This window comes from Habropoda laboriosa, unplaced genomic scaffold (assembly GCF_001263275.1).
Source record: "Habropoda laboriosa isolate 0110345459 unplaced genomic scaffold, ASM126327v1 scaffold65, whole genome shotgun sequence".
NCBI lineage: Eukaryota > Metazoa > Arthropoda > Insecta > Hymenoptera > Apidae > Habropoda > Habropoda laboriosa.
Window position 1 is genome coordinate 2,797,305 of NW_017100254.1, and position 72,089 is coordinate 2,869,393.

At 38.3% G+C, this 72,089-nt stretch overlaps 4 protein-coding genes across 5 annotated transcripts in view; all 4 read left to right on the forward strand.

Annotated features, from left to right (window-relative positions):
* LOC108572376 (innexin inx1) overlaps window positions 1-2,919 on the forward strand; it is a 3,645-nt gene extending 726 nt beyond the window's left edge. The window contains exons 2-4 of the mRNA XM_017934609.1: window positions 887-994; window positions 1,497-1,652; window positions 1,946-2,919. Of these exons, the coding sequence (XP_017790098.1) occupies window positions 887-994; window positions 1,497-1,652; window positions 1,946-2,518 (837 nt within the window). The 3' untranslated portion in view covers window positions 2,519-2,919. The remainder of the gene's footprint in view (window positions 1-886; window positions 995-1,496; window positions 1,653-1,945) is intronic.
* A 10,833-nt stretch (window positions 2,920-13,752) lies between these two features.
* On the forward strand, window positions 13,753-25,997 carry LOC108572500 (innexin shaking-B). Its single transcript, XM_017934753.1, has 5 exons — window positions 13,753-14,115; window positions 22,505-22,724; window positions 24,450-24,739; window positions 24,944-25,197; window positions 25,940-25,997. The coding sequence occupies exons 1-4, from the start codon at window positions 13,753-13,755 to the stop codon at window positions 25,190-25,192; spliced, it is 1,122 nt and encodes a 373-aa protein (XP_017790242.1). The 3' UTR covers window positions 25,193-25,197; window positions 25,940-25,997.
* Window positions 25,998-33,949: 7,952 nt separating this feature from the next.
* On the forward strand, window positions 33,950-41,252 carry LOC108572499. Of its 2 annotated transcripts, XM_017934750.1 has the most exons (5): window positions 33,950-33,963; window positions 36,148-36,484; window positions 37,213-37,369; window positions 37,537-37,894; window positions 38,069-41,252. In XM_017934750.1, the coding sequence occupies exons 2-5, from the start codon at window positions 36,148-36,150 to the stop codon at window positions 40,208-40,210; spliced, it is 2,994 nt and encodes a 997-aa protein (XP_017790239.1). In that variant the 5' UTR covers window positions 33,950-33,963; the 3' UTR covers window positions 40,211-41,252. The 2 variants fall into 2 exon arrangements, with proteins under 2 accessions (XP_017790239.1, XP_017790241.1); XM_017934752.1 differs by lacking the exons at window positions 33,950-33,963; window positions 36,148-36,484 and adding an exon at window positions 36,807-36,939.
* A 12,086-nt stretch (window positions 41,253-53,338) lies between these two features.
* Window positions 53,339-60,316, forward strand: LOC108572343 (GTPase-activating Rap/Ran-GAP domain-like protein 3). The gene is given in 18 exon segments (XM_017934564.1): window positions 53,339-53,411; window positions 53,413-53,584; window positions 54,121-54,187; window positions 54,852-54,935; window positions 55,303-55,384; window positions 55,667-55,785; window positions 56,023-56,087; window positions 56,174-56,240; window positions 56,413-56,515; window positions 56,702-56,800; window positions 56,912-57,124; window positions 57,198-57,469; window positions 57,906-58,191; window positions 58,303-58,742; window positions 58,874-59,210; window positions 59,276-59,362; window positions 59,452-59,724; window positions 59,871-60,316. Coding segments are annotated over 18 exon segments (3,096 nt in total). The 3' UTR covers window positions 60,128-60,316.
* The last annotated feature ends 11,773 nt before the right edge of the window (window positions 60,317-72,089 follow it).

The following is a 72,089-nucleotide window of genomic DNA, read 5'->3' on the forward strand; positions in this document are numbered from 1 at the left end:
GCTGTAAAACCTTTGAAATTGACAGTTTGATTATAAGCATTTTTTAATAATTATTGGAAACTTCAAAGAATTTTTAACGTAGATTGTCAATTGCGCAGTGTTGACTTTTTTAATGGGAATATTTGTACTCTTGAAAGCTTTTAAGTTAATTATCGCAATTCAACACTTCCTTTACTGTAGATACAGATATACATTATCTTTTAATTACTACATTCGTGATATTAATTAAAATGTTTATACAGTTATTGTCGTTAAATGTTTAGATTTTATTATCCCGCATTTAAACATGGTAATAGAATATAATTACAGCACCTGTAGCGTGCGCGGTCACGAACAATAACCTATAGAGATACGATTTGCTCTTTGAAAGATTTCTTACGTACACTTTACATAATAAATATTTTCGACAACATTTTCTCAATAAATTTATCAATAGAAACGGTGACCAATACCAACCTGAATCACAGAGTCGTTAGAAAAATCACGAAGTAAATCTCGTTTACGTTTCTTTATAAATTCAAGGCGCATGCGCGGGAAGTAAATAATATATGCGTAATAATGCGTTAATATACAAAACGTGTGAAACAGGTTGACTAGAAGATTAAATAAAAAGAAAAATTTATACTGTCAAGTTACTAGACATTTTTTTTTCACTTTAAAATCTAGAAATAGCTTAATGTTTGCCATGTATTACTAACGAACTACTTAAAGGTCGTTGTCTTTTTTTCATCTTTCATACATATAGTTTTAATTACACTTCCTGATACAGCCTGTACAGAAAATTTAGTGCATCATACAGTCAAGAAAAAGATATAAATTTAATCAACTGCACCTGTGATATTTCGTTATTATATTATTGTTGTCAGAGCGTTCGTTTCGTTGGCAGGTTGGTCTAGAAGTGGCGCATCCAGGAGTAGCGAACGACTTCGGCGACGTGGACGCGAGGAAATACTACACTTACTACCAGTGGGTGTGCTTCGTGTTGTTCTTCCAGGTAAAGGCTCGTTTATCAGTAATCTTGTACGCGCGACAGATAAAGTCCAGCGAACAGCTGCGCGCCTTCTCGGTTTAGGTTTTTCTTTACCTCCGCTAGTGTTCTCACATTTCCCGTATTGGATATCCGAAACTGGTTCGCGAGAGCGAATGCACGAGCGCTAAAGATTGACCGGTTAGAACTTCACCATTGCTCTACCGATAATATGTCTTTTGCAACGTTATCAGTTTTTGTTATTCTTAACCGCGAAACCGCTTCGATAATTCGTTGTAGCCTATTTCATATTTCTTGTTTTAAAAAGGAATAAAGTGTTGTTAGATGAATTTGTAAATGTGGTAAATTAATTCTTTACCGAATATTTATGGTATTCCGATTTTTGGAAAAAATAATAAGTAAATGTGGGCTGTTGGCTAAATAAATAATTCTACAATTGTATGTAGCTAGTATAGACAAAATTTCAACATAATATATTAATCAATCTATTATTCGTGGTTTTTCACAGGCAGTACTATGCTATATACCACAATGGCTGTGGAATATGTGGGAGGGCGGTTTGATCGGCTCGCTGGTTATGGGTATGAATCACTGTCTCGAATGCAAGGATAGCATTGAAGCGAAAACAAACATGTTGATGGATTATTTAATACTATACAAAAAGGTAAGCTTTAAATTTTAATTGAATCAAAAGTTACAATGTTCAGTAATGATATTTTTTTTTACAAATATAAGTACGTTATCTGCAAAGTTTATTAATTTATTTCTTACTATCTATAAGCTTTTGATTAAATTCTTTCTTCAGTTATTTAAAACGATACTTTTCTCCGCACAACTAAAAATCTTAACTCCGGAGAAAGAGCGGAAGGGGGATGAAGGCTGAGACGGTTCGGTTAGATTCAATTTGCCTTCATTGAGTCCAATTTATGCCAATTCACCGATTGCTTGTTCTTTCAGACTCACAGCACGTACGTGTACCGATACTTCGCCTGCGAGGTCCTCTGTCTAGTTAACATCTTCGCTCAACTGTACCTGATGAATCGGTTCTTCGATGGCGAATTCCTCAGCTACGGTCTACGGGTGCTGCAATTCTCCGATATTCCTCAGGAGGAACGCATCGATCCTATGGTCTATGTGTTTCCACGGGTCACTAAGTGTATCTTTCACAAATATGGTGCATCAGGAACCATACAGAGGCACGATTCCCTTTGCATACTCCCATTAAACATCGTCAACGAGAAGACGTACATTTTCATCTGGTTCTGGTTCACGATCCTGTCGATTTTATTGCTGGGTCTAGTAGTATACCGAGCTGCCATCATTTTTGCACCAGTAGTGAGACCAAGACTGCTTCATCTTTCATCAAGATTCGTCAACAAAGACACTTGCAATAGTATCTGCAAGAAGGTTGAACTCGGCGATTGGTGGATCCTTTACGTTCTGTCCACCAACATGGATGCGAAGATCTACTGCAGCTTCCTAGAGGAATTCACAAAGAGAATGAGCGATACGTTAACGATCTCTGCTTAAAACACATTTCGCTATTTTATAAATAAGGTTTAAAAAAGACACCGATTAAAAGACCGCGGATATATGGACTGATTCGTTGATTGAAGCTCGTTTACTTCCCGGATTCTCTCTTTCGTAAGTTCAAGAAACTAGAGAGCTAAAGGAGAAATGATTAAACGTTACAAGAATTCGTAGAGGTATTTTCCTAGCTAGCGCCCAGAGGGAACAATTGCTATATATGACTGACGTAGTAGACACACGATGACACTCTGATACCGCGTTAAAGTGACCAATTTAGGATCTCTGTGTGCGTGCGCAAATGGATGTTGGGTGCGATAGCTGCGTATGTGTACGCGCGCGTGAATCATTACAATGGTTATGTCCCGAGAGAGAATTGTTCTGTATCTCTTCATTTAGTGTTCGTTCTCCAAAGCAACAAAGCCATTTTATTTCTCGTGAGGTATTGCTCAAGGGAAATCGTTTCTGTAGCGTTAAAGAAATTGTTGATCGCGAGGATTCATCTTTTACCGTGCAACGTTTTTCTACTATGAGATCATCCTAGATTTTTTATGCATCGATCGCGATCGTAACAACATACATTGTGTTGTAAGAGATGCTATTACTATACATTCCTGTATAATGTATTCAAATCAGCTCGTTTAATTTTTTCCTCCCTTTCATGTCGATAAAGAAGTTTTGTTTTGTTTTAAGATGATACTATATTAAATTTTTTGAACATATATTTCAGGATAAAATATGTTGAGAATAAGTTTCCAATATAACAAAGCAATTATTTTGCTGGGAAAAACGGTAACAACCTTAGCCAATTTAAGTAACATTTTATTGGATAAAGTGGGTATTATGTAATTTTTTAATAGCTCTTAAAGAAAATGCAATATTTGTTTGGCCTCTAAGAAATTGTTGCTCTGAAGTTTGTTATAATTTTGTCCAGCATTGTAAATGATACGTGTTTTATAAGCATTATGTATTGTATGTTGAGCATCTACCTACTTGTGTTCCATCGACAATTAAACATTGTCGAAGAAGACTTGTATTACGTATTGCGAACCTTTTAGTAGCGTATTATACTTTCTACTATAATCAATTTCTGGTGTACGTATCAATATATGAGAATGTGCATACATTAAACAAATTGTATCATATATTATACGTATTTCCTATTGGAAAATAAGAACTGAGAAACAAACAAAGCAGACGCATTTTAATAGTTTAATATGTGATCAATGAGAGAATTAAAGATTGACAAAGATGGAAAGCGTTTTATACACTTGCACAATTTATGTTTAAATGCTGCAGCGATATTATATCTAATGAAATATTCTTATAATTGATGCACCTATTGTTGTTCATTATTTTCAATGTGTATCATCATGTTTTAAAGGAGTAAGTTTCAGTTTATTACTCTTTGTGATAAATTTATGGAACCTTTAGTTATACTCCTGTCTCAATTTTGACCTTGTATTTAGAATTTATTTATTAAGGAAAGCTGAGGCATAAACTTTTTTTTCTCAAAGTTTCAAGGATACCTTCTCATCATTAGGAAATAGCATTTCGATAGAGGAATAACATTGAGCATACCTTAATCTGTTGATATTATGCTTTTCCTTTAGTATTATAATAATATTTAAAAGAATAAAAGTTTCCTACTATTTAAAAATAAACCAACATTCTTGATTTAAATACTATGGATCAAAGGCGACTGTAATAAAACAAATATATTTCGCCGACATTTCGTGATTAAGGGAGGTTTTATGCATATCGTAAACATAAGGGTGGATCAAGTTTTGGGATTATTTTTCCTTTATTCCGTTGACTTTTACTTGTACATACATTGAAATAATCTTAATGTAAAATTAATAAAGCTTCAGAAAGATAGGGATAATATGAATGTTATAATTAGATATACTTTTGTAGTAATATTTAGCCATTAACAATGTGATGCAAAAGAGATTTAAATAAAAAACATCTAAACTCGGAGATTTTTAATCGAAATAAAATCATGGTTTTAAAATCGTACCAAGTTACCTTGTTTTTTCAAATTTTCTTGTCGATATTCTAATGAAAAAAGGGGGCAAATTGTAATTACATATTAAATAAATGTTCTTTTATAAGTCAACTTATACTTTAGTCCAATCGACAAGCAACATTTTCTTTAAAGAGAATAATAATTCATTGTTTACGTAAATACTGCAAAATTTGTGTTCATAGCATTGTCTTTCGTGTATTTTTACGTAACACTGCAAAAGGAAAAAACAGTAGTTTTGATCATAACAATAAACAAGTTAAAAACGCGGTGAATTAATACTTTTGTCCAGCGGTGTAGTTTCTTATTTCGATTCGACTTGTACAAGAGCTTGAAGTAGTCTCTTGATGCATGTGTTCCGAACGGATAAAATTAGATTAAATTGTCTACGATGGAGGTAGATTTGATTAATAACAAGACTTCACGCTAGAACCAGACGCGCTTAGTTTTCGAATAAGACTTGGTATTTCCAAATCGACTATGTTCGATAGTGCTAGAACCAAATCGATCTTTGGTTTCAAACATTTGTCTTATACATAGTCTCTATTTATAAAACCTTTCAAACAGTTTTACTTTTTGAAAATTTCAAACAAAACTTATTATAAACAATACCGAGTTATTGAGTTATTTTATTATGCAATAAAATAACTTAATTCACCCTAGCCAAAAAGTGACAATGTTCATTAGGTCGCGGGTAGAAATAACGTAATCGCGAAATAATGTAAGTGAGGAGAATTACTGCACTTTAAATTTTCGCGGGTGACGTTTGACATTAATGTAGTGCGCATCATACTGCGCATAATAGGGTGTCGTTGCACCTTAGTAACGCAATAATATGGGAGAAAGAGCCTAAGCTTCACCGTTTATTTTCGACATGCTTATCCAAAAACAGAAGTAAATATAAAAAGAATCGATTGTTTTTAAAGTTCTACATGTAATAACTTCCTTGAACGTTAATTATTCAGTCTGTTACATTACTTCGTGAAATTATGAATTGAAGGGTTTGGAAGATGAAGGTGTTACGTAACATTTTTGTGAATATTAAGTTATTATGATAATTGAAAGTGGTATGAGGTGTTTTTTCATAAAACACTTCATTTCACTTTGTCCTATCGCAGAATAAGGAATACAGAGGAATAAAGGACGTCTATTACATAAGCAAGTGATTTGTTTAGTGACGAGGGTATTACGTCGTACAAAACATATGTATGTTTTTGGCGGGATTTAAGATTAAGGAAGAATAAAGCGCAAGAATAGTTATGATATATTAAGGAATACTGAAAATAGTAATAGTAATCACTATGCAATCACTATTCAATAAAAACTGTAGGCAGAATAACTTTAAACTCACTTTACTCGAAATTGCGTATTTGTTACGTAACATCTTCGTCCCATGAACCCTTCAATACTTTCTCTGTTTTTATGTTATTTATCACCGTAACCTTTGTGTACTCCCCCGTTCTATTCGTGCAGAGAAATATTTGTGGAAGCTTTCAACGCGTATTGTTGGATACACAATACTTATTTCGTGACCAGTGCAGCTATGCTTGGTAGCAGAGGTGTTGACATTGCGGCGTCTGGGTTCGTGTCATCCGACGGAAATCGGTCTCGTCGGCAAGGAAACGATCTATCTTTCGGGAAGAAGTCAACAAAAAACGTGAAATATTATCAGTGGGTCCGTGTTCGTTTTGATATTGCAAGTGAGTGTATATATTTTACTACTTATATTTAGATCACGTGTTTAATATAAGTCTAAATGATCCATCTTTGTGGATCGTGTTGCTGGATTAGTGTAGATACACGGATCAACACGTTTTCCTAATGAAACACGTGTTCCCAGTGAAAGTACACAAATAGAACTCGCCAGTGCGGATATGATTGATTTGTATTTAAGGAGTCGGAAAACGGGAAGTGAGCTGATTGACGTGTATGTGTTTCCGACCGTTTTACCCGAGCATAACATCAAATTGATTATTTTGTTTTTCACGATACCCACTGTCTTTGCATGCCATTTTCTACGTTCGATTGGCGATAAGAGTTGGAAAATTTCGAAGTTGTTCGAACTTTTCGCAATGTATCTCGGAAATAAAGCAATTCTACCGAAACATTTATTAACCTATAATTTTATGATATTCTTTCATTACTACGATGAAAGAACTACACTCGCAATAATGTTTGCTCCCTTATTTTTAGAACATCTTGTATATGCAATATGAGTGTTGGTTTTCAGTTGGATTAGAAGGATGTGCCACCATGGAGTCATGTTTACACCGTTTCAACATCTATCGCTAAGCTTTCATTACTTTTTTTTTCGAATTCCAGACTGTTCTCGATCTTCGTTACGCTAATGAATACAATCAATGCAAAATTTTATCTTTAATGAAGAAAGCTTTATCGCGTGTTTAGTACCGTTCACAGGAAGTCATTTATTCTGCATTTAGAAAACAAAGTAAGACCGTAACTACCGTAGTTTACAGTGGAAAACTAGGTAGAGTACGTACATATTCGATACACGAACAACGGAATTTAGTAAAACGTGAAGTGATACATTTTCATCGCGAAAATGTTTGAAAACAATATTACAATAAAGATAAAAAAGTTAATAGAACGAATAGACTATATCATTGGCAACTTTTTATTCCTGTGAATCTTAACGAATCTTCATTTTTCTTACGAAACCATACAATCCTTCTATCTTTTATCTTTATAATTAAAACGAATTTAACTTTCGAAAATGGCGGATATATATTTTTATCCAGTAGAGTATGCAATTAACGTTACATCGTGTACCGTTCGATTGAAAATGTTACAAAGGAGTTTTCAACCGGTAATATTACATTGAAAATGTTTCGAGATATTTTAAGATATTTTGTCAGTGTACATATGTATACGCGTTGTATCCATCCATAAGATATCAGGCTGCAAGTGTTCCCTTCGTGGCCGAAATGTAAGCAGTTAGCACGTGGACCTCTGCTGCCACTAGAAATTTTCTCGTAGATCATTTGGCCACGTGGTATCTGTCTAAATTAACCTTAAGAACGTTCCAACGTCAAATTATCCAGCATCGAAGTCTCTCCTCGAATTTTTCGTCCCTTGCGCTCCTCTTGAGCGAACCCATCAGACCGTAACGATATTACAGCGACATGAAACACTATTTAGAGAAGCGTAACGATTGTTTTCTTTGAAAATACTAGGAAAGCTGTGAAAAATATTAAAATATCCCTGCACGAACGACAATTACACTTTGGACGTTACGAGACACTCTCTAACTTTTTAGTTCTTTAATATTTCCTCGTAATTCTCCTTTCTTTGAACTAACATATTCATTACGATGATGTTATAATACTTTAGTTAATGTTGATTTACTTAATTTAGTTACATTTTTCTCTTTTTTTTTTCAGCCATTTCTGTGTTAAACTTCCACGAATACTTAAGGAAGCACTCTGCATGTTCAAAATCCTCGGTTGTAAGAGAACGAAAAAGAAATCGAACCTCCTAGACTGGCACATCAATACCTGAAGAATCGATCTGCTGAAATGATTCTCCGGAGAAATCTGTCGAAAATAATGTCGATCAGCGTGAACGGACGCGATAGATACAGTAGGTTATAGAGATGCGAAAGGCAAATCGCGGCCACTCGAGTTTTCGCGGGTTCGTTCGAGGCCTCGCGCGACGCAGAGCGGCGCGGCGCGCCGCGGCTCCACGCTCGAACATTTCGGGTTTGGTGTTTCTATTCCTGGAGCGGGTTGACTCCTCGCTCGGCTCCTTAGGGAGGTGCTATGCCCTGGCTAGCAAACACGAGCAGTCGATCGGAGTCGTGTCGTGTCTAGCGTGCTTTTGCGTGGCGTGTGAAAGCTGTGCGCGTGTTTTACCCGACAGAAAACTCCATCCGCTCCTCAAACACTATTTTCTCCACCTTTTTTTTTTTTGTAAAATATCGTCAAATATCGCATCGTTATTGGTGCGTGTTTTTGCTTCTTTTTTTGTCAAATCGTGCCAAGTGTTTCTCAAAACAATTTCTTTTCTCTCCCTCTCGTACTTTCTTTTATTCAAAGCGAAGCGAATCTCAGTAAGTTTCGTCGAAGAAGATCGATTAAGTTTCCTCTCTTCGCGAGTGAATTTATTCGCATAGTTCTACGGAATATTTTTCAATTACCCCGACTATTTTCGGGCTTGAGCTCAGTACGATTTATTTATTAGCGTCGTGACACAGCACGCGCGCGAGCCGATCGCGCTTTGACGTTCGTTTATCGGGAGCGATGCCTCGGCTCTCTAGCATGCCAGGGGCTTAATGGTGGTTCGGAGCTCCAGATGGTGCACATGTATCGCGCTGCTCCACGGGAATAACGCGATCTCTTCCTGGTGATTTTCAGAAGAAGAAACTTCACATGTTCTCTTGATGCATGAGGGAAAAATTGAAAGAAAAGAAAGTATTAATAAAGTGAATCTCCTTCGGAGGTTCCTGTAGCTACGCGAGGAAGATCGAGGGAAGACAAAGGAGAGAGAAGATAAAATATAAACGCGTTTGAAGGTTTCTCTCCGAAGTGAGAGAAAAGTTTCAAGTCTGTTTCGCTACAGATGTAGAATAAAAATAATTACGCGGTAAAGAAAGTTTTTATGTTTCGCTCCAAAGTGAGAAAATTTGTAAAAAAGAAATTGGAGAGTGCTGTTTATAGGTTGTTATAGATAGTTGTATGAAAATTGAAGAAGGAGGATCGATAGGATCGTACGTTTGTTTTAATAAGAATTCATTTAGAATATTTCAAGTAGTGGTGATCAGTGTTAATTTCACGTTGTGCTCGTTAATTCAACGAGTTTTCAGTGTGTTCATTTTACATCTCGATCAGCTATCACTTGTTACATTCATCGATTTTCTGCAATGAGAGAAATCATGTGTTTTTTGTTTGGCGTGTGCTGAGTTCGGTCTTCAACGCGTGTTCTTGCATTCATTCTTTCAACGTTTTATGTGCTTTGTCGGCTGTTCTCCATTGCTTTCGGATCTTCGAAGGAATTTAAAACGAATTCTTCAAAGGACGATACATATTTGTTTTTTCTGTGATGCTTTAAGATTGTAAAATTTCATCGCGCGAAAAACTATTCCGCCCTAAGGTTGTTTGGAAATTCGGATTCTCGACAATTCTCACATTATCAAAGGAAAGTTGGCTAAGAAAACCACGATTGCCCAATTCAGATTTGTATCGTCCATGAGAAATTTCATTTTACAAAAGATCAACTAAATTTCCAAGATGAATACAAATTCTGTGCTCTGTTGGGTAAATTTTTAATCGAATAATTACCAAACCTTTTTTCGTACTCACCGTTTTCTAACGTTTTTGTAATAAAAAAGGCGATATTTTTCAAGTTGCGACAAATTCCACGTCGAGGTTAAGCACCCATTTCGTTCTCAGCTGATAACATTACGAATTTTTCACTCAATAAACGGAGCGTTTGAAATTGATCGTAAAATAACAGGTGCATACGTGTTCGGTTATAAAAATTTACGTTGAAATTGGAACGGTGATTCGTACACGGCGTTAAAGTTAGAAATAATTTGTTACATTGCAGTCAGGTTCTCGCGCGTCCACCGACCAGATAAATTTATTATCGCGCACCGCAAAATGGGTTCGTTGAACGATACAAGAAACACTTGGATCGTTGATCTTTCGAATTCTGTTTCAACCTGAGAAACGTTCCAATTTTCCTAACACGAATCAATTCAACAACTTCCGCCTAATTCTTCGAATCGAAATCAATTCTTATAATTACAGGTACATCTTATAAGCGTTTTTTTTCTTTTTTTCGTGGAAAACAAAAGTGTTTTCACGTCTTCCTTAATAAATTAATCGTTAGATCTATTATAATATCGTTTATGGTTATTACGTGGAGAATTTGTTACATTAGCGCGTTAGCCACGTGAATTTTTTACCGCGTGATTATTTGTATTCTAAATTTGTAGCGAAATATTTATCAAAAGCTGTTTTGCCTTCCTCAAATGGCTCCCGGAATAGCTCTCTCTTGGTTTTCTTAATGAATGAGTGCTCTATGCCTCCCGTCCTTTATTTTTTTCTTTTTTCGTCCGGTGAAAGTTCGAGGAAAGGGAAAATGTTATTTTCCGATCTGAAAACAATAAGTTTATTGATAAATATACGTCTGTATTTAAAACAAATCAGATGCATCGCTATTTTATCTTTCATATTTAACTGTGAGATGAGAACGCTGTGTTCCAGTATTGTTTTATAATGCTCAATAACTACGTTAGTTTCGTTTACAAAGTAAATGTAATCTTGAAGAGAATTTTCTCTTCTGTCTGAAAAATCCAATCACTTTTTCAATCTACAGCAAAACTTTCATTCGCAGATCTATTAAATATATATCTTCTGAAGTGCAACATTCTCTAAAAATGGTAGTGAAAGAGATTGAATATTTTTCAAACTAACAACACAAATTTTCCTAACTTTTCGTCATTTTTCGATATATCTTTGAAATCCACAAGATTTTCGTCTTGTTCCACATTAAAATTCCATTTATCCTCCCTACGTAATCTTCGATCGTAAATAAAATATTAAAATAAACTTTTCATCGTCTTCTCAGTCACACGGAAAGTCTCAATTAATATGTCACCGGGGAGAAAATTCAACAACAGATCGGAATATCACGGTTGGATCTTAAAGAATTAAACGCCTATTCGTACCTTTATTTTTAGATAATCGCGCTTTGTGTTCTAAATAGTATCGACCGCGTTATTATCGTCCGGCGTATGACAAGTGACTGCACTCGCTAAAGCGAGTCCTCTGGGTCGCGCGCGTCCGCCATTGTTTTGTCTTCGGGCGAAAAAGAACGGCGGGTATGCTCGCCTCTTTTTATGTGACAGCCTTAAAAAACGCCTTTTCACACCGGTGACAAATCTTACGGACCGCTCCTCACTGACACATTTATCCTTTTATCTTACACGCTTGCCACATACCGAGTCTCTTCTTTGAGAATAGTTTTTATGCAAAGGGATTTATCGACTCCGACGATCACACTTTTATCGCTTGTCCCTCGGAAGAAAGTGATACGAGTGTGAAATTGAAGGAACACGTTGGTATTGGTGCGATTCTTTTTTTCTTCTTCTCGTTCAATCGAAGAAGAACTGAATGAACCGAAAAATAATCAATTTTATGTCAAACTTTCACCGACAATCGTGAAGAAACGACGATTCGTAAAGAGAAGTCTTATTTTTCCACGTGAACGGAAGTAACGTTGCAATTAGTTAGCAAGAAATTACGAGGAACAATGTTTTTTTGTATATTTTCGTTGATCACGAAATTGAAGAAGTTCAGAAATGGCGACCAACCCTCCGAGGAAGCTCGCCTATATCTGAGCAATTAGTGTCAGTATGTTTCAGACTAAAGCTCTAAACTGAAGGCAAATATTTATCCGTGAATTGGTCAGTGGACAAATTGAGATTGAACATGTTTTCACAAGCATTTTTTATTGCATCTAATTCTAAGCTCACTAGAGCGAACCGTCTCTTTGTTTCATCTTTCATCGTGCCTTAATTCAGAGACGAAGCGTTCCTTCCATTACGTCTTTTCGGACTCTATCTTTCCTTTCATTCTTCAAATTTACGTGAGAAAATATACATTCGACGAAGAGAAGAAAGCGATTTTCTGTCTTCAAATACGATATAAAAACGTTTAAACGTTTCTAATAAATTATCAGACATTCAATCCGTTTGATAAGATACTCGATCACTTTTTCACACGATTATTATTATCTCCTATCATTTTTTCATTTTCACGTATTTCGACTTGGTACTTCAAGAATCACACTAATTCCATAATATCCTTTCACTCGAGTCTGGCTATTTTACTGTTTATCCGAAATTTTCAATGAAAATTTATGTAACCGTTCAATTTCGTAGTAGATCCGTGTGATTAGTTGCACGAGTTTGAAGAAGACAGGTTGAAAGCGTCAAGAATAAAGATGTGGTAAGCAGGAAAATGTATTTCTGCGTGTTGTCATCGTGTGCATTTCCGAGCGGGCATCAGTTCTTCGCCTGGTCCCGTTCGTAACAAATCGCGTTCTCGTACGCGTAAACGCTAAAATAGAATGGCAGGCATATTAAACAAAGCCACCGTGATACCGTGAATACGGCTCCCCTTGCCTAGTTCCTTCGTGTTTCGTATGATTTCCCTTAACACTATACATAAAATATGATTTAACGCTTCCGTTGTTAAATAGAAAACAAATATCGTAAAGATCGTTAAACCGAAAATATCATTCAGTCGTGAGCCTAGCTTTTTCACTATCCTACTAGAAATCAGACACGTAATTAGAGCGTCCGTTTAAACAAACCAGGAAACTTACGAGCTTTCTTCTTCTCTACACGATCGAGAGGGAACAGAATTTTAGGTTGAAAGGAGTTCAGCAATTTCGAGGATCTCTTCTTTTCTCTCCTAAACATTGATATTCTCTGTTAGAATTGCGGATTGATAAGAATTTATCAGCCTGTCGTGACTTACCAGTGTCGACGATGCCTGTAAAGAAATATTTAGGAATGGTTGAAAATTTGAAATCTCGAATTCGGTGATCGAGTTTTCATGGACATGGTTCGTTGAAGAGACTTAATGGTGAATGACAAGCCTATTCTGATGGTGATCGCGGAAGCTTGGAGTAGTACAACGCGAATCGGCGTTAAAAAGTGGATATTTCTGTGTGTCGGGATCTAGTGTATCGTCGTGACCACCGTTTCGTCCAACGAAGAAGAAAAAGCCCGATAGAAGTTTCTTAGAAAGATCATTTTAAGGATCTTCCACGAGGAAGAACCGTTCGAAGCTTCTCAGAAACATGAGTGTGATCTATACGTATGCGAATATCTCGAGAAAATTACTCGCTCGGACGTGCAGCACTTCGAACACCTAAACTAAGAAGAAAAATAACTCGTCGAATGAGAAAATATCGCGTGGAAATGATATGAGCTTAAGAAGAATGCGCGAGAGAAGACTGGTGACGGCAGAGGATCCGACCAACGGGTTCAAAGGATCCCGCGTCGTCGCGATTATCAAGGGACTTCCCCTGACCGAAGAAAGGAACGAGTGTTGGCCAAAAAGAAGAAATCGTTCAACTTAGATCTTAGACCAGAGGTGATCCGTTGAATCTGTTAGAAAGACAGATAAAAAAGTGGACGAAAGATGTGAAGAGGATTTATCGTTAATCGCTGTCCAAGATGTTGGACATATTTCGGGGCCTGAAGAGCCTGATCAAGATCTCTCACGTGCACATCGACACCGCTGTCTTCAGATTGCACTACAGCCTAACTGTGATCCTGTTGATCGCGTTTTCATTGATCGTCACTACCAGACAATACGTCGGAAATCCCATCGATTGTATTCACAGCAAAGATCTACCTGAAGATGTGTTGAACACTTACTGTTGGATCCACAGTACGTATACGATCACCGCTGCTTACAGGAAACGGGAAGGTTTCGAGGTACCATTCCCAGGTGTCGATAACTCCAAGTCTCATCCTGAAACCGAGAGGAAGGAGTACAGGTACTATCAGTGGGTTTGCTTCATGCTGTTCCTCCAGGTAATCGACCAGTCGGTATTTATTATTTCACTGTTTGTTTTAACGTTGTCCGCTCTCTCTTGTGTTTGCTTGTTTGGATGCTGGCTGGTTTGTGTGTTTTTAAGGCAACTGTTGAGTAGAAAATTCATAAACCGTTCGTTTCGATACCGTGCTTTGATACTCGTGTCAAGGCAACGAATTATCTTAAGTCTACGATACAGTGGGCACATCTGCTATTTTTCGGGGATACGAGTATTTCAGTTTCTCAGCATGTTTGTTAATTTTACGATTGATTACAACTTTCGAACCTTTTCACACAACGATTCGAATGTATTTTTATTTACGAAAAATACGATCTCCTGCACGTTTTTGAATTAAACCATACAACAGATTTGACAAATAATTCATTTTCTTTTTCGAAACAGATTCTCCTCGATTCATCCGTGTTTCTTTAACTGGCGAACTATTCAAACGAAGCTTGAGATTCGAACTGTTTATCGCAGGGAGAGAGAGAGAGAGAGAGAGGGTACTTGCAGAGATGGTTTAACACGTTCACCCGTTAAAGAGACGAGAGAGGGTAGGCGCGAATCTGTGGCGAGAGATTCGGCAACGAGCAAAGCCGGATAACGAGCGAACTGGTTGCGGCTATGCTCGAGGAATTTACCCGCTGCTTACAGAAGCTTATATCTAGTTCATTGCCAAGAAGGAAACCCTAAGCATATTAACTCGTTAAACCTGTAGTCGTTACTTCGTCGTCGAGGGTCGCTGTCGTGCTCGTTGCCTTGACGCTTGGTCAAAGACGCTCCTCCACCCTCACCTTTACTGATCTCTTCAACTAGAACATGTTGTTAAACGGAATTAGATAACTTTTTCATTGACTTCGTATCGATCGTCACATGGTAGACGGTTGTGCACGTCGATTTCCTCAGGAGACACCATTTTATCACATTTTCTACTAGTTGCGTAGCGTTTATTTGTTTCTTTTATGTATCAACGGTGTGCAAAAGTTTTCATTTGTTTTTCTCGGGGTTCTGGTGTAATTATTTTAAATTCGAATATTTTCCCGCCTTTTTTGTATTTCTAAGGTAACAAATAATTGCGCACCCTTGATACATTCGTGTACTTAGATTTATGTGGAATTTACCTGATTCTTATAGAGAACCTCCCCTAAAGTGATCGCTTTAGATTTTTCTGTTCTTAGTGGAACGATCGAAATTTTTTTACGTTGCATCGTATAGTTCCAAGTTTTTATCAGTTCGTTCTTTTTTTTAAGTTTTCGAGGTTTTTTCGTGGCATTGTTAATCGACTAATTTTGGGGAAATGAAACGTTCGATTAACTTGTTTTCGGAAACATTTAATAAAGAATGAAATGTGAGGAAGTTCGAGATGAAGTGATTAAATTAGCAACACTCTTGAAACTAAACTTTCCTAATTTCGACAGCTGACTTAATTTCAAAAATATTCATCGAAGATTCTCAAAATCGTCGTTCCAAGTTGAATTACCTTTCGTAAAGATCTTAAATATCATTCGATATTCGTTATCAATTTACCTCCATTTATTTTTCCAAATTTTCCACAAATTCTATTCAAATTCACAAAATTCGCGCAGTATAACTATACAAACGCAAAGAAATTCGATGTAACACCTTTACAAATTTTTCCAATTTGACAAATAATTCTTCAGTTACGAAAATACTGAAATTTTTCGAAAACAACTTTACAATTTCAATTAACGACAGATTTTCAATAAATTTCCGGTAAAATTCTGCCCTATTTTCTCGCCCATTTCACATTTACAATTACTTATTTCGAATAGAAATTGGAATGCAATCAGTGCACGTCTTTCACAGTAGAAAAGTCAATTACTGGGTAGACAAATTCAGCGAACGGGTCGTCTAATATCCCGTCTTCGTTGATTAACGCAGCTTTTGATGGGAACAGAGTTCCATAATTAGCTGAACATGGAACGAATCCAAACTTTCTGCCGGATAATTAAAATTATCTCCATTAATACACGAATATGATCCAACGCGAGTAATGCAGAGACCCTTGGCTCTAACTATAGAGCGACAATGACCTGAATGTTCCACATTCTTTTTACTCCCTTGCTTTCGAGTACCCGTTTTTCTTTTTACGACATGTAATACTGGCCTGAAGCCAATTCTTAATAATCGTGATATATTATTAAACGAGATATCATAACGCGTGCATCTTTCTCATTTCTTCAACCGCTACGTAGTCGAGGGAAATTATTAATACTCCTTCTTTCGAGCACCTCCGTTAGAAATCGGAACTTATTACTTCCCTTGAATCTCTGTTCTGTCCAATAATTTCGTACATTTTACACGTGGTTATTGAAGACTTTTTTTCAACGTGTCACCAAGCCAAGTTGCAGATCTTCTCTTCTGTAAATTTATAATTCGTTCAAAATTTTAATTGCAACGCTGCAGCTTTAGTAGTTTGAAAAAAGGAATCTTCCAGTGATCAACTTATCCGTGATTTTGGAAACTTGAAAGAGACACTAATGTCTGTAATGTTCAATATCAATTTTAATTTGATTTTAACAGCTGATATTAACGATAAGTTGAGTGAAAGATCGGTCGAATAAAATTTCACCGAAACAAACAGTTGGATTTATGGATTAACAACGAATAACGATACTTTCTCGAATTATTCTCAGCTCGTCGATATTGCAATCGGTACAGTTCTTCTTATGAGGAGTATTTCGAAGAATGATGAAAGGCATACTTTGAATTTTATAGTTTCCTCGTGACTGAAAAGTGAGGGGACTTTGAAACGAAGCTTCTAAATTTAGATATTTACAACGTTTACTTCTCTTTACGAAATTACTCTTCCGTCAAAATGTCGTTCCTCTAGGAGACATTTATATTGTAGAAGAGTACCGCAGAAAAATTGGAAATCTCCAGTAGCAAATATTTATTTCCATTCGAAGCAGTTGAAATTTGAAGAATTCTAAAATATTTCAATTTGTTTCTCCTAAAAAGAAGGCTTCGTGTGAGTAAATTTCATTCGTTCGTTTCAGTTCACTTTCTCACGTAGAATCGCTACTTTCTACAACTATCAGGTCATCCCGTAAGTTCGTGCGGAAAGCAAAAAATATTCGAATGCAAATCGAAGAAAATACCACAACGACGATACAACGATCTAACCAAGAAAAAATTTGCGAAATGTACTTACGTTTTTTTTTTTTTTTAATGAAATTTAAAGGTTCGTGAAAAAATTCGACACGAACTTACGGGCTGACCTAATGTACACTCGCAAGACACCCCGCGTAAGGTGAAAATGTGGAAAGTAAGAGTGATAAGTGAATTTCAAGACAAGAGAAAGATAGTTAGAAGATCATATAAGTTATGTGTTTAGCATCGAGGCCAAGGGATGCCTCTCAAGTTCGGCCAGTCTTTTAACGGCTTGCTTCCGTGCTCCACGTGTGTCTGTCACCGTGTCCGAATACTCTGTCCGTCCTCTCGTCGCTCTTTCACCTAATTTATATCCCGTTTTCGTTTCAAAATTTCTCCGGTAGCACCCAGGCGCGTGTGAATTTCGCGTCCGATTGTGTTTCGAATCGCGCCGATCGAAGACGTAGAAAATTTCGAAGAAGATATACTTTCCCTAACTTTCATAAGGCGGGGGAAAAATGAAGGAGAACGACGAAAACGGGAAGAACGAAAGAAACAAACGCGCGTGTTTTAGTTTGTTTAATTTAGTGTTGGAAAGGTAAGAAGAAATAGTAAGCAAGATGTTCTCCGTTCGAGCGCAGAAATTTCGTCACGTGGAGTCTTCTGAGGATAATCACGAGGAACGCGATGAAGAAAACGATACGGGCCCACAGTGACGAATATTCTTCCTTCTCTTCTTCGTTATCCTTCAAGATACGCGTATTAAATATTCTTTGTGTTGATTTAAAGAAAAAAGTGCTATACGGTGATTTGGTGAGGAGATAAAATTTATGCAATTTTTGAAGAAAGTACATGAAAAAGCGAATAGAAGTCTTCGCAGAGAGTTTAACAAAATTGTCTAAAATTGTATACACCCGAGATCTTCGTACTCGAAACTTCGAAAACTGGTTACCTTTCTTCAACCGAATACCCCAGATACAATATTTCTCCGAATAAATGTACAGAACGATTTTCACGTGGACTGAAAGTTTGAAAACCGAACACTCTAAACAGTTACCCAGATCGATTTAACAAAAACCCTGACTACGGCAGGAGATTTTCAAAGGAGAACGACATTCTCGATACGAAAAGTAAAACAGTCGAAAGAACGAACCGTTTCGATGAAACCCAAATATTCGAAATCGACTCGAGAAGAAGATTTGCGTCTCTTCCATCTTAAAATACCGAAGTTCCCGAAACTGGCTAACTTGCATCGACAAAACGTCGACTGAAGCTCGAACGAATCTTCAGAAGAAGAAGAAAAAAGTCGAAATACAGTTCCGTGTTGAAATCGACAACGTTCTTGTCCTCCACGCAGAAACGAATCTGGCTAACGAGGAAGAAAACGACTGTCTTCTCGTCGAAGAGGATTCCGCGTGCTCGAAGAAGATCCGTCGGCCACGGCAACGATTGAAAATGCCTTTGATGGTGAAGATGATCGACGTATTCGGCTCTCTGAGATCCTTGTTCAAGATTCAACGGATCTCCGAGGATACGTTGATTTTTCGTCTTCATTATCGCGCGACAGTGGCCCTCCTGCTCGGCGGATGCGTCACGTTGGCCTGCAAGAGCATTTCCGGCTCGCCAATTCACTGCGAGGCCTCCGGTTCCGTGGACAAAATAGTCCTGGAGACGTTCTGCTGGCTTCACACTACCTACAGCATGGTACACGCTTTCAATATGAGCTTGGGACAAGCAATCCCTTATCCAGGTGTCTCGAATAGCAAAGGAGTTGGAATACACGGGCACACGTCTCATCCGTTGGTCAAACAGCACAAGTACTATCAGTGGGTCATCTTCTTCCTGCTGCTGCAAGTACGAGACTAATTGTGGAACTGTTAAGGTGTAGAAAAATCAAAGAATTTAGTAAACATTTATCGCAGGCAGGATGGAACAATTTTTAAGATTGCTACGAACCTTGAGAATTTTTTGAGAAAGTTTTCATTCGTTCATTAGCACGGTTTGCTACCCTCTTCAAATTTTCTGCCCTTAAGCTGCATTTACACCGTATAACGTAATATTTTGTGTAGCAAAATTATGAAATTATGAAATTTATTTTTCATAGGAAGTTATATGTTGTATAAAGATGAAACAAAGTTACAAAACATTTGCCATCTACGAGATGAGAAATGTTAGGCGAACTTGTTACAAGTCAATTGTCATAATCTTGTAACAAGTGATAAAGTCTCATTGCCTCGTATAAATTTACTTCAACGGTGCTAGAAGATTTTTATAAAAATTTCACCGAAACTAATAGTGTTATTAAACAGTTTTCTCTGAAAATATTTGCTACACTAACAAAGACTGGTTTTTATTAATATTTTATTTAAAAAACATTTCGACACTAAAAGTTTGTTACGCTAATAGGAGCTGATTTTTATTAATATTTCATTTAAGAAATATTTAACTTTTAAAACGATCCAATATTAATTGAAAATTAATTATCCAAAAACATCAACTGTAAGTTTCAACGTTGTACAATTTCTCGTAAAAATAGCAGATGCCTGATCTGGATGAAAAAAAAAAAAGAGAGAAGGCGTTTCCTGGTTTTCTGTCGATCAATTGTGACCGGATTATAATCATACTCATAAGTCAAGGTTAGGTTGCAGACCTTCAACTGGCTTTGCTCAAGTAGTATAATGCGAGAATCGCGCTCGATGTGATCCTCGTTAATGTAGAACATGGGAAAATCTGTTTGTCCAAAGGTTAGGTTATTCGTAATTGAAACTAGAAGTTCATGGAAACAGATCTTATTAATTAACAATTATACACAGCACACTTTTCTTTAATTACATAAATATTCATTGCTGAATTTCCACCAGATCGAGATGTTATTAAACCTAACCTTACAATTTTCTCTCGCGATTTCCACAAGTTTCGATTTTTCCAAAATTTCTTCAACACAATCCTTCTAATTTCCCCGAAAAGCTCAAATCGTTTGGTCGAATTTGAAAAAAGTTGTTCTTTTTTCAAGATTGCACGATCAATTCTCTTCGACTCGCCGTGTATATAAAATTCGCGTTAATTTTTCACACGTTAGAGGTAATGTTGGATTATTTATTTGTTCGTCTGATAAAACATCTATACAGTTGTTAACCGACGAGTGGATGTTATGAGTCATTAAGTATGGTGGGTTTCCACTTGCGTTGCTCGTCCTAGCGACGTTCTCTTCATTTTGGAAGAGGAGATACACGCGTAACGAGGGAAGACAAGAGGTGACTGTCACGTGTCCAAAGACGTTCCACTGGGTTTTCCGCTTGTTTGGCCAATTTTATCCATTTGCCGGCTGCTGCCTCCACATGGCCAATGGCGTTCTTCTTTTTCTCTGGAAGTACGAGGAACACTGCATGCACCCAACTGGCACGTGAGCACCAGCGAAGTATAGTTAGCTTCGGTCTATTTTCATCCACGGATTTTCCCTTTTTGTGGCGGATTCGCATGGACGTAGAACGCGAAAACAGGCCGACCCTTTTTCTCTCTCTCCCCTTTTTTCTCTTTCTTCGTTGCAATTTAAAGCTCCGTTGATCTATGGCTTTTGCTCCCGAAAACTATTCTCGCATCTCTACAGCTGTACTTTTCAGCTGCTTTGTCGGAAAGTAACGTGTTTCCTTTGACAAAAAACGACAATGGAATTTTCAATAAACGAAACATTTATATCCTGAGAAATTTTCAGCGACGAATAATGAAATGTGATGAAATTTTATCGGTTCGTTTGCAGAATTGTTTCTTTCGAATTTTTGATCAGAGAAATCGTACTTTTGGATTTGTTTTTTAAACACCTTCTGCGATTATTGTCGGAGAAGCTTTAGTAGAGGTTTCGATGGGAACTGATACGAATTAAGAGAAAAGATGGCAGAGAAGTGATCAGAAATTTGTTTATGTGTTTATGCAGAAAGATAATAGAAGAAGAAGAAAAGTTCGTGGTATAAAGGAATAGTGTTTATGATATCGTATTATAGTTACGCCAAAAGTGTGTTTTAAGAATATACTGTACAGTGTTACACGAGAGTTCTAGATGAATCATGTTACTTTTTCGTTCTTCAGCGGCCTGAAAATTACTTTAGATAGCGAAAGTATTTCTTTGTTCGAAAATTAACAAAAATCCTTAATCTCGAAAATTCGATATTTATCTTCTTATACTTAAAAACCTACAATCATCTTTCCTCTGATTCTTTAAACTGACGTATTCCAATAATGGAAAAATAATTTCGCATTTCTCTGTATTTTGAAAACAGAACTGTAACCAACTTATTTCCATTTTCACTGAACATTCAAGTTTGTCCATTACGACCGGGACACCCTGTATATGCAGACGCGTGAATCCTACTTTAATCGCAACACTCGAAACATTTAATGACTCTCGTAACGAAATTTCGCGGCTCAGGCCTTTCCACAATGTAAACTTGTTAGCCAAATGAGCCGACCTTAAGATGAACAACAATTAATCAATCCGCTGGATGAAAACAATGCTGCCGTTTATTGCGATTTTATCGTTTTCGACGAAATGCACAGCTAATTCGATATCTTTAGGCGCGTGCCAAGATTCGAAGAACGACGCTCGATGGTTGATTGCCTATAGTCGATCGAGAACTCTAATTTCACTTCGTTGCCAATCGGCGAACGAGTTAACGTGTGGCCGTGGTACCAGATTCGTCCATGCTTTTGGCATAACTGGCGCGTTTACTGCGGAAATTTTGCCAAGTAAGATGAAACAACGCTGAAATAGTTAACATGTATTAGATGTATCGAATAAAGAGTATCGCTATTTTGTGTCCAATTTATTTCTCAATGATGATTTATCAAAGCAACTACCACCATTTTTCAAGCTTAAAACGATACTTTCTATTTCCTAAAACAGCATTTTAAAGATTTGCACAAAGGGAATGAAAATTATAGAAAAAAATGTGAAATTCCCAGAAAAGAGGTGAATTTAAATTGAAAATTATAGCCCCAGAGTTTCCATCTTTAAATATACACAATTTCTAAGTTATAAAAAAAAAAACTGCACAAAGGGAATTTACATTTTTCACATTTCCCTGCAAAAGAATGTTAATCCTCGAGGACTGAATTTAAATGAAAAATTGTACAGGAGAATTTTCTTGTTTAAAAATTTAACTACTGTAACGATGTAAAAAAGAAAAAACATTGCACAAAGAGAATGTTTCACTTCTGTTTGTACAAGTGAAACGTTGAAAAATCATTCGTTTAATTTGTTTCGTCGTTTCTTTTTCCAGGCGATCCTCTTCTACACGCCTCGATGGCTGTGGAAAGGCTGGGAAGGTGGCAAGATTCACGCGTTGATGATGGACCTCGACATCGGCCTCTGTTCCGAGGTCGAGAAGAAACAGAAGAAGAAGATGTTGCTCGACTATCTGTGGGAGAATCTTCGCTATCACAATTGGTGGGCTTACAGGTACTACCTCTGCGAAGTTCTCGCCCTGGTGAATGTGGTCGGTGAGTGGTTATTTCTTCTCGACGATCCTCGTACCCGTCCCGTATCTTTACCTCGATTTTCTTATCATTTTCACAGTGAGCCTGGAAAGAAAAAAAGAACGAACTTTAAGAAGTGGAGGCAACGTTTCTTTAATCCGTTTTCTTCTTAAAGCCTTCCAAGAATACGACACTAAGCTCTCTCTCTCTCTCTTTGATCTTCAGCATCTCAAGCGTTTCTTTGACGAACGAATAAACCCTGGTCTTTTGCCTTGTTTAGCTATTTTTAAGCCATTTTACGTCGTCTTCACGTCGAAGTTAAGAAACTCGACGAAGGTTTTTTGGGAAATTTTCGACAAATTTATTATATTTTTTAAGTTATCTGGTTTGAATTACTGTTTCGAAGAGATAACGATATTAACGGAGCTATTTTTGCATTCTGCGATGAATATGAATAAGAATACGAGTAAGAATAATTTATTAGTTGAAATATTAGATTTGCTTTGTAAATCGACGTTTGTTAAATTACAAACGTACGAAAATTTGAAAATTTCGCGTTTTACGGTTTATTAGAATTTTCTTGCGTTTAATCGTTTTCTCGAGTATATCTTTTAACGTGTAAAAAGGTTTCTAAAATTGAAGGCGCGTCGACGGGAAAAATCGCGGAGAATCGCCTTTTTTTTTAAATACTCCGGAACTAGAAAGCTTGGTTCCCTTGGGAAAGCAGGATCGTTACAATGAAGTCTCGTCTCCGCGCGATGCTATTTCGAAATTTCAAACAGTCGCCTCTGTTTCCCGCGAAACGCGGACGCGATGCGATATTCTGTATGTTTCTCTTTGGCTGTCAAATTTTCCCATTCCCTTTCCTTTACCATTTCCCCAAGCCTAACGGCCGCCGCGTTGATATGTTTATCTTCTTTCTGTTATTTATTTTGTTACTTTTAACGGTTCTATATTTCATCGTCGCCAGACGAAACCTTAAGACCAACACGTTTGCTTTCGTTGTTTCATATTTTTTCCACGAATTAGCCTGCGCACAATCTTCACACGATTTCCTCCAAACGAACGGGGAACATTTTTCCTGAAACTAATTACATTCGGTAACGAATAACGTCGTTTTCCAACAATGGGGAATGTTGTAACAGGTTGTTGAAATGAATGAACGATTCACAATAAAATTTGGCAACGATACAGCTGGCCAGCAGTTCAGCAATTTATACAACTATGTATTTGTCACTTTTCTTGAATGGTTACCTTGCTACTGTCATAGTTCTGTCAACAATCTTTACTTGTATCCACTTTGTTATCTCCTGTAAATTTCAGCACGTTAATTTAAAGCTGCTTATTCATTGCATGACAATAATTCAAATATAATGTACTAAATACATTTGAAACAACATGAGGTAATTGGTTACAATTTTTACTCATTTTTAAACTAGGGAGAGATTCAAGCTCTGTTTGAAATTGGTACACTGGTGTCCTTATATTTTAGAACATCCTGGATATCAGGAATGTTGTTTGTTTCACAGTAAATTTTCATAGATCTATAACTTATTTTCATCAGAATTGCTTCTTTATGAAATTCCAAAGGTCTCTGAAAACTATGTTCATAAGTCTACAATGTATCTATGAAATTTCGAAATTAATACTCTTACATGTTTAGGGGAAATTTGTATCAGAATTTCTGGTACACCTTGTTTAAATGACAAACATGGACAATAGATATGATAAGGACTTGAATTTGCGCAGGTCAGATGTTTCTGATGAACCGGTTCTTCGACGGTGCGTTTCTGACGTTTGGTATCGACGTGCTCAGGTTCCTCGAGTCGGATCAGGAGGACCGGGTCGATCCGATGATTTACGTGTTCCCACGGATGACCAAGTGCACCTTCTACAAGTACGGTGTGAGCGGTGAGGTTGAGAGGCACGACGCCGTTTGCATACTGCCCCTGAACGTCGTCAACGAGAAGATATACGTTTTTCTCTGGTTCTGGTTCCTTTTTCTCGGCGTGCTCAGCTTCATCACGGTTTTATACAGGGTAAGAGTTAACTATCTTCTCGGTTAGATCTTTCAAAAAATATTAAATCGTCTGGAAAATACTTGTTACCGCTTTTCTGGAAATTGGAAAATTTCATTTTGTCAAAATCTTTTTTTTTTTAAGTTTCGTTCAGATCTCTTGTTTATTAATTTATTTCACCTTTGTTTTAGTAAAAATTTATTCAATTTGTTGGACTTTTCACAGATCGTAATTATATTTTCGCCGCGAACGAGGGTGTACCTTCTGCGACTGCGGTTTCGTTTAGTTAGAAGAGAAGCCGTGGAGACGATAGTTCGGAGGAGTAAAGTAGGCGATTGGTTTCTCCTCTATATGCTCGGCGAGAATTTGGACACGGTGATATACAGGGATGTGATGCACGAGCTTGCGAACAAACTCGCCTCGAGACACCATCACAGCGTGCCCGGGATCAAGGGAGAACTCCAGGAAGCCTGATCGAAGTGAGTATCCTTTTCAAAAAATTCCTATCCCTGTATTATACGTTAAAAATTCGAATTTTAGAATTCCTTCGAAGAATCTCGAATCTCTCCTTTAATTTCTTTCAGTGAATTCTACCAACCTGCCGAGTTTCTGCTAATAGTCCAAAAACAGTCTGTATTTTAGAGTGAACATCGGAAAAGTATTCTTGCGTGTGTTACTGTAACCGCGAAATGCTGTTATCAATTTTATCCGAACTACTGCTAGACTGTTTTGCATAAAAAAAATTTTACGTTGTACAGCCACTTGTGGCTAATACCCTCGATACGGAGCTTGTGCTGGGATAAACGCGGACCTAGTGAGCATAAATTTGCCGACAACAAGCTTTGGACATTAACACGTCCTCCTATTTTCGGCCGTTTAACAGCCACAAGCACTAGAGAGGGCTGCGTTCTGTTGAGTTTCAGTTTGAAATAACAGCATCGTCTTAAAAGCGACGCGTGCGAAACATCAGTTGTAAAAGGAAAGAATGAGGATGGTATATTTGTCGATTGACGCAACAGGCAAATCGATGTTGCACGCGATATCACCGAAACTGTATTACCAGTCTTTCGCGATTTTCGTCGTTTCTGAATTTTCTCGTGTGAATCTAATCGAATGATATCTCTCGAACGAGCATGTAGCGAAACAGGGGTTCCATAGTCTATCGTTAATGAAAATCCGATAATTGATCGACTAATTTTGTTCAATTGACCACTTTTACAGATTGCCTCGGAGAGCCACGGAAACGAGCATGATTCTCGAGGCGACGAGGATACTTTTTAAGAAGAAATGGGAGTGCAAAGGATGCCAAAGACGGAGATCCAAAGACGAGCGACGAAACAGAACGAATCACTTACCATTTACCACTCGAATCGTGTGCTTCCCCTTTCTGTATCTGCGCCACGATTCGAGAATTATACCCGCGAAGGGATGTTCGTGAGAAACGAATTCGTGTAAATCGTGTTCGCGTAAAAGACAAATTGCCAGCGTGCCTTGCGACGACTTAATCGATTTTCGAAGCATTTGCCGTGTACGTCACACTCGAATTTTTTAGGTAAAACAATTGTTAAAGAGACGAAAAACGAATTCGAGGTCACGTTTTGTTATGTATAATTGAAATTTTTCACGACCATTCGAGGGTCGAAAGAGACGGACCACTTTTTTCTAATTGACAAATCATCCGAAAAATCGATTAATTAGCTTCTTGAAAGAAGGCGAGAGAATGGTTTCTTTTCTATCTGCGAAATTTCCAAGTATCCTAGATGAAAAATTGGAAATATAAAATACTTCTGTATTCCTTTGTTCACCTAAAGTGTTCTACATCGTACAGTTTCGTTGAGAGCGGAAGGAGAGGTCGAAGCTCCGCCATTTTCTCATAGAACCCGTGTTATACACATTGGTAGGGATGCACGTTTTACAGCGAGAAGCATTACAACGTATTATTGTATTTTTTCTTTCACAAAGACTGTGCTAACGAACACGAGCCGGCGGATGTAACTTTTACCGAGACGACTCTTGAAATAAATGTATTTTTATTTAAAAGGTAATTTAATAAATATAGTTTATCGTATTGAGAACAGGGAAATGATGTATGCCAAGTCCTGTTAGACCAACTACCGATTAAAAAGTTTTATAAAAAACCTGTAAACTAGTTATTTTTATTGGTTCGATAATATTTTCCGGTTGAATTCGGAATTTTAATTTCATTTTAAGACATTTCTCGGCACACCCTGTATATCAACGACTGCAACTTATCACTTCCAAAGTCAAATCATCTCGAGTTAAGAAGCTTCGAAGAAATTCTACTCTTCATGTACGATACGTATATATATATATTTTTTTTACGAAGAATCAAACCGGAATTTCTGAGGAAAAAGGACATTTCTCAGGACACCCTGTATACCGATAGCCAGATTATCATCGGAAGCTTGCGATTTTGGCTGAGTTCCGTGTATACAGATTCGAGAGAAGAGGATCGTGGCCATATTCGGAAGCACGAGCAACCGGTCCATCGGTGCCAACAGTGCTGGCCACACTCGCGAAACACCAGCGGCTCTGAAAAAGGAGGCGGAGGTGAAGGCGCGTTCCTTCTGCGTAATCTGATCGAGAGCACTGGCATTTAAAGGATCCTTTATATCCTTTCACTGTCCACGCCGTTTGTCCAGGCAGTTCTTCGTGTCAATTACGTTCTAGTATCATTCTTCCCCCTCCTTAGGATCCTGTTATGGTAATTGCTCACCGATCGATCTTTCTGTTTTTCTTTTCTTTTTCCCTTTTTTTCGAACTTTCTCTACGCGCCCCTTCCCCAGCGTGGAAGGTTAAACGTGTTGAGTAACTCGTTACGTTTCGAGTTCCATTGTTCATACATGCGAGTACTTCGAGCTAACAAGGGAGCTGCGGTAACTCGAAAATTCCGATCTCTTTTTGGAAACTTTGCAAGTAGTTTATTGGGAGCCTCGATAGAAGTTTTTACAATTTCTATTGCACAGTTGTATAGAGCGTGCGAAACAATTTGACAAATGTACGTATTTCTTCTTTTTCTTTCTTTCCTTTTCTCTGAAGAGAGAAAAGAAAGAGATGGAAAGTTCGGATGTGGGTGTCCAAGGTCTTCAGCTTGCCATTTACGGCCGTATGCAAAACCGGACACAGAGAGCCACGACAATGAACGAGGCTGGGACGGATCTGAAAAGAGAAGCGTGTTTCGCTTTCAAAATCTCTATCTCGACGTTCACGCTTTGACATTTTTAAAATCGCTCATCGGTTTTTATATGAATAATCTGCGAAACATGACGGCCACTGTTGTACCATATGGTGATGTATATGGACGCCATTTACGCATTACGGCGGTCATTTACATTTACTTGATTCGGTATACTTCATATCTGTGTACAGATTTTGTTACAATTCTGAGATGAAATTGTAGGCTCTTATTTTTTGCCAGGTAACGTAACATTAGTCACATACTTGCATTTATTACATAACATGTCTGAACGATCGGAAGGTTTTTCAACAATTTATAAGCTAATAACCACTTTAAGAGTAAGGTACTAAAATGAACTATTTGAAATGTGAACATTCTGCTACTTGTGTAACCTTCGATTATCGAATAGGATTAACACGAACAAAAATAGAAATAATGAAAATTTCAGGTGAAATCCGTCGAGTTGTAGAAATATGTATAATCATGTAAGATCAGCATCTTGTACCACCGAGTTACATGACACCCTGTATAACAGTTGAGAAGCAGACTGTACAGCGAAAGAAGAGAGGGCAACATCGATATTCGGAATTCAGATGGAATCGTGCAAGCGAAGAGGAGCTGTAGCAAAAGCATGCAACTTGAACGAGGTCCTGCAGCGCGACATAAGGCCACGCACTCGCAGGCGTAAATAGGTGGGTGGTTGGTGGGTAGGCAGGAAGGATAGCCGTAAGGAAGCGAGTGGCGCGAGTTGCGTCTCTCTGTGCGTGTGCTGGCAGAACGAAGAAGGCAGCGTGAAGAGAAAGAGAGAGGGGAGACCGCTCGAGAGAAGAACCGCTCGAACTGGCTGTGTTAAGAGGTCTCTCCTGTCGCAGGTAAAACGCCGCCTCTGGAAAGTGAGTTCAGTCGCGGCCGCGCGATCGCGTTGGACGATATTTACCTGCGCGTGCAAACCTCCGATTCAGGGGCGTACCATCCGCTCAGTGAGCCTCGCGAGTGCCACGGACAACCGCATCCAACGCGCACACAAAGATAAGGTACGAGAAACCACCTGTTACGCTTCCCTATCTACGTACACACGACTATCCTACATTGCTGTTTTCTCACCATCGTTAACTACGTTATTACATACTACGTGTATTTCGAGGCAACATTGTCAGAGAAAACTAGAATCTGTCTAAATGGTCTTTTAACCTATACCTATATTCGGGATAACAGCAGTGAAACGTCAGTACAAGATCGAACGTGAATAGTTTCGAATGCTAGAACAGTAAGGATTGTTCAGCGCCTCGACACGGCTGCGTGCGCACGTTCATTGGAAAAAAAAAGCAGGCTCGTCCCCGTAGATGACGGCATCCACCCACGTAGATCAAAAATCTAGCCGCGAAAGTTTTGCCATTGAATTCGTTCGTGACACTCGACTCACGCCTCCGCGTGAGCCTCCAAACGTCACTCTCCCTCCTCTCTCGCTGCCTCCCTCTCTCTAATTCCTAGCTGGCAATGATTCGTGGATTTTCCATGCCGCTTTTCACTTTCTTGAAAAATTCGAATAAACTATTGCTGCGAATGTCCAATTAATCGAGAGGTTAATTCGACCAAGTATCCAAGCTATAAGAGACTCTCGTTGAGGAAAGAGAACGAATTATGTACTTCTTTAGAAATTGTTATCAAGCGTACCATTGTACATCTTAACAGTGTCTCCGCTATTGAGATGTGCATTTGGATGGAAAGTAGCTGTGTCGCGTAGAAGAATTAATTACTTTCACTGAAACGGTTGAGAAAAACGATCCGGTTGGTCCGGCACTGGATGCAAGAATCCGTGTGCGTGTGTCTCGCTATTATACGGAACACGAGGCGTCGTGGAGGTCCGCGGAGGTTTCGCAGCTTCTACATTTCGGCCGCAAAACGACGAAACCGCGCGGATAAACGAGCCGACCGAGTCCGGGTCCCGCCCCCCGTCGAAAACCGGTCCTGCTCGCGGCCGCTAGCCGATTTTGCCTGGCAAACACACGCGAGTCGCCATCTTGGATCCGCCGGGGATGACGTCATTGGTACAAGGCACGGCTGCCTGCCGCTTGCTCAATTCTAGCTGCAGCTAGAAATGGAAACACGGACCGTGTTCGATACCAACGCTTCGATATTTCGTTCCATGGATTTTCTTACACCCGTTAGATTCGATCGTTCGATTTTCGTGATTTTCTTGATATATCGAAACCACGGTGGCTGTTTTCATCAAAATGAAAATATCGACTTTCTTCGAACATTGCGAATCTATGTGTACTTGTGTATAACGAGTACTATATAACGAGTGATCGAACAATGAACTGTTACTCGACGATCCTACGCCTATGCGTTTTCTGCAATTTCAGCCGATGTAGCATAACAAGGATTCTTCTCTTACTTTCCTCGCATTATTGAGATTGTTTTGAATTATCACTGTAAGTTATCTTCATCGACCTGAAATTAATATCTTTTTAACGGATTTGTTATAAATTAGTTTAGGTAAAATAACAGTGGAATGCAACATAAAACCAATAAAATCGTTTACAGTGAAGTTATCGCACAAAGTTCTTGTATTTTTAACACGCTTAAATTATAAATTTGATAAAGAAAGAATATTATATGTAGATGAAATTATAAATATTTACTATATGTATTTTCCATTCTCCAAATAAAGTGCATTCTTCGAAACTTTCTTGAAAGGAAAAGTTATTTAAATTCGCAGCACGAACGTTTACCTTGACAATGAGCAATTGTCAAAAGTCATATACTATAGTACAGAAGGATTGCCTCACGTTCACGTCGTGACAGTGATCTTAAGTGCTCTCTTCTTAGAATCTGAATCGTGCAATTTCCTGTCTGATTGTTTTAATAGAGTGAAGCGTACATGAAAGTACATGTGTTTCACATATTTTAAATAATATTTCTGGAGTACATATCTTGCACGCATAATGCACCAAACTGTGAAAATTTCTCTGTAACAATCTTGTTGTGTAATCGGAACATACGAAATTATATAATCAAATTTTCACTTGAACTTTGCGATTTTATACCGCTGCACTTCGAAATATTCAAAAATTTATATAACGTGTTGCAATAAAATACCAAAATTAATATTGAATTTTATTCATTTATTACTTGAGAGGATAAAAATGAAACCGTATAAAAACCTGATTGCCGAATTGATCGTTCCACAATGCGTAAAACTTTCACTACAACCTTCAGATTTAATTGCCGTTCCATTTAGCATTTTCGGCGTGGCACAACTTTATATATGTATTTAATACCTGTTACGAACATTATGCGATGTAAAATAAAACTACGTAAATATTAAACAAGAAGTAACAAGAATATATCTTGATCAAATGTCTAAACACATATGCACATCTGTATTCCGAAGCATTTATGAAAAATATTTGCTTGAAGATAGTTATTGATAATTCGATCGATCGATCGCTCAGAAAAATCGATTCTACACCATTCTCTCTGTGCCTGCTTTATAAAAAGTGTTCGTGACGTCGTAGTTTTCTATCGCGTAATTTTGAGGTTACCGCGATTTTTCTGTAGCTGTCGTTACTATTAAACATTACCAAAACCTATTTGAAATTCATCCCAGCACTAGGTCTACTCAGCAATCGATGAAATAAAGAAAAATGTACAGAAAGAAATACCTTTAGCGAATCATATGAATACGAAATTGTAGAAGCACGTTTCCATCGATTTGCAGCATGGATCGTGCAAGGGCACAGAGCGCATGCACGAGCCAGTGTTTCGCGTGTGCGTCGTGGCCAGTGAAAGTAGAGTGTTTGCGCAACGAGACGACGTCGTTGTCTCCTTCAGATACTGGTTCGACTTTAAAGGCTCGGTGTCTGTCTCGTAGACTTTCAACCGGGCCGGTTGTTAACGTCACTCTTATTGCACGTTCACCATCTTCGTTTTTCCGACGAATCGATATTTTTCTCGGGTTTATTTCCCTTCTGGCGTTGCATATCATTTACGGAACGCCTTGCGTGCTCCTACGGTATTCATAACGGCAGCCTAAGATCTGCTCTAAAAAAGGAAGCTTTCCGAACGTTTGCGCGTGAGCGTAATGAGAAATACGGTTAGATTCACGCATTTTTCTCATGTACATAGTGTGTTTGCAATTGTAGAAAACCGGCCCAATATATTCTACTGCCCTGCGCAAAACAAGGCGAAATTTACATTTTGCGTTTTATCCTTGAAAATTGATCATAAAAATTTCTAGTTACTTTTGTCCTTGTTAATATTTTTAAACATTATACGGAGTGATATAAATAATGAAACAGGTTCTTGCAACATTAATACAATAATAATACAACTTTTTTTTTACTTTTCTACGTATTTGTTACTTTCCAATCGAATCTAGTGAAAAATGTAAATATTAAAATTTGTGTACTTGAAAAAACCGTTTAGATATTTATATAATATATACTATCCTGTGTTCTGTATTTGTAAAACTTATCGCGGTGCGTGCATTCGACATTCTTATTTTCAAGGTTATCGTAGCGAAACGGTGAAGTTAGTATTACTGAATGCTAGTAATAACTACCAGTGAATGTGATATTTCAGCGAATTTAAAACGCACTAAATTATTTCTACACGAAGTGTTGGAAATATATCTCTGTTTCACATTTCTCATGAATAATTTACAGGTTTGGTAAGCAGGTGGAAAAAGGTTAGACAAATTCGTAAAAATGATCAAGAATGGGTTAGCACTGTTAAAAAAATGAATAAAATATGGTATACTATATGAATTTGATCGCATGTATTCAGTACACCGTGTAATTGTCCAGTGAGTTATTCGAAGAAAAGGCGTCGCGACTGTCAGGAATCGTCTTGTTGATCACGTTCTAAGTCGGCACGTCGATTCTACACGCATTTTTCGTGTAGGAGCTGCGTGTACGTGGTCGCAATTGACGATCCGAACGTGGAATGTCGTGATACACCACTCCCACGATTGTTTCTTCTCGATAATAGCGCGAGGTCGACGCATCTTTCGTTCCCGATATTAACTTCAGCTCTAGCTGCAGAAGTCACACAAATTCCAGTGCAATTTCACTGGGAAAGCTAGGCTGAAAGGTATGAGAATTGTTGCTTGGAATGCTTTTGAAAGATTGATAAAAAGGAAAGGAGAGAATATACATATATGAGAATGGGAGCTTTATGAGAATTTTTGGAGAACGCTTTATTGCCTCCTTCCTCACGTTTTACATGTGTGATATGCGATATTATATTGTTTCGCGAATTTTTACTTTACGAAATTTTTTCCCACTATTTTCGAGGCAGTTTAAAATTGTTTTATTTGATATTTCTAAATTCTGTGTACTTTGGTTGGTGTGTGTGTGTGATATTTAAAAATGCTAATATAGACAGATTTAATCGTTGCTTTACTTATAATTTGAGATACTTTAAAATTATTCAATTATTTCATAGAATTTTATCTCTCACTATAAGTAAAATTTCAATGTATGTATATAAATTCAAATATTGACAATTATTATGATACGGTCAGATATAAATGTGTTTATTTAAACGTTGATATCATTTTTTCCTCAACTTCTCCAAATTCTTTCCTTTTCCTTTGCTTCTCTTTTTTTAAACGATATTTCGGAATGTTTGTTATCACACATACACACGCCACGTTAAGCTGAAAGAATCGGTCGAGGTCTCTGCGAGGAGTGATAGTTCATGCATGTAGGTGAGCACAGGACAGGAAACAGTCGAGGTCGATATCGCGTCATTCTTCATCTCTCTAAATCATGGAACGATCTACAAATAAAAGAGGAATAATTGAAGCTAACTGCAAGCTGTTCGAATGTAAAATTTGAAAATTTTTTTCTATTTCTAATATTTTAAGTACAGCAGACTAGTTCAATCGGTCAGATTTATATCAACTAGTTCAATGAATAACAAAGAATGAAATTATTCGCTTGCATTTTCAGATCACAGGCATGTGATTGCCGTAGCGAGGCAGAATCGAGGGACAAGGGGAAGAGATTGAAATATTTGCGCAGCTAAAGCAATAAACGTAAGTGTAATAAAAATTCCAAAAAATTTTCCTTCTTTCCCAACATGTGAATTTTGTATATAAATAGAATTTTGCAAAAGAAGAAATTGGCGTGACAATGTCATTTTGAATTTTTCATATAAAATTATTTCAAATTTATCAAGTTCTGATTAGAGTGACTCAAGTTCAGAAATTTAGGAAACAAGCGAAAACATCGAAGAACTCTTACATGAACTCGTTATGGAAGAGGAAAAAGAAATGCAGAATGACGCATAACAAATTAAATGATATTGAATGGAAGTAAAAATTCTTCAAAATTATTCAAAATTAATGTAATTTTTAATATCATTTCCATTTAAATATATATTCAGTGCACTACAAAAATGAGGTTATGTTTTTTTCGTTCAATATATTTATAAATACCTAATGAAATCGTTCCTATGGGTGACGTGACACTTAAAGTGTTAATTGCATACTCATCAGATTCAATTTCTAACTGACGAATGATTAACACTGGTCAAATTACATTTTTACACGTGAAAAAGTAGTGGTTAGTATGCATAGCGTCCTTCCTTATCCCAACTCCTCGCGATTCATCCGCAACATCCTTCTCATACCTTCTTCGAGGAGGAGGAGGGTAACAAACTAACTAGAAAGTCGGCAAGCAGAAGGACCGTTTTTCACGAGGGTCACGAGCTAAGATGAACGTTTATCCGTGCACGCGGAATGACGATCATTAAAGGATCAAATTTCTTCCGTGTTGCGTGTTCCTAGATCGCGTTTAGATGACGCGACACCACTCGTGTGCTTTGTAATGGAAATGTTGCGCAACTTGCACGCTTCGATACTTCCTACCTTATCCCCGAAACCCTCAGCTAGACTCTCGTGCGCACGCGCGAACGAAAGTTCTGCCACGCTTCGATGCGCGCGCACCGTTATATGCCGCGTAAATGCTCCCTTTACACATAACCGCTAACAAATCACACAACTCCGCGACATTTCATTAAATGCAATGATATTTTCGCTATTAGTATTACAGCACTGCCTCTCTCAAATCTGGGCAACTTGAGAGGGAGGTAGGTATTCCGGGAATTGACCGTTACTATTCTGAACAGCTCCAGAATGAACGAGAGAACTAAAGAACAACGTTAAAAATAGGCGAATTTTGATTTTCATCAGGAGTGAAAAATTCTTTCACACCGTGATTCAACATGTTCTAAGGAATGAGAATTTAATAGTCATTTATCCAAGAAGTGATGATAAACTTATGTATATGATGAGTTCCGACAGATGTACCGTAAATGGGATTCAAAGAAAGCGCGGTGCGAGACGTAATTACCTGGAATTTTTCAGGTATTAATATCTCACAAAGCCTACATTCGTTCATTTACTTGAAAAATCAATTGGCACTCTTTGCTTTTCGTTTAACGAACATCAAACTTAAACTTGATGTCTAAAATTTAATTACAACACTGTTTCCAATTTTAGCGAAACGTTTCAAGAACATACTTTCGAAAGCAGTAGAAAACGCAATAAAAATTCAACCTAACCTAACCTAACATTAAATCACTTCAAGAATCGACATTTCGCTATACTGAAAGTGTTATATACACAGCTTACTTAAACAGTTAACTCAGAAGTCATCCTCGAGTTAATCATTGACAAGTGACTGGACTTAAAATATTCTTCCTTGTTTGTCGTTCGTCATCCTATTGGATCAGCGCAGAAAATGCTAATGCTTGCACGTGGCAAGGTAAATTCAGCCCTGGTGACGACAGTAGTGAATCATACGCGTACACATCATCCAGGAACATCACTATTTACACGCAGAACTAGAACTATTACCGTACTCGCGAATAATCCGGCGTATACTATAGCAAACAACGAGCAACACGTGGTCCGCTTTGTATGCAAATCAGATCCTCCTGAATGGATGTACATAAAAAGGCAGTTCAAAGGAAAGCCACACGCTAATTTTAATGAAATGTTGCTTTAACGAATGTAAATAGATAATTGAAACGTAAGACAAAGAGAATTTATAGAGCACGTAACAAAAACTGAAGTTGTAGTAACGATTAAAAATGAAAAAAGGTCACTGTTTTTCTTTTTATTCTGATAAGACACAGGATGCTTTTGATGTTTTCCGTTATTTCAAGAATACAGAATTTTTTATTTCGATTAAAGTAAATCTTTTTCGCTTTCCAGATGCTGCCAAGATTGCTGACAATGCTCTGCACAGCACTTCCGGTAGTGCTGTCGCAGAGCAATTATGCGTCGCAAGGTAACAGCATCGAATATCAACCAGGCTTGCCACCGAGCACCGTGCTGAACGGCAAGGTGACCAAACTGGACGACATCTCGTCGATGATATTTCTGAATCGCACGAAGGCGTATCTGAATTGTAGCCAAGGCAGCATGCAGGTTGAATTGAAGTTCGAGGAACCGTTTTACGGCGTCGCCTACGCTGATTTCGATCGTAACAGCGCCTGCATATTCAAAGGACGAGGTTCGACCAGTGCCAAGTTGGAACTACCTTTAAAAGGTGAACATGATTTCTCTCCCTCTCTCTCTTTCTTGCATTCTTTCTAGGATTTATTAGACAGGAATTTGTACACATTTTTTTTCTTTTGGAATAAAGTGTGATAAGAGAAGTTTATACCTTGCATAGTATTTTTATCTATGGTTAAAGTTGAGATCACTTTTGAATCTTGATCATTGTTCAATATTATTGATACTTCTCTATTTCTTCTTCACAGTCTCCGTATGCGTGAAACCGCAAAACTGAGGTAAACTGTAATTACAGGAGCGACCTTAAACTGCAAAAACACGTAGAGTTTCTGCTTTAACCAGAGAAAATCTAGCAGATACATTTGAAAAAAAAAGAAGGAAACTTGGCGTAAATTACGCGTCGTTCGTCGGAAATAAAACAAACAACCAATATGCACGGCATAACAATAGAGTCCCGAAGCTGATCCGATAAAAAGAATAGAATGAACGGTATAATGGTTTATTGTTACAATTTTATGAACATAGTTTCTTCATCAACTGTTAAATAAACTCTGGTCACATTTCTAAAACCATGCACCATGACTTTTAGATTTGCCAAACTTAGCTAAATCTAGTTTTACTCATCTAATTGTCAGCCAAAAAGCTCTCTCAAAGTTAGCTCGAAAGTTTTTACAACGACTAAAAGTTGACTAAAGTTGACCTGAAATCAAAGTGGATATTTCAGCACTACTCAGAAGCGTTTAATATCCATTGATGTTGTAGGATGCGGCACGAGGCAGGATCCTCAACGCGTGTTCACGAACAACGTTGTAGTTCGCTTCCACCCTGGCCTAGAAATGGACGGCGACGAAGTTATTACGATAGTTTGCAGATACCCTCCTCCTGTGGCGCCTGCACCACCTGCTCCTCCCGCTAGCATGTGAGTTTCTAACAGGCGAAAAAGAACCAATTTACTTCTTATCCCATCGCAACAAACACAGGAAATTCCCCTTTCTCGAATATACGCTCTCTTACGTTGCTTGATCGCTGAAGAATCAACACGAACATCCCCGGAAAAGATACCAAATTGGTATAAATAATTTTTAGATTGGCTACGCTGGCGCCTGCACCGTTACCCGAGCCACCGCTCAAGGGATTCCAAATTCTTCTGATTATCTGCGCGATCCTGTTCCTTTCGTTGCTGCTGCTTGGCCTCGGTTGCTCGTACATGTGCCTGAAACGTAGGAACGTTCGCGTGATCCACCGACATCCATTCGGAAGTGGCTCAGGCTCCGAGATAACGAAACTCTCTACGTCTTCCCTGAGCAATATCACCATGTTCGAGGGCCTCAAGATACCCCGAGCTCACGCACTTCTGCATGCACCTCCCTCTACTACAGGCAGCGACGCCAACTTAATGATCGACCACTCGTTACCCAGCGATTATCCGAGCGAGAGCTCCGAGGTGAGTCCGTCGATACAATCCATCCATTTTTCACAATTCCCAATAACGAATGTACGCAACAAATCTGCAATGAGGTGAAAAAGATGTACAGAGAAACTTCAGACGCAGTCCTGAAGATATTTTTATAGATAAAACTTCCCAATCGTTGAAAATCGAATTTATTTGTTCTTACAGGTGGACGAAGAACCCTCGTTACCTGTCTCCTCAGCCGGTTCCTACGACAACAAAGCATTCGTCCATCACGAGACACATCAGCGTCAAGAGATGCGCACTACAAGCTCCCTCTACTCCGAGACAGTTGCCGCTGAAGTGGAAACATCCTCCATGACAGCTGCAAACGCTTCCAGAAGCGGAGTTCCACGCCACATGGTAGCAGGAACAGTGGAACCGAAATTCGATGTTCAGATGCGGGTGAAGAGAGCACCGCCCCCTCCACCAAGCCCTCTACCATCAGAATCCGACGTTGCAAGTGTCGCATTGGAGAGAAACTTGACCACCATACTCGAGAAAGAGGAGTGCAGTCTAACTCGCAGTCTGGAAAGTCCTCCAGCCAGGATGACTACCTTCTCCTATGTTCCTGAACTCCATGGACCTCCTGGAGCAACCTCTTCCACATCCACCATCTCCAGACAGCAAACACCGCCTGTTTATTCGAGAATCTTGAGGAAACAAGCTGAAAGGGAGACTACGACCAGCACCAGTTTGATTCAAGACCAAATTCTATCTCCTTCTCCTGTGGAACAAGTTCCTCTTCCTCTTCAACATCACGAGATTCGTAGACCTAGATCTTTGACCTCCTTGAACACCGAACTAACGGAAACGCGATCTCTAACGGAAGTGACGGACCACACACACGCCAAGTACAGAGTGGCCAGCATCCTGGCACCGACACCTCCTCCACCTCCTCCAATTGTCCCCACTGTCACTACCACTCACACAGCTGTACAGCATCGCGAGCATCGTTTATTCCGCGAAGAAGTGACTGAACCTTTGGTAGAGCCACAGGTAGTTGCTCCCAGGCGTCCAGAGATCACTACTCACGAAGTGGATGATGTATTCTTGAAGACAGTGACGGAGAAGAAGACTATCGAAGACGTAGAACGACATCGTCGCCAGGTGACTGAATATCGAGCTAAACCACCGCCACCGAACCCCAAATGGGACGTGACCATCAGAAACTACCCCAAGGAGAATCTGCCACCTCCTCCTCCAGAATGGGAGAACTTTTCAGACGTCAGTTCCAACTCGAACCTAACGATCACGAACGAACCTACAGGAAACCAGGCTGACGTGGCTGTCGACGAGGAACCTGATATCAACATCGAGCCAACTTATACCACCAGAGCTGAGATACCCTGCAGACCTCCTCCTCCAGTCACCCATCGTTCCGTCGACGAAACGGATTGGTTCAGTAGATTGTCCCGCGTGCTGGACCCACGATACGCCACCGAATTCACAGAGGACGAACGAGCGAAATGGCGCGAGATTATCACCACAAATAGCACTCTGAGGACCCTGTTAACCGAGGCTGTGGTGAAGGAGGATTACGAATTAATCAGAAAAGACGCAAGATACACGAATTTGTTCCCACCGGCAAAGTGGGATGTGATTATACGAATTTTAGGTCCTCCTTCGACACATCCAGGCTCCACATCATCTTCGACTCATGGAAAGAATCACGGACTTAGGTACAAGAGGTCCAAGTCCTCCGAGTGGGACACCAGGTCCAGAAGATCCTCGTTGCCTACACTGTACGAATACGAAAGCGATGGAGGAAGCTCTACTCGCACCCAGAGCCACCGATTGCAGATGTCTCAGTCGAGTACAACAGTGGGCCAGTCGAATCGACTACGAAGATTAGGATCAAGTCACAGAGGCACAGGTGGCGCTAGTGAGGTGGACGTAAGGTCCATGTCAGAGATGACTGTGAGAGACTTCGCCAGGGTTGACAGGGATGACCTGACGAGTTTGAGTTCGTTCGAGGGAGCAGATTCGCTAGTGAGATCCCTGAGCCAGCCTAGCCTGGCTAGAAGTGGCTCAGAGTTCACCGAACACTGGGGAATCCCCTCTGGGATGCTTGATCTCCCACCCTGGGCAGCTGACGAGGAAGGGACAAGCTCTGTGGAGACTACACCCAGAGTAGTGAGGAGAAACGATCGTTTGGAGGTTCTAGCAGCGTTCGACGATCGCAGACAAGGCTCTCCGGCTACTAAATCGAGTCGATACATCGAGAGGGAGCTGAACAGTGTGCACGTGGAGAGCCAGAGGAGCTCGAACTGGTTCCACGATGACTCTGAACCGGAGATGCAAATCTGAGAGCATTCTTTCTGGAATCGAAAACGAGGAATCTGATTGATGGATTGTAGTAGAGGTCGTGAATATTAAATGGTCAAGGAACGGTAAATTTCACCGTGTTCTACGATTCCATGTGAAAAAACGGTTGAAATTGGTTAGATACAGGACACCCTGAATTTTCTTGCATTTTCGATATTAATTTGTACGTAAGTAAGTAGTCTTGTTTCAAATAGTAAGCGAGTAATCGAGAGTAAGCATTGAACGAATGGATTGTTTGGATATTTTCTGTATCGACGTATCTTTGAAAGTACGAAGTTCGAAAATGTACAAATTCCAATCTACTAAATTGAAATGCTTAACTAAATGGGTCCTTGAGCAAGAAATACTCGTGGCCTCTATACGACGATAACTTTTCGACAGGCATCGTTTTTCTTCATTTGTCCCTTGCTTTATTAATCACGACGCTTACAAGGTCTGTTTTATTGTAACGCAAGTCCTGACAAAGGACGATTGGTCAACGTTCACTGCCAGTTCCTTGCATTTGGCAGATCGGTACTCTTCATAAATATCGAAGCGTTGACTGTGGAATTGAATCGGATCATCTAGACATCAAGAACCGGTGCATACACCATTTTTTAATCTATCATGAAAGTTAAACAGTCAACGCGTCGATGAAACGGACAGCCATTCTCTCCACTTGCCACTCGAAACCTATTCAAAAGTAGAAGAAATCGAAAGGAGCGAGGAGAAACGAAATTAAGAAACGAGTGGAACTGTAGACTCTGGCGAAACGATCGAATTAAACGATAACTAATAGGAATTAACTCGTGACAAGTTAACGAAGTAAGTTTACAATTAACCATGCAAAAAATTCGCTTTCCTAACGATCGATGGCCGAATGGCATATGTCGAGGATCTCTACGATCATTGGAAACCACCATGACATTTTCAATAATATTTAACATTTTCGCTGGGAAATCTTGATTGGAACGTTAATTCGTATTTTTCAATATTCTAATTTAGAAGTGCAAATTTTTTTTATTTACCGATATTTTCCGTCTAATTCAACCCTTTGCCCTTTTACACTATTAAATATTTGGGATTTTTCAATTTTTCCTTAGAATTCTCGGAAAACAGCTGTGTAAATAATAATCGCAAAAATGATTTCGAGACGAATTTCACTTAGCGGTGATATAAAAATTAGGTAACAATAATATCCAATTAATTATAATATTTATGTCTCGTCAGACGAACAACCAAAGCAAAAAAAGAAGTATTTACTTCGTGCACACTAAAAGGCATTTAATTTCGTACGATATACAGCAAAATCATTAATTAACATTGCTTTATAATTCGCCTGTGTCCGCAGGCATACCTGGAACAGAACAGCAGACATTGTCTGCGCCTGACAGGCGCACTTGGAGTGCAAAGGGTTAATATTTAACTAAAGAATATGCTTGTCTACTTAATGGAAGTTTTGCTTCCTGCTGCATACTCGTGACTCGCCATTAACGAACCACGTTAACGTTACCTCTTCACAAAGGAAAGTTATTTCTTCATTTCACCGAAATAAGTAAACCGAGCAATTATTCGAATAATTCAAATATTTCTCCCGAACTTTCTGATTAAATAAAAAAAAAAAAAGCAAAAATTAAAATTCTACTTATTCGATCAAATCGAAAGAAGTTCTCATCGAAATCACGGAAGAAATGTTACTCTCTGTCTTAAATTCTATTTCAATTGCCACAGATCGCAAAGGAGAACAATCACAATCGAGTTATCACGGTGTTTCAGATCACAATGTGTCTTCGATGATATACACAGTGTGGTGCAGCCTTCACAGCACCGAAGACGAAGGACAATAGGAATGAATATGGCGGCAGTATACGAAGTTAGCGAAAGTGTTAAATGTTGGTGGTCGGTGGTGGCGTCGCGATAATAGTCTGTTTAAGTAGGTAATGAAACATACGGTGCTGGGTTATACGCTTGAAACAATAGCTAGGACTTCCCTTCTTCAAGACGTACTTAATCTTCTCTCTCAGAGTTTCGTGTATCCCAATACGTATAGGAGCGTGTATTGCTGCTCCTGGAGAGATATCGACCGACGCTACGTACACGTGAATAGATAGTTTATTCGCAATTATGTACTTATAAAACAGGGTATCTCGCGAGGTGTGCATGTAAGGAGCTCCTGAGCCACAAATAAGACGTGAAACGGGAACAGTACCCTCCTCTACTCCCCCCCCCCCCCCCCTATTCAGTTGTCAATGATCGAATGACTAAAAATAAAAATTCCACTTATACGATATTTTTTATGAATTTTTTCTATATATTTTTTATGCTTTACGTTACGTCGAGGTAGTTTTAAGAAAAGTGAACTTTCTGTTTCTTTTTTTTCTTGTCTTTTCTTTTCTCCTTCTTTTTTTGGTAACTCTATGGATCGTTGATTACTGAAAAATGTCATTCGTGATTCAACGGTACGGCGCTGGAACTGTTTTATTTCTGTTTCAGGATCTAGAATATAGAGGGTGGTTCGTTTTAATCGTTTCGTGCAGCTTGAGAAATGGTTTCGCGATACGGAAAAAGAGAGAGATACTTCAAGCTGGATAAATGTTTCCTACTGAATGCTCGTTATTATCACGAAATGTCTCTGACAGAAATTAAACGAGCTGCTTGTCGGTTATAAGATTGTACAAAGATCGAACGAAATTAGACGAATTCGAATGTTTCAAGTGAAATATCAAAAGTCTAAATATATTGTAGGTAATATTGAAAATTTCTATTCGTACCAAATTAGTAATCTTGAACGCGACTTGAATGATTTATAAATCGTCGAAATGCGATCTCTATGAAATAATAAGAATATACTTGCAAATAAAATTCGGTACTTGAGAAATTGTTGAAATCGAGAAATTTTCCTTTTTTTTTTTCTTAAATTACCTTCGACAAAGCTGTTTAAAAAATTCTGGAAAACCTTGAAACTGATGAAACACTTTTCGATCCGGAAGGGTCACGGCATGTCCTCCGGGAAAATTACCTCTGGTACGAAACACTTATTTGAATAACCAACAATTTCAAAAGCTAATCGCGTGGAAAGATTAAAATGGGACACATAATGTGTACATCTAGGTGTATTAACAGAGTGTAATCGTTGCTACGAAATAATTTTCCGTCCAATTAATTCTTCCGAACCGAGAATTTTCCGCGCTTCGTTCATTGTTCTTTTCTTTTTTTTTCTCTCTCTCTCTCTCTCTTTCCTTTTTATACGAAAGAAAGATGTATCGAACGATTGACGAGATCTTCCGAGCAATATGTACAGGATATCCATAAAGAAAATAACTTTTTCTTTGTTGCTCTTCTTTTTTGGGGAAGAGGAAGAAGAAGAAGTTATCAAGAAGCTGTTAGATTTAAGCGCGAAGAGAGTATTAAAACTATGAAAGAAAATATCGATGTTTCTTCTTTAGTCCTGGTCTACTGAACTCGTTCTCTGTGCAGTGGGATTTTGTTTTTTTTTTCTTTTTCGAAAATCACGAATTTTGTATTTTCACCAGAGGAGTTCACCGAATTCTTTACCGACAGAGTTGAAAAAACTGTATTCGATCTTATGAAAAAATAAATTTTCAAAAACGAACTGAAATCCATTGAAAATTATGTATATATATACATATATCTACATTTGAATCGATTTTAAATGAAATTCTTACCATGTAACTGAAGCTCGAATTTCAAAGTCTGTATATACATATTCATTATCACCTAATATTATAAGTGCCATTTCGCTTAATAAAAATGCTCATTCAGGTCTAATCTTTCCCTCTCAAATATCAATTTTTCATAATTCGTACACAATTTGAAAATTTTCTGCCGAACCGATTCCATCGTTTCGCTCAGCTTAAATTAATTATCGGAATGTAAAAACGTTGAAGGCAACATTTTCGACGTTCGAGTATAAATTTCAAAGTTCCTCGCGTATTATAAAACGTTTCGTTCTCGCGATACCGAAATTTACACGCACGGAATTAACGTACTCTGTACTTCCAGACGATGATTCGTTTGAAAGAAACGAACGTGTTTTTCTGCCACAGTGTAAATCGTACTTGACCCCTTCTCGAAGAAGGGGAAAATAAACGGGTGTAAAATAGGGAGTAAAATGTATCGAAGGTGAATGAAGTGATTAAAAGAGGTAGCATAATCGTAGCAGGTTTTTCACGATTGACCGGGTGCCTTCGCTGGAGGAGAAGAATAAACGGTATAAGCAATCAACCCAGTTAGTTTAAGCGCAAAAAGCTCGTGCCTCGAGGAATCAGCAGATAAGTGACGTCAAAAAACCGTCGATCTATATCTTTGTACTCTAGTAATCGCGATTTTATTAAAGTATATTCCGACAAGGCTGGCTTTGCCAGCGTCTCAGATAGAGGAACGTAGATCACAGGTCATAAACGTCGTCGTAAGTGTCCCTCCAAAATATTCTTATCCCACCGTCTTGTTACAATATACGTGACCGTCTATCGAAAAATTGGCTCGAATTTTAAGGTCAGCTTTGCAACACGAACGATCGGCTAAAAGCAAACTTTTCCCTGTTAAAACTGTGATTGTACATTTTATCGTCGGTTCTCCCGTCAATTATTTGTACAAGATGAGAAAAAATTGTGGAAATATCGATAACTTAAGTAATCTTTACGTTAGGATAGCAAATACAATCCTCGTTGATTCCTTTTTTTTTTATTTCATTGTTAAGGTAACTTCAAGGTTTGAAATTTTTAAAAAATTAGTTAGAATTTAAGTTGAAATCTCCGTTCGGTAGAATTGAATTGAACGTAATTTTCCAAAAATTTCTGAATTTTCGAGAGAAATATTAGCGATAGGAATGAGAGATTTGCAAGGTCCACGGTGTTAGAAAAAAGTAGTCGGTGATTACTGCGCCGAAGAGTTTCCGTGATCGATTTCCGGTAATCGAGCGTGACAGAGAAAGGACACGGTCGCGGCGTTGTTTTTCCGAAAACAACGCTCCACGCAAGAGAATCGGCGCGGAGCGTCGCGAGGGCGACGCATGCGTTTTTCCGCACGCGCCGCGCTGCTTTCACCGTTCGCGGAATAATCTTGGCCCTGAATCGAGCAGAGCAGTCTTCGACAAACGACACGATCGCGCCCCGCGTATTCCTGCGTTCATCCTCGCGCCGATTGATAACGTTTCGGGAACACCTCGTGGCTAGTGGATATCCTTCTATGTTCAGAATACATGTTGAGAGACAAATCGTTCCGTTAAGCTTCGCTTACGTCTCCTTCCTCGATCTACGAACGTTCGTTCGATTTAGTTCGAGATGTTCGATTGATCGATCTATGGATCGGCCGAAGATTGAAGTTTCGAACTTTTTCTTCTTTTGTACGTATTGGTGAAGCAAATTGGTATTTAATGAAATTGTAGAAAATAGATTTTTGGGAAAATGTGCCACTACTCTGGCGAATAGAACGTGAAAACTTCCAACTTTGTGACAGTTTGCTTAATGGTACAATTGCCTTGGGCTAATTTTCAGCTGCGAAGGAAACAGTGAAAGCCTTACAATGTGTGGTTACTCGGAACATAATCGATGACTAAGGACTGAAAAACACATGGGAGAAATTAAGTTGTTTATCGAGGAAAAGAAAATAAGTCCTAAGTTTTGTGACACTTTTTTGATGGATTGAAATTAATATTCATAAATGTTTCACTGACACTGATACTTGGAAAGTTATGAAAATTGAAAGGGAGCCTTAAACTCTAGCTATCTATTTAGAGGTAATTTAATATATATATATGTAATATCATTACCATAAATGACAGATTAAGATTGATGCTAATAACGCATGCTCGTCTTATACAAAACACGTTATAAGAAATTCAGCAATTTTCTAAGAAAAAGGAAAGTGTAATCTCCAAGCCCTGTTGCCTCTCTTTTGAACAAAATTTATTATTTCATTACTAAAACTGTTCTCCTTTGAAATACTTAAAATATTTCAATTAGCTATGATTAAATTTTCAAATATCTAGTAGTTTTCTTCAACTCTGTACAATTCTTAAGAAACTAAATCTAAACCTACTTTCACCTAGAAACAGATTTTCTTTCTTATGTCAATTTTCTGTACCCAAAGAGCTCGAGATAATAGTATTCTTGCAAGTATGAATAAACGGTCCTCGAACGAATTGAAATACTTGAGAAGAATTGGACAACTGGAGGTGGTGGTTGCTGGTTATCGACGACTTGGTGTGCAAGCGTGTGGATCTCACGGTGGATCGATCCCGAATCAGTGAAGCACGTAGTTGAAAAGAGGGTATCGGCCGGGGAAAAACGTCCGATGATCGGAGCATCGGTGAAGAGACGAGATGAGAGTGGGGCTGACAAGGTACGACACTCGCGGCCAGTTATGGTGGCGAACCACACTGCATGGTGGGGTTGAAAGGTGGCGCAGTCATTTATGGTTGCCGGTTGAATACGACGCTTTAGTTGTCCGTCCGACCAACAACGACAACAAGGACCTCGATCTACAACCGTCAGCCAGCACTCTCAATCGTCTCGATCACGAACAACTTTCACCGAAAATCTTCCAAGTGTTAACAGCTAATTGAGAACGCTGCTTCGAGAAGAGGATCACGAAAGAATTTTCTTTCTACAAAAGGTTCTCCTATTCTACAACTGAATTCGACATTTTGGAAAGAGTTTACAAGATGAGGATCAATTCAGAAGTGTTTTCGGAGAAGAAGAACGACTTACACGTAGAGAGATGTGTTCATGCTGGACCAAGGATTTCAACGTGAAACCTAGAAAAGAGTTTAATTAACGGGGAATATTGTACAATTCCTGAAGAACGTACTTCAAACGAAAAGCTCGTTCTGAAGAGTTTATTGAAGAAAACTTGAAAACCAGTTTAGAACTGTTTTGTTACCTTAGTCAGGTTATTTTGTTGGAATAGAAACTGAAATCACAGAGTGGACCAAGAATCTGAACGTGAAACTGCAAGAGGAGTTCGATTAATAATAGAAGAAGTTTGTCTCGCAATGGGGATCTCATTCTGTAGAATTTGTAAAAAAAGGCAATTCATACGAAACACTATTTAATCATCAAGGAGTATCGTTTAAATGGAAAGTTCTCCTCGGAGAGAGCTTGCAGAGAAACCCGAAGTATAAAACAGTTTAAAGTAATTTTTTCTACATTTTTCTTAAATAAACGAACGACTTGTATAAAGTGAAATTCGATGTGGGACCTCAAAAAGAGTTTTCTATTATTTACCGTCTCTAAAGAATTTTCCGAAGAGTCTTCGACAAAGCCTGAAATGCAACCTCGAATGTGAAATGAGTGTGGACAACTTCATCTTTGAAGGTTTGGTTACTTTTTCGAATAGAATTCTTCGGAAGGGTAGAGAGATATGTATATTAACCTGGAAGTTCAGCCTCGAACTTCCAGCAACTGGTTCTCTGCTTTGAAAAGAGTCCTCGAATGATCGAACGTTCGAAAGAATGTGAGAGTAGCTACGTTAGAAAAGAATCTTCGTATCAATGATGAGTTCTTTGAAGAGATCGACAAACCAGTCAACCAGAGAGGGAACTTCCGGTAGAAGACACGCGCTCACCGGAACCAACTCGAAGAGCATGAGGAACGTTCTCCATACGACCACCGCTCCTGGTTCACCACTTCGACATAGATCCAAATACGAACTGAGGAGCATTAGCTTGGAAGGCACCAAAGTTTTACCATGGACAGCACGGTGAGTTTCAATATTTTATTTTTTTATCCGGTCATTAATTGCTGTAGAAATATACTACACGTTACATGAAACAATAGGGTAGCATGATTAGCATTTTACCATACTTCTCACTCACTTGTAATGTATCAAACTTGCACTAATCAAAAATAGAAAAACGTGGAGACATTTCTTCTTTTGTTCCAGTACGCAGAGTGGATATTCCCTGTTTTTTTTCTCCTTAACCTTTCAATATTACTTGCATAATTATAGTACGATCTATATTATCCGAATGATATAGACTGTATTAGTTATAGTAAAACCTATATCAGATTAAATAATAAAACAGTCTAATAAATATTATGATTATTAAGTTTGTGCAATTTTTATTTCGCATTTGATTGAAATTCATAACATTTACCTATCAGCTATGTGATTACGTAATTCGATAACTTTTGTTCTTGTATGTTATTGTGCATTCTTTCGTTCTGTGCAAATAATAAAAAGATTTTTGTTTATAAATTTTTCGTAACGAGTATCATGTAATATCCTTTCCTTTGAAAGTATCAATCAAGTGCTTACCTCGTTTGCTTTAAACTAACCTATATTCTCTTCTTCCATTTCAAGTAACAGATGTACACAATAACAATATGTGCGTGTACCAATAATACAGCGTACAAATTAAACTATCAATGTTAAGAGTTAACAACTAAATTAATCATCTACAGTAGAATAAACCACGACGTTCGAAATTTCATTCTTGAACAGATAAATTTCGCGAAAAAGTATAATCGCATCCGGCAGATTTTAGTAAACATCACGTGTAAAAAAGGAGAACTCTATTCACAGCTCTACCGGTATAAACTGTTCACAATCACAATGAAACGTGTACTTACCGGCATCAGCGTTATGCATCCACCGATTCACGGATAATCCTGGCCGGAATAAAAGCGAACTCTATGCTTTTTATTTTAATATGAAATCGAGCGTCTCTCCTAACCTATCTGCCGCTACATATCGATCTGTTCGTCCGATAAACCAGCCAGCGTTCTGTTCGCGATCAAGCAAGCGCGTACTAAGGCTTCATTGGTCGACGCCGTTTAGCGACTACGACAACGTATCGGATTTTGACGCTCGCCTCTTTATAATTAACTCTTTTGCTATCGGACCGACCGAAGTGTCCCGACCGTCGGTACTCTTTTGTGCCGCGTAGATCAATTTCGATCACGCTCGACCAAGTGGAAGTCGACCGCACTGCATCCCGACTCTGTGGACAGAGGAAGAGAGAAAGCGACACACAGTCCGTAGTGGTTCGTAAAGAGATAGGGAGACGCGAGAAGAACGACAATGCGCAGGAATATCGAGAAAAGCCTGAGAGCGGAGAAATACAGCACGAATACACGGTCCAAAGAGGGTTCGAAATAATCGGCGGCCGGATAGAGAGATACACACGTAAAATGCAGAACGGCGGGATTAAGGGGAAAAGGGTTTTAGGTGGCTCCTATACGTGTTTTACGTGTAAACGTGTACATAGAATACACGTACGCGCAAAAACGCGAGAGAACTAGACCGTTTCCGATTACTTTGTCTCGCGAATAATCAAGAATTGCGTCATCTCGATGGCCTGCATTCACAGTTACATATGCATATATAGGATGATGCACGTAACTGTAATCACTTCGATAACTCCGTTGGTAATGACTTTAGCAAAAATTGGTTCGGATGAATGTTGCACGGTTCGCATGCTTCGAAAGGGACTACATACATAGTACACTATTCGATTTTTTCATATTAGTTGTCTTTTTCAGGATACATATTCAAAGCATCAGTTAGATTTCTGGTACATTAATTGGTAGAATATTTTTAAAAGTTATTTAATGATTATTTTAACGTTTCCCATTATGCAACACTGGTCTGAACCAATTTTCGTTAAATTCATTAATTACTGAGTTATCGAAGTGGTATAGTTGGACGCCTCACCCTACATATCGACTTTGTCGATACATAAGGAAACTTTTATGAGAAACATTGAATAGAGAAATAACCATTGAGGCCTTGCGTATATTTAACCACAGATGATGTATAGAATAGAATAGTTTCACATTCTGAAATACCGATCGTGCAAAAATCCAGAGGGTTTGTTATGCCCTCTACGATTTAGAGCGGTCAGTTTAAGAATTATATTCAATCCAAGCATCAAAGATGGTAAAGTCAATAGACGTAAAAATATTCTCTTTTGTTATATCACATTATAGAATGCTGCGTTGTTTTACAACATTAGTCCAAATTTGATGGAAAAACGTATGTTTCAAACGTATTAGGAAATACAAGAATAATATTCAATATAATACATTACTAATACAGTATTATTAGTTCTTTTACTATTATCGCTATGAATGATTAAAAATACGTATCTTTCACGAACAACCGAAAAACGAGGTATATTTACAAAAACAATATTATCGAAGACACGCGACAAAATGATCGATAGGATAATCAGAACGACAACTTGGAGATAATAGATTCATCTGATTTGGAAAGCCCGGAAACGAGTCGTAAACAATTTCTTACCTTAGTTACGAATAGAAGCGAGTAGGCATTTTCTCGCGACAGGAGATTTCTTGTCATTATCACGAAATGCTGGCATCTCCACGATTCAATTGCGAAAAAAAGAACCAAAGGAAGAGAAAAATAAAAACAAAATTGTACGAACGAATTAACGTCAACGATGCCGTCACTAAAACGGTACAAACAATGTCCAAAACGCAGAATCCGAAAAGAACGAGAGGGCCAGAGAGAAAGAGCGAGTGTGTGAGAGTTTGGGGGAGGGAAGCTGGCAGGACGCCGCCAGCCGGTAAGAAAGAAAGAGACCATGGACGGTCGCAAGTAGGAAAGGCGAAGCCACCACGGTAAGACAGAAAGCGTAAGAGAAGCAAAGCGTCAGCGGGTTCAGAGGGGGTGGCGGAAAAGAGAGCCAATGAGCTCGACGACGCGGCGCCAGTCGTCGAGTCGCCGTGTTACTACGAGTACTTGCTCTCTCATCGTTGCTCAATGCGTCCTCATTCGAAAAGGGTCGTGTCCTGCCTCTGCCAGTAGGGGTTGCAGACCCGTGGCGAACTCATCGGTTACTTGACGTTCGTGCCTCTATTGTTGATCGATTCGTCTCGATCTACTATCGATCCACCATCGATATCATACTTACCGACGAAACAACGTCATTGTGGTCGCGCGTTACAATACTCTGTTTTTCTGTCATATTTTTGTCTCTGTTGTTTGTCGTTTCTTTCACGTCGAAGCAAAGTATGTTTGATCGGCGGTCGAGATCGAGGTCGTCCGTACTCGAACTGGACTCGAAAATAGTGGCTGTGTGCAACTATTACACTCGGATGAATCGTTCATTGCCGCTGATCGACTCGAATGGACGCTCGGCCAGAGCCTGTGAAAATAAGTGCTCCCGTCGGAGCGATACGCGCCGATAAAGCTGTTCGGTGACTGTGTGCACGGAAGATGCTGTAAGAGGGTACGATTTCTTGAGAGACAATAGCTCACGAACGATCAGGACAAACTTCCGGTTTAATTGGTCGACACTTTCTTGCCTGATAACTTGAGATAAGTACGGACTCATTGGACGTTTAAATAATGGTAATAACGGGACGAAAAGGGCGCCGTATAGTAGGTAAAAATTTCATTTGCTTCACGATCGCTCTCTAGGACGCTTCGAAACGTTTCCAATGCTATAAGGAAATTTCACATTTTTATCATGAAAAGAACCTTGAACAGTTTTCTACGAACAATATTTTTTTTTAAAGATCGACACATTTCTTTTATCATTTTCAAAGAGAAATGGTAACATTGGAAAGAACTAATATTGCTATTGCTTTCTTTTCTTTTCAATGCAATATATCAGAGAGAAATTTGTTAATAAAACCAAAGAGAAAAATTAATATCCCACGTAAAAATAGAACGAAACGAGAGATCTTACGTCGTTAAGATCTTTTCAATGAGTAACTGCACTCCCGTAATTGCGACGAATCGCTGTAATTTCGAAGTAAGTGGTCGCTCTCGCTTATTACGTATTATTTATTATTAATTGGAATGTCAGTGTAACGAAATTCTAAATAACCATTGAATCGAGATTCGGCATTCACGTTGTCTGTCTTCTTTCATTTCACTTGATAATCTAGCAATAAAAGAAAGCACAGTCGTGGCGCATAAAGACCGCTGTATTTTCTGTTTTAATTTCTTTCGTCTAGGAACGAGGAATATTATTGGAAAAATGATACAGACGAGAAGTAAATCAGACGTAGTTGCCTTTCTGTCCGATAATACGTTATAAATCGAAAAGATATAGAGCAAGTTAGTTGTTTCTTTAAAGGACGAGACAAGTTAAGTGAAAAGAAAAGAATATGAAAAAAAAAGATGGGAAAAGACGACAAAGCGACTCGGTCAGTGTCATCGATGTTCTCCTCTCTATTATGTAGCCACGATCCTCGAAAGGGTGACGGACCTCTGCAATGGGAAAACTCGGTCAATGATATCGATGTCCTCGCGTCCGACAGGCAGGATCTTTAAAAGGGTTGAACGACGGAGATTTATCGTTGGTTGTAGCTGGCTTTTGAAACTCGCTCTTTTCCCGACTTATTCTTAACCTCTGAGTCATATACGTGCAAGTGACCACGTGGATCTCGGAAAATTATATACCTCTTTAGATAGCATAGCAATCAGTCGATCATGTTTCCGCTATTTGCGTGTAAGTACAAACGAGCCTCTTCAAAGCGAACGTCTCTTTTTCCACTTGTAACTGGTTTCAAGCTTTTGTTCTTTAACAAACGGAATGCTTGTATTCTTAGAGAGCGAACACGTGGATATCGTAACAATAATAATTACGTCAAATGTGTAATACGGATCTTGAAATCATTTGATACATGTTAGCACATCATTAGCAATATTTCGTAACTTTCGTTATGTAACGGAGGTGTTGTTTAAGCGGATCATCTTAAGGTTACTCGCGGGAATTAATTGCAACATTGGTATATACTTACACGACTTTAAATCTATTTCGTAATTTTTGTTTTTCAGACACATTCAAATCGTTCAAACGTAATCCCTCGAAAGTTAAATATTTCAATGGCATAAAAAGATGAATTCATCGTTATATTTTCTATATATTTAACAACAGAATATTCGCCTAGAAGGAAAACACGAAATTTCTCATTCGACCGGCAGACATTTTCGAAACTCGACCATCGCAAATTCCAATTGAACAATTGTCTCGAGCCTGATCGTCCATGAGTCGTCGTATCAAATAATTATGCTTCATCCACTGAAGAACTAGCACAGAAACGAATCAACGAATCTCAACGAATCTTAATTTGAAAGAGAAAAAAGTAAAGTGAAAGAGAAGAAGAAGAAGAAGAAACTCTCTTCTCGAAGATGTTGTGCTTGGACATAAAGCTAGTCTCTCGTTTACGAGGAGTCTCGTTGATGAGTGGCTCGTCCACGAACAAGAAAAGAGAGTTCGACTGGAAACGGGAGCTCGATGACGGAGAGCGACACTGACGAGGAAACGCTGCCAGCAGCACACGAGATCATCCGCAGGAATAGGTCCAGATCGGTTTGCGTATCCGCCTTGTCCTCTGCTCACTCGAGATATCTCCATCGACGAGCTAGTCATCATGTGTACGTTCCTTCGAGATTATTTAACAATGTCTTCTGGTTTTGAAACGTAGGAAAAAAGGGAATATTTCATGTATAGACATTCCAAAGCTTCTCTGTACTTGTTCATACATTAAAAAGAATTTTGTCACGAGCAGAGATTTTCCTGCGAAGCTTCGAATCACGAATGTTACGTTATCGAAGAGAAGAAAATTAATAAGAATTATTGCACGCTGTAATCGACAACGTGACAACTGTACTAGCTGTAGAAGCTTGAACAGCTTCAGTCGAAAGTAGTTACGAACATGTGTCTCTGATAAGAAAAAAAGAATTTAGTCGAGCAACATGTTAATTGATGCAATCTAGGTCCTTTCTGCGCTGGGCTACCTTCATTAACCCAGATAGCTCGGTAGGAAAAAAGAGAAGAAATATCGGAGGAAGCTCGGTGAAAAGAGCGTGTTTTCTCATTTTTATTGTGACCGCCTTTGTTAATACGAGACGCGGCATAAAACTTAAGAAACAGTTTGTCTAACGATCTTTAATCGTCCACGATGTTTCAGCTCCACCACGGACGCCATTTCCAGGCGTGGCGTTCTCTCCAGGCGATACTATGGCAGCGTCGAAATGGTAAGTTTCGGTAATGATATTCAAAAATTTACGACAGTTTTGGCTGACCCAGGGCTCCCGTAATTCATAAATGTTTGGTAGTTCTTGCTGTTCAACCTACGATCTCGTTAAACATACCTACTTTTTCATTCACAATCGTCTATTTTTCAATCGGACCTGTGTTTCGAAATTATCGATAGGAATGAGCAAACTTCGATACTCTCAGATCGATGACCAAAAGTCGTTGTCTAGATTTTCAATATTTCATTATAGTTCGTCAGTTAAAGGCTGTTGCTCTCACTTTGTAGCACGTCCGGCCAATATTAGACCGTTATATGTATATGCGCGTTTATATTAGACATCTCGTAACGTAACGACTATTTGTCAGTGATCCACGAAAAATCGGAAAGAAAGAAACACTATCCTCCGAAAAATCGTGCAAATTCACGAGGATAAAGGTAGAGGAGACGCGGCACAATAAAAGTTAATTACGGAAGAGCCGCGCGAAAGGGTTGAAGTGTAGAAGAGGAGAGAAGGGTCGCGAAATGGCGTTCGTTTTTCCGGCTTTCCGTGCGTAACGATGACGTTCTGAAACTGGAACACGATCCCCTCACCTCTCCCTCTTTTTTTCTATCGACGTACACACACGGTTGCTAATGTTTGCCCCCTTGAAATCGTCTTCTAGCTGCCGCAGATCGAGCAAGACGGCTCTGACAATGGTAGAAGATTTCGAGTGGAGAACGGCGATTCCCCTGGCGAGAAAGAGGAAGTAAGAAACGTGTAATTATGTCCTCCTGCCACGTCCCCTCTTTTCCTCTCCCTTACCTTAGACACCTCTTTTCTTTCGTTTTCTTTCACTCGAACTGGCAAACAGACTAAGAAACAGATGAACCTTCTTTCAACCTGTTAAATAACCGAGGGAAACGAGTTAACTCGTGATTACCTGCAATCACTTTTCGGTTGAAAGGAGAATGATTCAAAAAAATGCTACCATTTGTTGATAAAAAATATGGAAGAAACAAGGTTGCATCCACTGTTCCTCTACATCTTTCCTTTCCGTTCAATTTTTCTGTTTGTATATTGATAAAGTTAGATTGCATTTCTAGCGATGGAACTGATTTTGAACGTGTGTGCAGATGTTCGGATCGCCGAGTACGCCGATATTGGAGAATCCCGAATATCAGACGCGTTGGTACTTCAAGTACTTTCTCGGAAAACGTGAGTAGAGTGCATGGCAGTATTTTTAAGGATTTCAGATAAGTGAATGCATTAGATAAGAGTAAGTAGGAGTCAACAGCTGTTCCTCCATTCACTCCTCCGTTGAATATCTTTTTATTTTACATTAGTCGTGCAAATAAGTAATCGGTTATTTTTCGCGTATTAATATACGCAAAAATGAATCTGTTGTATATAATAAACGAATTCTAATTTGACAATACTTTTTCTGTTTCGCACATTTCTTTCGCGGATTAAACGAATATCTTGAAAATGTGTTCGCAGTGCATCAAAATTACATAGCTGCAGATCTAGAGAGAAATCCTTTGTTCTTGTCGGTTGTGACGAGCGAAGGCAGTGACCAAAGTGTACCACATTATAGAGTAATTTTGTGGAGGAAAACCGTGAGTAAATTAACTGGGAAACATTTGCATGAAATTTTGTAGTTTCTTTTTTTTCGGAATTTCCGAATAAGTTCTTCAAGGTGAATTTCTTTTTCGTATTAAACGTATAAATTGAAGTAATTATCGTAAATCATCACATTATACTTGAAATTAATTATGAAGTTTTTTACTGCTGATTTAAAAAAAGATAAAAAAGCAAATCAAAGAGTACAGTAAATGAGAAAGGAACAAATTTAGGGTGCACAGAAGATATCGTTGCCGTACTCCGCGAACAAAACGATGACAATCAGGCAGATTCTCAGGTAAGTATCTTTCCATTACACTCGTACATACTCGAAAAATCGAATGGCCTGTGTAGGTGATCGATGATCAATGATTCAAATTTTAGCAACTTTTTTGGACTGGACAAACTCGACAAAGCTCCGCGTGAAATTTTCTCCCCGGATATACAAAAGGTAGGTGAAGAGAATGAAATTTCTGAAATGAGGTTTACATGTCTAATTGTAGTAATTTAAAAAAATTCAATACACTATTCATTTAATCTAAGATATATAAATACATTCTAATATAGTAAGTTTTAAATTTAAAAAAAACAATAGAATCCTGTGTCAAAGATCCATATTGCAGGACTTATTGTTGCTGGAGGAACAAGAAGGTTCTGTGAACTTCAAGTTCGGTGTGATATACGCGAGAAATGGACAAACCACCGACGACGAGATGTTATCTAATGGTAAATCGATTAAAAGTTCAAGCTTAACAAACATACAGGCCAAATCTTAAATTAACACTTTAACAATAACGATTGCTTCCACTTGTTAGCAAAAACGAAATACCTTGCTTCTTTAGTCTTTTTTATTAAACTGGAGAAATTTGTAAAGTAACGAAAAGAATTTTTTACATAGTGTCTCATTTGCAGAAAAGGGTAGTCCAGGTTTTGACAAGTTCCTCGAAATTCTGGGCGAAAGGATACAACTGAAGAACTGGGACAAGTATCGAGGTGGCTTAGACGTAAAAGGTACTATTAATGCTTCACTGAAAGATAGAAAGCTAAAATTTTACATTTATCGCAAGTCTTGTGAGTTTTCACGTGGGACGGCTTGTACGTAGCATTTTTTTCCGTTTCCAGGCGATATGACTGGGAAGGAAAGTTATTACACGGTATACGCAGGACACGAAGTGATGTATCATGTAAGCACAATGCTTCCTTATTCGAAAGACAACCCGCAACAGCTGGAGAGAAAACGCCATATCGGCAACGATATTGTTAACATCGTTTACACCGATGATCCTAACGCTATAGACACTTTCAACCCAAACTGCATCAGGAGTCAATTTACGCGTAATAAGATAAAATGGAAGGTTATTGCGAAAATTATTCATTCACGATGAAACTGATTATTTTTTTTGTATAGATGTATTTGCCGTGGTGTCAACTGAGGAAAATGGCAAAGGATGGCGTGTAGCCATTTATTGCGACGAAAGCGTTCCTCTATTTGGACCAAGCCTTCCCTGTCCACCTGTGTTCGAAGATCCGTACGCCTTACGAGAATTTCTTCTGGTAAAGCTGATAAACGGTGAAAAGGCTACGTTCAACACTCCAACGTTTGCCCAGAAGAGAGAGAGAACCCTGGATGCCCTCCTCCGGGATATGTATCAAGAACATTCACAGGACAGTAAGAGCAACGTAAGTTTGTTCATCCATGGCTCCATATACATGCACGTGCGTATGTATGTATGTATGTATGCTTTAAAGAATTTGCTATTTAATCATTCTTTGTGTCCCTTCATTCTTCTACATCCTCAGATTTAGTTTATGTTTAGGTATCCATACAAATTGTAACAGGAATTTTAGAAAAATGAGGAAAAATTTGCGAGTCAACCGAGTGTATAGTCTTTTATTATCTTCAATTAAAACAATTTAAAAATTAGAATTTCCATTTTTTAATGTTGTGTATTAAACAAATACTATAGAAAAACGAATACTTCCAATCCTGCATGAAGACGTGACAAGCAATCCAAGATTATAGAAAAAGAAAGAACATACGCGTAGGATTCGATAATGTATTGGCTGTTCCCTCTCCCCCCCCTCGTAGAAAGGAAAACCAATGGAATTTTCGCAGAGTATGTTAAACCGACGAGCATTGTCGGATGTGGTGGAGGCTCCAGGTCGACGTCGCGAGGAGACGCGTGCTGTGGAAATGGTGCGCGTGGGCCAGGCTCTGAAACTGGAAGCCATCGTCAGAGGTCTGGCGCCCACTTCCTTGGCCACGGCTGGCCCCTTGAAGCCCAGGCCATGGGAACCAAGGTGTATCTATCCGGACTTCCCTCACGAGATTATCTGTGGACACGTTTGGCTGGACAACAAGCTAATTCTTGTCAGCGAAAACGGGACTTTCTTGGTTGAAGGTAAACCGAAAATTCAACCTCTACGTATATCCTGTTACCTATGACGGAAAAAAACCTAAAAATTCCGAAAACTGTGAAAATTAAAAGAATATTCGTTCAAACTAATTTCAGACAGCTTGTCGCACAGATTAATCTTCGACGAGTCCGTGCAGATCAAGCAGCTGGACGTAATCGAGCAACACGGAATACTATTGTTTCGTACTGGTGACAAAGGCAAGGAAAGCAACGTTTATATATTTCGTCTAAGGGAATTCGAGAACAATTCGAGCAATAGATCTACGGAAGTATTAAATGATCGTGAAGACGATCAGGAATACGAAGAGAATGGTGATGAGGACGACATGGATGATGACATCGACGAGAGTGATAACGATATCGATAATTTCACACGAGCCAACGCGAAATTCAAACCCGTGATACGTCGCACACGTATTCGTATGCGTCCCCTGGCTGTTAGAGGAAGAGCACACATCAAGGAAAGAAGACTAGCCAGAACTCGGGGTTGCCATTTGTATACCGTTACGATGCCTGGTGGTTCCCATCTGCGCATGGTACACTTATGCTTTGCGTTAAAATTTTTTATCATTCTTAAGATATAAAGATTAAGAGAATGTTGCTGATTAGTTTATTACATGAGATTCTAATTTAACATATTCCTCTATCTGTCTACAACCACATATAGTGTGTGGCAGTTGGACGTCGTTTAACGGTTCTCCAATGGAAACATAGTGCTGCTTGGACCGCATGGTGTTCCGCCGCAGACACAGACACCGTTGACGGTTTTCTGTTTTTGAAAGAGTTCAATGCCAGCGAAACTCCATCATTGGTAACCATTATTGAGAACACTGATTCAAACAATGAGTGGACACTTTGCTGCGGTATTCGACACCACTTCGAACTCATCTCAGCCTCTGGAAGCACCAGAATACTCCATATCGAGGGAACCCCAAAGCCACACCTAGTAGCAGCTTTGGATCTCTGCGAGGACGAGGAACCTGAACTACTACTTTGTTATAACAGTACGAAAAATTTTCTCTACCTAGGATAAAGTTATTACACTTGAACATTCGTTTGTGTTTCACAGATACATGCCACTTTCAAAAGCTCATAGAAGAGAGTACCGCACCAACGGAATTCGACTTCAACTGGAATTCCGTGCCAGCAGCAATAGGTACAGGAAGTATACCTACACATTTTACCATTCACTTCATCATGTGTTTCTCAATAGTGATTATTTATATATTATTTCTTTCCTTTCAGCCTGTGCCTTCCCCTACGTGATAGCCTTTACTAACGACACTATGGAGATACGATTGATAATAAATGGAAATTTAGTACACACGATCGCCATGCCGAATCTGAATCTAATCACCTCGAAGCAGGACATCTTCTTCGCAACGACAGCTCCGGAGTTTCTACCGGGGAAATGTGAAAGAATCCGACTGGATTCGAAGCCTTTGGACAAAGAGGAACCGATTTCCAGTCCGCCCCCTTTCGCGCAATCCTCCTCATCCTCCCGATCTAACTTGCACAGTACGTGTCATCTTTTCAAAATGGATCAGAATTTTCCTTACATTTAAAAACCGTATTGTAAAAATAAAAACTTTAGTCAAGGTTTTATTAGGACGTAAATGTTCGTCTTTAAGACACTCTCAGCGTTCCTTTTTTTCTTTTCACAGACAGTCAGAGCGACTGGAAACCGATAAGGATCTACCAGATACCGTTGCAAACGTTATCAAGAAGTACTTTAGCAACCTGCACGCAACGACGGTGTCCTAGTCCTGCAGAACCAGAAATCATCTCCGCGCCTCCAACCACCGACAAGAGTTTCTTGAGTGTCGAGCCTCACAGAGCACTGAGCAGATCATGCAGCAGCAGCCCGACACCAACGCCGACAAACCTGATGCCGCCGCCGCCACCGCGGTTCAGAAAATAGATTAAGATCGCGATCGAGATTTCATTATCGATGTTTCGAGAGATCGCAGCTGTACCTGACGCTCGTGCCTCGGTAGGATCGACGATATGGATAGAATGCACGATTCTGCGTTTAAAGTGTAGTTAGAATTTACTGCCGTTGCAAAGAGCAATCCAGACAAATTTGCTATAATAGAGGACGTAATCGTACGTGCAAGAAGTGCCCTTGGCGTCTTTTAAATCGGAAAGACTGCTTAGCTTTCTGTTTATTATTTCTTTTGGAAGTTTTTCAAGTTGTCGACACAATGTAGACGAATTGTAAGGTTATATGTATTTGTTTCTCCTGTGTGAAAACAGTAAAAATGGCAAACGATGGTAAATGAAAGCACTTGCTTTAGCTCGAAATTTTAAACGATGGTAAATGGATAGTTACTCTTAAAAATAATCATTTTAACTCGAGATTGAAACGTTAATATGTAAGGTCTATATTTAAAAGAGGAATTCTTTAGAAAGGTATGCTTCACAAATGTCTGTTCAATTTGTGAAAATAACCCCGTCCTCGACATGTTAAGTTTGGTATCAGTACTGAGAAACTTGGAAAATCAAAATGCTAATTAAATTTAGGAAGATTGTTCTTGGAAAAGCGAATAATGAAAGATGAAGGAAATTTTATTAGCTTTTAATAGTATTTGTGTCTATTCGGGCTGTGCCATGGGTTTATAATTACTTTTAAGAGACTCTACTAGATACTATATACGTCAGTGGTCTCTTTCTATTGAGTTACTCTGACGATTGTCTTGATAAATACATACAATATGACCACGTGTACATAAAATGATAATAAAATGTATGCTGTCATTGGTAAAATTTCTCGCTGCGAACTTGCTCACATCGTTGAATCGCCTAGCGATTTTCCGTCTTTTATTCAACCTTGTTCGGTTTCTACATGTATGTGTATCTATTACAAATAAAAAGAAAACAACGTGTAAACATGCGTTAAACGTGAATATGTGTAAGCAATTTTATTAAGAGTTATAAACAAATTTTTTCAGCTCTAATTTAATGAAATGATCATTTATTTTCGTTTTTCATATAATGTATTAAATGCTACAATATTTTATCAAACTTTACAATTTGTTACCCTATTTTAGTACCTTCATCATACAAGCTAGCTTCGTTTTCGAAAAAAGTGATGTTAGAAATTTGTCGAACATGCATACACTCAACTAATTGTAACAAATCTTAATATTAAATTTTTTCACTAAATTAAATAATTAACTAATTCTTTCAAAGCTGGTCAATATACTACATTCGCAATTAGTGTGATACTTTTCAAACTAAATTATTCTAATACTTCTTTGCAATATATTGAGTAGTAATTTTAATTTTTTTAATTCCATGAAAACTATGTTTTTAATTTTTATCATAAACAACTTCTCACTTAAAGCAAGAATGTATAGCTTAAATTACGATTTATAGCTAACCTAACATTTATGTGCATTTATGCAACATTTTTCAATTTACAGCTAACCTAACATTAATCGTGCGTACCTGCCCTATTTTATTTTTATTTTCGACCATATTTTCCTATAATTTTGAATGCCTTTCCTCATCACAAATCATTTTCGTTTCAACAATATAATAATTATTTATGATAACAAGAAGAAAGCAACATAAAAAGTTTACAAAAGAACACACGTACAGCAGCATATTGAAGTTTGTAAGTAATGAAAGTAATATTGATCTCAAGAATGTATTTATTCGATTTTATTCACTTTCCCCTCTACAATCAAAGAATATGCATTTTTAATTGTCCGAACAACTTAAACGAGAAAGATCGAATCGATATGATCGTAACGTATGGAAAGGGCTAGCTCACGTTTCCTAAAACGCGTTCAAACGGGTTCGAATCAAACGCATTCCGTGACTTTTTTGCCACACCGCCGAGAATTATAGATGCCAATCGCTGTCAAGCGAAGCTAAAGGAAAATGCTTTGGCGACCCCGGTCAGTCTCGAGCGTTGAACCACGATCATTTACGTTTACCTGACATATGCCACCATCAACCAAGTGTTATAATAGTCACATTATTTATTTTTCCTTTTTCTTTATTTTCTGCAAAATCAACAAAAATTCGATTTCTGCCGCGTTTCGGGAACTCTAGTGGACGTTTAATGACTCTTGCAATGGTGGGTAATAAGTGTACGTATTGAATACGCAAGAATTGAAAAATTATGAGTGACTATAATGTTGGAAACATGCAAAGAAATATATTAAATTATTAACTTTTAGTGAATAATTACTATACATATGCCTATCAGAAATAACTTATATAAAAAAGTAATAAAAGTAAAATTTAATCTATGATGCACTATTTATCATTTAAATTATTTTAATAATAATTACTATTTCAATCTTATTAATTCTTGCTAATACTTAATTAATACAATCTTTTATTTAACATTGAATAGTTAATTCTGTTTATGTTTTCGTACAATTCAGTTCGTAAGTTTAATGTATTTTCTTATTTATTTTTCTCTAGTATGCCAACAATTATAATATAGATTAATTTTGAATGTTCAGATATTATATGAAAAAATCTAATTTTATCGTTACTTAAAGGAAAATGCTTACTTGCAAACTATACATTATGCGTCTAAATGAATAATCTTATTTCATTCATTAGTTCATCGCTTCATTTCAACGAATTCAGCCGGTAAAACAGTTCGCGAAATTTAAACGAAATAATTCGTTGAATTTCTACTATTTCATGTGGGTTTTTGGAGTATCGTTTCAAATCAATTTCGTCGAACGTTGCTATATTATGTACATCGACGTACGGCAACATCGTCCATCTGGTGGCGGTGCACTGTACTAACGGTACTGGCTCCGAGTATGAGCGTAGAAAGAGAAAGAAAGAGAAAGAGAGACACAGGTACGAGACGAGCTTATGGTGTGAGGTAGCCACCAGTCAACAGCGGAGACGGAGACGGAGAGTCCGAGGTAGCCCGTGCCTGTAGCTGCCCGTGGCTCGTTGTAACTTGTTGTAACGTAACGCGAAGGTGTGCCAAGCTCTTTCGATTCCCTGTTACTTCGTCCGAAGACGCCCGATTGCACGTTTACCGTAGTGTCGCGTATCGAAAGTGTCGGTAGTGTTGTGTGATCTATCGCCTTGTCTGTCCTCGTGTGCTAGCCAAAAAAAACTCTACCAACGGGTCGTACATCATTACGGAAACTGTCAGGAGTGTCGTATCCGTCCCAGACGCTGCCTTTCAACGCGAAAGCTTCGGACAATCCTCGTTGTGGTTGTCGTCGTGTTACACGGAACATAAGGTAAGAAAGACGATACACGGAAGTGTATAGGAAGTAAAGGTAAAGTCGAAAATCACTTGGTCGGCTACTCGGACGTTGCGCGTACGGAGGTTATGTTTCCCGATGACCCCTCGACTCCCTCCTCCTTCTCCTCTTCGCTATCCCCTTTCCTTTTATCGTTCTCTTTCTCTCTTCTCTTTTGCTCTACCCCTCCCACCCTTCTCTTCTCCTCTCGTCTCCTTCCTTCGTTTTCTTTTTACGTCAGTTTTTTTCTTTCTGTTATGAACATGATATTTCCATCGACGGAAAATCGTTTTAATTTTATCAAGCTACCACACGGACTCTCGATACTCTCTAATACCGGATCGACCAGCGAATTTCGATCGATCGCTGATCACTCGACTCTCTTCATCTCTCCCTTTTGTTTCTCTACGTCTTTCTTCCTCTTTCTCTTTTTCGCCCGCTAGCCGCGGAGACACTCGCACACGTAAGCTCGCACACACCGATGTATTCCGCTTCGTTCCTGCAAAACCGTGTCGTAGCCTTTCTCGTGGTAACGAGTTTCGTAACTTCCCTCGATACAAGAGTCACGAACTATCAGCTGTCAGCCTCCGTACTTGTACCACCTGTCCAAAAGTCGATCCTCCCTCCCTTTTCTGTCTGTGCTTCACAATTTAAACCCCCTCGCTTTTTCACCCCTCCCTAGCCGTATCACTATTTAAGTCGTCTGGCTCGAGAAAAAAATTAACACGAATTTTTCATGATTATGCGGCTTCTGTCTCGAAAGGCGACAAGGAAACGCGATATATGTAGATGCATGTCTACGAACGTGGCGAAGTAATCGAAGCAGCAAGCGAGGCTAACCGAGTTGGACAGTCATGTTGATATTTCGGCGCGCAGGCTTTCTGGCTTGACAGCGTGACCGGCCTTGAGCCCCCTCCCGTGTTCCCCTCTTACACCCTTCTGCTCTATCCCCACTAACGTGGTAATACACGATATACACTGCAAATCAGTGCTCCTCAACGCGAGATTCTTGGGCCTGGGGATTTTCTTCGATCGTGCGCACCAACTTCTTTCTGTTGTAACGTGCTGCATATAGACGTTTCGTGTTCCAAGTAAATCCGTTAAATTGAGGAGACAAGTTATTTCATCGTTTGAACTTACATGTCTATGAAGTTACGAGTGAATCTGTTGTCGAGCATTGATACCTCGATGTTCGTCTGAAAAATGACATATCGTTCGATTTTTATCATTATAATGATATTTTAGTAATCTGACACGTAATTTTATATTGCAGTTCACAGAATGGAGTATATAAAATAGTATACTTTTATTTAAATTGTTGAACAAATATTTTCACATGTTGTAGGTGTTATTTTTATGGATAATTCAGAGTTTCTTTTTCTTAATTCTTCCGTATTCACCTCTTTGTTTACATAGACCATTTTTCGCATGTATGAAATTTTACTCGACTCGGTTTAATCACTTCGACTGCGGTGATAAATGCATTCGCATCGGAACGTTATCCTAACGTTATCAAATCGAAGGTCGAACGCGGAATCTAGCACGTAGACAAATTATCTTCGATCAAGGAACTTCGAACGAAAGTCTAACATTCTATCTACAAACCGCATTGTATTGATTGATTCAGGGAAACCTGTACTTATCACAGAATCAAAATTTGATATTCAGGAACTATTAAAACGATGCAATAGGTTAAATCGGAAGAACTTAACCTTTCATTGTGCAATCTACTATTCTTTTGTTATACACTTTTGTATTATTCGCATTTCTTTTTCTTTATTTTTGATATTTCTATCTTTCCCTTTCATTACTTTCGTGAAATTTGGTAGTTATTTGGTAATTTACTTTGTTATTCCATTTAACAATAATATTGTTCTAGAAATGACTTGCAAAGGATTGATTTCTTTATTTTACATCGTATTGCCTTTTTTTAAACAAAATCATCAATTTGTTTTGTATAAATTAATTAAATAACTGTCAAAAATCAAATTTCTATCAGATAAACAAAAATATCCCTCGAATTAATATTTACAAAGAATGAAAAATTTTTTCTACAGTTAAGTTTCCAAATTTATTTAAGTCCATAAATTTAATACAGCTGTTTGATAACTATTTCATTTTCTAAAAGTAATACGAAAAGAAGTCGAATAGGTGAACAAGTCGAGAAAGATAAATGAAAACGACTGGGTGGTGGGGAGTTAGGGAGAAGTAGAGGGGCACGAGAAAATCGCTGGCTCGCTGGCTGACTGTTACAGAAAAAAGGAAACGGGATCGAATGGATGGGGCGTTAGCCTATAGCGGTATACGTGTATACAGCCAGTAATAACGTTATTGACACGACATTGAGAACTGATTTTTCTCTTTGTATGCGTTTAAATAAAAAAAGTGATGTCAAAATTTACAATAATTGATTTTTCTGACAACAAAAAAACACGATTCATGCAAGAAATTCTTAGCATTTAATAATTTGACAAAAGTAAGACATTTTAAAGGTTGTTCCTATGAATATTCTTTGCAATAAAAATATAAGTTGTATCAGTAACTACATACATACACATGCATTTCGATGTTAAATTACCTTCTGTTGATAACGATTAAAAATTGCTAATGATATGTGTCTACTTTATTGATGCTACTGAAAGGAAAAAAAATCATTGAGTAATAACAAAATTGATATTAAATTAACGACATATAAAAACTTAAAAAAATGTATGTTACGCTTTTTGTGCATAAAAACAGGTTAACAAATTAAAAAAAGCAACGACAATTACATTAAATCGATCACAGTCTCGTCACGTTAGATTGAACACAAAACCATATAAATAAAAGTTCACAACTCGCATAATCCGTTGGCATTGCTCATCTACATTGTTTTGCACTGGATATCTCAAATTTCACGGAAATATGTATTGCTATCTGACATTCCCGATAAATTCTCAATCGTCTCCACCAAAGCTCATGAATCGTTTTCGAGGTTGCCTTGCGAGTTTACAGCAAAATTAGCGATCTAGTTTCATAAAACATTTTATACTTGCAAAAATCCTTATTTAATTATAAATCTGTTTCATTAAATTTCGTATTAACATTTCGGTGCTGAATTCAAAGTGTTAAATTTGACAAACAGAAATGCAATAAGTGTCATACAACGCACGGATTGAAGTTAGTCACGTATCGAGTACATCAAGATGCGTTAACATAACCTTTAAGAAGTGAGAAAAATATTAGAATGTGAAATGCAATAAAAGTTAACCGCGAAACACGATGAAAGTTATTTCTGTGGTGGAGTTTCGTCACTTTTGCAGCTTTTCTTAATATCCTATTGCTTCCAAAGTAACAAGTACTTCTTCGTTAATGCCGAGTATAAGATGCAGGTAAAATCCGTCGACAGTGGCGGCGACGGGTCTGTCCACGACACTGCCTCTCGTGGTAATCGCTACTCGAGATTGCGCAAGCTCCTCGATCTTATCACGACCGCAGAGTGTATACATTACACGTGCATACACCAACCGTCCTGCGTGTACATATATCGTGAATATACATGTGAGGTGTGTAGAAGTAAACGAACGAGTAAACGTCGTTAAACTATACAGAGTGTGTGAAAAAACTGGTATAATATTTTTTAAAATTTTTGACAGTTTACACTCTGCTAATGTTATCAAGTTCTAAGTTATTAGATATTTTAATTGCTTGTAAAATAAAACAAAGAGAACTATAAATTATTTTATAAATCTTAATGGCGTCATTGCGGATCATTCAAAATAATATTCATACTGAAAAACACTGAATAAAACATTTTTATATTAGAATACAAAAATAAATGTGACATGTCACTCGATTTTGTCGTATTATCAGATCTGGTAAAAAGAGCATCTAAATGAGATACACACACAAATACGTGCGCACAAAAACAGTAATACGATACGACAATGTAAAATGCAATGTAAATATCTATGCGCACATATGTATGTACATATTACCTAGAGAATTCTATGTCGCGCGAATGTCTTTCGTCCAGTATATGCAGTCCCACACCCTGCACGTGAAAAGAGAAAAAAGAGACAGGGAGAAGGAGTGTGTACTGGAAACTCCCTGGATCCTTGAGACGCGGATAGGCCTAGTGCGACTTATGAATATTGATGAACCTTTCCCGATGTACTGACCCGGCCGCACCTCGATCGTTTGTTGCTACTCAGCAACGATCTTCCTCTTTTCTTCCTCCTATTTCTCCACTTAAACTGACTTTTTCGAGCTCACCGCATTCTTCATCGTATTTTTACTTACATTCACCTAACCTCTTATCCAGTCGGTACACCTATTGTGTATATAAATACACGATCGTACATTGTAGATGTCGCTGGTAGAGGAATTTTAAATACTAACCTGTTTCACCGTGTAGTAAATTATTCTTAATCACTTATTAGTAATTAATATGAATTTCTTATATTTATCTGAAAACGGATATTACTCTATTCATGTGTATTGCCCCGAGAAATTGCAAACATATTTAGTTCATATGAGAAAAAATATGCATGTTTGTAACAGTCTCACCGCACGTGCATGCAAGTAAGTACATATCCGTTTTAAAAGAAATATTTCGCTTTTCCCTTCTAGTACATCGTTAAAAAACAGTTTAATTCAAGGCTTTGATCCAGGATCACTTCGTCTGTAATAAATACGCAAACGTTGCCTTTATATGCGAGTGAAAATTCTTCGATGCAGTGATTAGTGAACACATATATATGTAAAACTGATTTTAACTCAATAGGCGTACTACTATAAATGTAATCAGTCAGCAACCAATATCGACTCATTTGCACATAGAATGTAGAAGTAATACCGCTACGCAAAAATGCACGTAAAATTCGATTCAATTGGTTTTTGTAATATTTATTTATGGGAAGAAAGAGAGAGAGAGAGAGAACATTAGCAAATAAAACAGCAGGAAGCTGTCACCTTCTCGCAAATACATCACAAATGGTATTCAAGAATTGTGTAGGTTTTATTCGAATCGCGTCTAGAATGCATGTGTGCCCGCAACATGTAATCTATAAAATTAATCGAAGGGTGGGAGCACATCACTGGGTAATATGTGGTACTTTAACCTCTTAATGATTATCAGTTTCTATTGTTACCGAAGAGACATCGAATCACAATTAAAATATCTTATATCCAACATTTTTTATGTACACTTTAATTGCAAACATTTTAAACTACATTTCAAATTATAAATATGTTAAAACTCATCAAAAAATTATTTTATTTTCATTTTTCCGAATTCAAAGTCAATTCCAAGCGATCTCGTTGGCACAGGCGAAAACAAAATGCGGCAGTGTATAAGAGACGGTAGCTGGCTGTTGCAGCCGATCCCGAACCGAACCGGTTCTTGATGCTGCTCAAAAATGCTCCTCGACCGGCTATAATAATTTTAATTGACACCCAGACCAGACCACTGAGTATCCTCGATCAGCGTGTACATATAGGCTGCCTCGTATGAGGTGTTGTATGTGACAAATGAAAAATGAACATTCTTGATATTTTTATGTAATCTCGAATACTTTATCTAGACGTCGCGACGTTTCTATTTTTTCAATCTGCTTTGTTATTCACCAATGAATAGAAACGTGACACAAGGATAATAACAAAGCTGTATTTCCATTCGTGGAATTATCGTTAGTAACTTCGATGAGGTATGTCGGTTGATATAATGAAAAAATAAATTAGTCGTAAATGTTATTAGCAATTGCGAACATGATAAAGAATATTTTTAGATTCGGCTAGATAACATTCTCATCTTTATCATTATTTCACACCGATAATGTCTATAGATATTTTTAACTTCACTAACTTGTTGAGACGTATGAAAAACAAAGATTTTGATTATGCGAATCATAAATTTTTTTTTCTTATTTTACTTAGAAGGTAGGAAAAGTAATTCTAGTCAAAACATTTATTTGTATAGAAACGATAATGGCGTACGTGTGATTGAATAACGCGCATTCATAAGCGCGCGCAGCCATAGAAAATGTGTGTGAGGTTACGTATGCACGTTCGACGAGATATTAAACGTATGCGCAGTTGGGCCTGCACGGGCCCACGGGTCCGGGTGAAAGGAAAACCCGCGCCTACCTTCCAAGTGAAACAGAGAGGGAAAGATTCTACGTTGAATCCAGTGCTTTTCGTACGTGGAGCGCAACTGCGGAAACGAGGAAAACTTCCATGAAATACCTTAGTATGCTCATTGTGCAACGAACAGTCGTGTAGACATACAATTATCGCGCGTTGTCGGCCGATAGAAGCAGTGAAAATATTCATTATGTGAAGTAGCACGGAAAATTTCTGCTTGCTGAGTACTTTTTAAGTTGACAAAACATTCTAGACTGATTTCAATGGTTTTCGTCAAAAGATTAGCACATCTATGGAATACCCTTGTTTCGGAAATTTCTTATGGTCTGTGATTTAAATTAACTGCATCAAACTTTTTGAATACGACACTTTTCTTCTTCATTTCAATGGTAAAAAAAAGGTAACTTTTCTTTAAGAAAATAGCCAAATTTTAAGAACTTGTTTCATCTATGTAAAATACCCTAAATGCATGCGAAATGCTAAATGTTATGCGATTAAATTTAGTCGGTACTTTGTACCGAAGTCAAATGTCCGTTACATTCGTTTATCCTTCGTTAATATGGCTTTAGAAAGTGTGCACTGTCCCGATAGAAGCAACCTCTCACATTACCAATATGCAAGTCTTTCCACGAAATATACTTTATTTGATTATTAAAATCTACCTATCACAGTTAAATGATGCGAATTTATGAACATGAAGATAATAACAATCAATTCTGATACCTTAACGACATGGTCATGCGCATTACTGATACAATTTTTAAAAAGATGAGCATCACATTAACACATTACTTTAAAATCCATAAATTATATGATTTATCGACTACTACGCATAGAATGTCCAATAATTAAAAATTAACAATTTTCCTTGAATAAACTCAAATAAAAAAGGAGAGATAGAATTGACCTAATATGAATACGGTATTGCTATACTACTATGTAACTGATGTTCTTGTCCTCTTAATTCGTTAGTTCGTAATGCTACCTACAGATGACACTTGTCATTTACACGGAAAAAGCTACATTCGAATAACCCTAAAGTAAAGAAACCTATTTCTATACTATACAGTTATACTCAGTACTATACGGTAATTCTATGTTAGTGGCAAAAAGTAAGAGTGATTCTATAAAAATGATTTTTCATTCTCTTGGTAAAGGATGCGGCCAAGGGAAGATGACGTTTTACTTGGCCCGCTTTTTGTCGACGATGACGAGACTATAACGTAATAGAAAAACAAACGAGGCTCTTCGTGCTTCTTTCATGGTCATTCCGACTCTCAATCGGAGCCTACGGTATATACGACACGCTCAAAATAGAGCCGGCGTGTACTCTTAAGGTCATCGATCTCTCTTCCGCGTCACCTGCCATGCTTGCACCTTCTATCGGGTTAGACAAACGGAAAGCATGTTTCAACAAAGAAGCACGATTTTTCAAGGTAAAACATCACTTGTAGTAATTAATCGAAATAACACATAAGTTTGAATCAGCAAATTTTTGAATAACGAATTAATATTCTTTGTTTTAATGTTGAATTTCGATGGAGAAAAATATAGGTCAATGCTATCAGATTGTTGATTCGTTAAGATCCACCAATTCTATATTTTTCTTCTAGTGGAGGTTCACACGTCACGTAATGAGAATGAAATGCCTTTGAGATATTGATATACTTCTCACGCTCTTACCTAGTATAACAGTGTCTGTCAGTTCTTGTCAAGTATATATTTAGAACTAAAAGTAAATTATCAACATTGTGACTTATTCATACAATGATCAGTTTCCAAATCTATCACACATATACATACATATATAAGTTAGAAAATAATCGCTTATAGGTTATGTCAGTAATAAAAACATCGAAGTCTTCGAATGGAGAGCCATAATGTAAAAAGAGTGAAACGAGACCGTTTCTTGAAGTTTTCAAGAGGGGTAAAGCATCGCAAGAGTACATCCGTTGAAATATACGAAAACGAGCGATCTCAGTGCATCGTGGTGGATGGCATGGCGGTGGCGTGGCCGGTGTGCTGGTCAGAGTAGGGAGAAAAGACCTTGAGTCGTGTCACGTGACCACGAAGGTACATTGGAGTTGGGTAGGACGGTTGCAGAGGGCCTTGACCTTACCGTCGGCGTCGCAGCCGCAGTTGTAACTACCATCGTCGTGGCCTCTACGAACCTCCGAGAGAAGAGGTCTATACAGTTGCGTGACGCTCGATCTTCTTACAGTTTAATTCTTCCCGTATTCCTAGTGATTTATTCATGTGAAACTTCTACTTGTCCTTAATATTATTTCAACGAAAGCTGTCATTGTCATATGACCAAGTCCAGTGGAGAAATGTTTTCGCTACATTAAACACAGTAAAGTGTTTATAACAAATTATATCCTATCCTTAACGATTGTCCAATAGTAACTACAATTGTTGATTTATTGATGCCCTCCAACCTAACCTAATTGTTAAAATTATAGAGCACATGAACGAATCTTTTTCTTTTATACTATTCTCTTTTACTGCCTTTTACTATCTTATCTT

Bases quoted from the DNA above. Each gene is read 5' to 3' on its own strand.
- LOC108572500 (XM_017934753.1), top strand. From the start codon at position 13,753: ATGTTGGACATATTTCGGGGCCTGAAGAGCCTGATCAAGATCTCTCAC. The intron at 14,116-22,504 runs GTAATCGACCAG...TTCTTTTTCCAG, and splicing joins GCTTCATGCTGTTCCTCCAG to GCGATCCTCTTCTACACGCC. The intron at 24,740-24,943 runs GTAAGAGTTAAC...GACTTTTCACAG, and splicing joins TCATCACGGTTTTATACAGG to ATCGTAATTATATTTTCGCC.
- LOC108572499 (XM_017934750.1), top strand. From the start codon at position 36,148: ATGCTGCCAAGATTGCTGACAATGCTCTGCACAGCACTTCCGGTAGTG. The intron at 36,485-37,212 runs GTGAACATGATT...TTGATGTTGTAG, and splicing joins GTTGGAACTACCTTTAAAAG to GATGCGGCACGAGGCAGGAT. The intron at 37,895-38,068 runs GTGAGTCCGTCG...TTGTTCTTACAG, and splicing joins ATCCGAGCGAGAGCTCCGAG to GTGGACGAAGAACCCTCGTT.